This window comes from Canis lupus, chromosome 13 (assembly GCF_003254725.2).
Source record: "Canis lupus dingo isolate Sandy chromosome 13, ASM325472v2, whole genome shotgun sequence".
Taxonomy (NCBI): Eukaryota; Metazoa; Chordata; class Mammalia; order Carnivora; family Canidae; genus Canis; species Canis lupus.
Genome location: NC_064255.1, coordinates 32,330,417 through 32,402,505, shown reverse-complemented (window position 1 = coordinate 32,402,505; position 72,089 = coordinate 32,330,417). Strand labels below are relative to the sequence as shown.

The 72,089-nt window shown below is 39.4% G+C and overlaps 2 long non-coding RNA genes across 8 annotated transcripts; one reads left to right on the top strand and one right to left on the bottom strand.

Annotated features, from left to right (window-relative positions):
- Positions 1 to 34,832: 34,832 nt before the first annotated feature.
- LOC112662406 (uncharacterized) lies at positions 34,833 to 43,897 on the bottom strand. The gene is made up of 3 exons (XR_003138495.3): positions 43,633 to 43,897; positions 38,949 to 39,139; positions 34,833 to 35,710 (listed from the first exon to the last, which is right to left on the bottom strand). It is a non-coding gene; the product is annotated as an uncharacterized LOC112662406 (long non-coding RNA).
- Positions 37,394 to 62,644, top strand: LOC112662407 (uncharacterized). Of its 7 annotated transcripts, XR_004814592.2 has the most exons (7): positions 37,394 to 37,553; positions 51,405 to 51,650; positions 53,135 to 53,275; positions 54,567 to 54,769; positions 56,127 to 56,290; positions 61,701 to 61,866; positions 62,307 to 62,644. It is a non-coding gene; the product is annotated as an uncharacterized LOC112662407 (long non-coding RNA). The 7 variants fall into 7 exon arrangements; XR_003138498.3 differs by lacking the exon at positions 56,127 to 56,290 and having other exon boundaries at positions 61,704 to 61,866; XR_007401602.1 differs by lacking the exon at positions 56,127 to 56,290 and having other exon boundaries at positions 61,701 to 61,851.
- Positions 62,645 to 72,089: the final 9,445 nt, after the last annotated feature.

Genomic DNA, 72,089 nt, shown 5'->3' with positions numbered 1-72,089 from the left:
CCCGCTCTGGAAGTCTGCATGGGGGTCTTGGGCATGTACTCCTCTATGTGACAACAATGCTTTGATTTCCATCTTGCTACTATTTCTTGCATGCATGACTCCTTCCGGAACCCTGAAAGAAGGCAGGTCATCAGTAAAGTGTTGCCACACAGTGTTCTAGAATACAATATACCAAACTCAATGGAATAAAACAAAAATGATTTATTGTTGATGATGTATTTGCTAGTCTGGCATTAGATTCAGGCCAGATCTACTCCACATTCCTGCTCTCCTCCTCCTAGCAGCTGCCCTGGCATGTGTTCTCATGATGATGGTAGAAATGCAAAAGAGGTAAGCAGAGGGATGCCTGGGTAGCTCAGCAGTTGAGTGTGTGACTTCGGCTCAGGGTATGAGTCCTGCATTGAGTCCTGCATTGGGCTCCCTGCAAGGAGTCTGCTTCTCCCTCTGTCTGTGTCTCTCTGCCTCTTTTACTCTGTGTCTCTCATGAATGAATGAATAAATCTTAAAAAAAAAAAAGAGAGAGAGAAAGAGAGAGAGAGAGAGAGAGAGAGGTAAGCAGAGACACTAGATGCTTCTTCAGGCTTAGTCTTGGAACTTTTGATCAAAATCCCCTGCAATCTCAGCATCAGTGAGGTGGCTTCTAATCAGAAGAATTTCAAAGTCAAACTGCATAAAGCCAGGATACTGGAGATGTGTGAAGCACTGGAAATAGTAAGAATCTACCAGAGATGGGTCTCAGGTATTACGAGTTGCCAAGGGTTGTACCACTTAATCATCCCTGAAACTTATCCCTTTCCTAAGACTACACACTATATAAATTTTAGTGCTGTCATTCTTGACTTGATAGAAAAGTGCATGGATTAATAAACTATAGTAATACCTTGATTATCTTTTAATTAGAAATTCATTAAGGGCAGAAACTGGGCCTTACTCATGATTGTAGCCTTAGTGTTTGACATATATATTTGTTGGGAAAATGAATTAAAAACCAATTTACTAAAGTGTTCCAATCCTTTCCTAAGCAGCTTTCCTTTTAAGGTCACTAATGAGCAAAATTATTGTATAAAATTGAACAGTATAATTTTTTCCAGCTGATACAGGTGCTAATTGATAATAAAATAGAGAAAAGCCTCCAATGAACTTGACTGGTATAAGAAGGGACCTACATAATATATTAGCTGGATAATCACAAGCATCAGAAGTAGATTGTACAATGTTAAATGAAAACTTTATAAAGGAAAATTAAACCTCTTTTGATTTGTTGGCAAGGGACTTAGAAACTATTAAAGGGAAATTAACACCATCAAAAATCCAAGTTTCTACAGCACCCATAGTGCATTGACTTTTCTTTTACTGATCACTGTTTAAACTTCCATGGAAGATGGGAGATGGAGATCTTTTCTTAAGAAACGCAATGTGTTGGGCCAGTAGGCTATGCCCATGAGAACCAAGTAGAAAGAGGATGGGCTGTCATGTCATTGAGAACAGCCATGGTGAGCAATGTCCTTAAGAGCACAGAGGAGGGAGCAGGACCTCACCTAGATTTCATCAACTGTAGTGAGACTATGGAGAAGGATATAACAGTAAATATGTGTCTGGGCAGGGAGACAAAGTAAAAATGTACTATATGAAAATTCAAGTTCACCTTGTTGAAAATAGAGCCTCAGAGTTCTCGACATAAAGCTTACTTCCCTTCCCATGGTCTTTAACTCATGGTGGGATACCAGATGTAGAAGTACTCTGTCCTCCAAATGGAAATCTGGGAATTCTACTTGGCATTTCCTCTCCTCTACACCTCAGGACCAAAAAGTCCCATGACCTTTTAAAAAATTCCATCTACTAAATATTTTTACATATACTCTCTTTGCTTGACGTTTAGCAGTTGCACCTGGGGGTTTGAGCTGGTGGCTGTGCCTGCATGTGAGAATCAGAAATGTCTATGGAGGAAGGGAAGCAGGAGGGAAGCTATGGGAATTAGGGGTCTCCTGGGTGACCAGAAAGGATGACAAAATAGTATATCATGAGGGGTGGCAATGTTCCACTAAAGCAAAGGTAGAGTTTTTATGTTTTATGGCCATTTGGTCTTACCATTTATATTTGCATTTTTAGTTCCATCCAGAAGTGGTTCAGATCCCTGTGCTGGGTCATAGAATAAGGAGGGTGCAGGACTGCTGAGTGTGCCTGTCAGGTTGTTCATGTGGGCAGTTACCATCCAGGAAGGTGGGGTGTGTGTTTGTGTGTTAAGATTGCCTCGCTGTTCCACTCAGCTCACTTGAACGTTTTCCTGACTCTAGGCTCCTTACTTTCCTTTTCTGAGAGCATTTGCTTTAGAAGACTTTCAGTTGTAAATATGTTCCTGATCCTTGAGATGCAAGTCTTTTCTCTGCCTCCTACCTGTTTTACTACACTGAACAAAGTCTTTCTAAGAGCCCAGGAGCCACCTCTTTGAAATGCAATCATTGAAGGAGGTAAGAGATGCTCTCTCAGTTTTCTGTGGGACGAAAAAAGCCTAACTTTGATGGGCACCAATTAGCAAACACTGATGGCTTGATCACATAGACCAACCTCTCCTGACATCTTCTACTACCTTCCCACCAGCTCCCACCAGTACTTAAGACCCACCGCCTTTGGTTTCAGTGAGGTTGTGTTCAATCTCCCTGCCACTCTAATAGTCTTGAATAAAGTGCCCTTTGTTTAATTTGTCTGGTGCCATTTTTCTTTGACACAGAATAATACTGTTGGAGAGAAAATTTGTTCTTGGATAATCCCCTGAGCAGAAGTTGCGCCTGGCACAAAAAGCAATGGATTGACTCTGGAGTGAAGGAAAGAGAGTAAACTCAAGGATGACACAAATGCTCTTTTAGTCACTGTCTTGGAGGACAAGTAGACAGTCATCTGAGAAAAGAGGGAAATGTGCAAGAGGGGCACTAAGGCTGATACTCAAGAGGGCCTATCACATGGCAGCTGAGGAGCTGCTTTTATAAACAAGGTGCATGTGCCGCATTGCTGCAGTAGAGATTGGTCTTGGCCATGGAGAAAATGCACCAAATGAAGTTGACACTCCAACAAATGTAGATTATGCAGGGTGAGTGCTCCGCCTGACTGAGGCTCATTATCTCTCAGCAAACTCTGCTCCTCCCCTGGGTTCCCAGTCAGCGGAGGGCATCAATACCTATGCTGCTTCCCAGGTAGAACCCTTAGACATCCTCAGCTGTTTCTCTTTCTCTTATCTTCCATCAAAGGCTTCCTGTCATTCCCCAGTACAGCTTCTGTGGGAGGCCAAGACTAGGGAATCAAACTCCTTCTCAGATTATTCTTCTCAAGCGAAGAGACAAATGGATCAAAAGGAAACTTCAAGTTCATAATTTCAGCAGGTTTCAATTCACTTACATGTTAAGGGCTCTCTTCTTGTCCAAAACAAACTTAGAGCCAGAGGTTGTGTCCCCTCACTTCCTTCTAGCATCTTTTCTGTCTCTGCAAATGGGGAAGGAATTTGACCTTTTTCAACTTGCCCCTTTTGGAACAGTAGACGGTTGTGTCTGGGCTCTGGGTACAGTAATTTGTGTACATCACATAATTTATTCTTCCAGATAGCCTGGGGAGAAAAATCTTCTCATTATATGAAAGGATGAAATTCAGACTCTGAAGTTGAGCAACTCATTAGGGATCACAGAGATCATGAGAAGTTGAGTTGGGATTGAAAACCAGGCATTCCAGATTACAAAGCCAGCACATTCACCAAGACCCTGTGCTGCAGGACTTTTTCTGGGGTAATTGCTTCTTAATATATGCAGCTTTTTCCTGGACCTCCTCTTCCTGCCTCCCCAGGATATTTGAGTTCATGAGGATGCTGCACCTTTAGCTTCAGGTGACTTGTTACGCATTTGAGTGCCATACATTTGTCAGCAATTCAAGTTAACTTGCTCTTTCTAGTAAAATCATTTCTAGCAAAATTCTTTCCCCTCAAAAAAATTCAATAAAAACTGAAAGGCAGAGAAGCAAGATTAGAAAGGTTGAAAAAGGAAACTAGATAACCAAAGAAGAACAGTCCCCAAAAGCCTGTATTTCTCTCTCATCAGAGATTTTGTGAAAGGGCCAGATTGGCAGGAATGAAAAGGAAAATCCTTTTTTATTAAGCTCACCTGTATAGTATTATCTCTTCAGAGGTGTTTATGAAAACATTCACACACAGTAAAACTTGCCTTTTATAGAATTTTTATTTTTATTGAATAAGCCCATCTTTATTGAATTTCTTCAACTCTCCATCAAATTTTAAAATCCCTGCCTATTACTCTATCTCTACATAAATCATACCTCATGTCCATCATACTACAACATAGATGCAACTCCTTCCAGCTCCTGGGGATTTGATACAGAGCTGCGTATCATGCTGGGGGAGCATCTATATCCTTGGCCTCCAAATCAACACGCAACAGGGATGCGTGGCAATTGCCTCACTTCATTTCCTGAGGTGGGGGGAGAGCTTGTAGAATGAACTAGAATGCAGGGAAAGAAATAAAAGTCCAATTTTTTAGACAGCCATGATCCATCCTAAACTTAAACACCATCCCCGTTCTGCTGTGTCTAAGTTCAGAACCAGCCCTGGGCTTCTGTGTCGATGATCAGTCCATATCCCACAGGGATTGGAACCAGCTAATGCAAGACAAACACGTAGGGTGGCACAGAGTCAAATGTGACTGAGATATGGCACTTCACTGGGTCCAGGATCTGAGAGTTGAGGACAGCCCTGGCTTTTACTAACAAGGACTAAATCAGATTTTGTTTGGAAGGGCTCTGATGGTAGACAAATGAACTGCTAGTTTTCGAAATGTTATAAACGTAAAAAATTGCTAAAGTATTTCTCTCCCAGACTTAACCATCCTCTGATGTCTCTTAACTCATCCATTCCTTCATCATTCATTGATTCAGTAAACCAATCTATCAGTCACTTGGTTGACAAAAATACAGGTAAACATCACTGATATGCCAATGGAGTATAGATGTGGGATGTAATGGTGGACAAGAGACTCGGTTCTTACTCCAGTACTTATAGTCTAGTGAAGAACACATTTAGGACACAAATATGACATAAAGTCAGGAAGTCCAGCATGTGTATGATGTACAGAAAGTCATAGGTAGGACAAATACAAAACAAACAAACAAACAAACAACTTTCAAAGCTTTTAAGTTCAAAAACCTAATGATGCATTTCTCTTCTCTGGATATACAAGTTCTACATGGGTGAGATCACAAATGGCACAAGGATTTGTTAGTTTTTGGTGCAGGGGTATGTCAGTGTCTAAATAGTGCACTGGCACAACACATTGATACCACGTGTTGAGCCACCAGAGAGAAGAGCTGGCCATATGGGTAGAGATGGATAAATCATTAAAATCAAGAACCTGTATCCTCTATTACATAAAAACTCTCTGAAGATTGTTGTCCATCCTTTTCTAAATATTCCAATCTATTGTCATCATGTCCAGGGAAGCAGGAACATATTTGTCTGTAGTGAACCCCTTTAAGACAATAGCCCCTTGCCTGGGTGGCTCAGTTGGTGAAGCATCTGCGTTCAGTTTAGGTCATGATCCCAGGGTTCTGGGATCTATTCCCATATCGAGCTCCCTGCTCAGTGGGAGTCTGCAACTTCCTCTCCTTCTGCTCCTCTCCCCTGCTCATGTTCTCTCTATCTCTCTCTCTCAAATAAATAAATAAAATCTTTTTTTTTAAAGACAATATCTGCTCATACTCCATGACCCCTTTGATCTCCAGAAGCTCATGTCCATAGGAATGAGGCTTTCCTTTGGTTGCCATAACCCTACTTCTGCTTTCTTCTGATTTCCCCACCACTGCAGTTTTTCCTGCCTGGGCTGACTCTTCTGGAACTCTGGAATTGACAAAGAGCTCTTTTTTCTATTCTTTCCTCCTCCTCCATTGCCCTCGATGGTGGTTTTTCATGCTGCTTTCCTTCTTTCTACTCACCAGGGAATCCTTTTTCAGAAAGCTAAGGTTGCAAAGGATTCCAAAGCAAAAGAGCACTCTGTGTCTCATAGCCACAAGGATGGCAGGATGGCTACGGATGGAAGTCCATAGCTATCCTGCCATCCTTGTGGGGAAATGATTTAGTGGCAGATTCTCACAGGAGATAAAAAGATCAGCCACTAAAGCACCTCAGAGATGGATTCACTCGGAAAGTTGGTTTCTGAGCTTAGAAAACAAATTTTAGAGGCATATTCTTTGCCAGGTGGGACCAGGATTTGTTCAGGTGAACAAGACATTGAGTGTGGAGGCCAAGAGCAACTTGGTTAATACAAAGGTATTTTCTGTCTTGAGATATGAACCACTCTTAAAGACTCCCAAAGAACTTGATAGAATATCCTCTCAAAATCATTATGACTTGATAGTTACCAAGGAAGGTAAAGGGTAACACCATTTATTGAGTACTACTCTTCTCTAGGAAATACCACATCTGATATTTCATGCGATACACACAACATCCTTTCACACTGAAATTATTACCCACATTTTATAAACAGACTTGACCTGAACTTGGAGGGCCAAAGGAGTTAAGCCATTTACCAAAGTGGCCAAGTGAAAAAAACTGGAATTTGAATTTAAACTGGTGTTTTACCTCAAAGCCTGTGCTGTTTATTTGCTACATGACCCCTGCCTGTCTTTCCCTAACAGCTCGTATGTTCAAGGTAGTTTAGATAGAACATCCCATTTACTTTTTCATTTTAATTCCACTCTCAAAATAAAAATACGCTGGAAATATAGTAAGTCCCCATTTTATAGGTAGAGGAAGTAAATTTCAGAGGGGTTAACAAATGTGTCCAGGTCAGAGCACTATCAGATGGAAGAACTAAGATTTGAATCCATCTCAGAGTTTTAGGCAAGAATAACTGAGGTTGTACATGGAAACATATTTTGTTAGCTACCTACGTAGTAGGAACTCATGTAATTGGCCACTCTTATTGTTGTAGGTGTGTCCACTTAAGCTATGTTAGATTCACCTAGTCTTCCAAAATGACCTCTGTATTCATCCTGCTTGGTTATTTCCTTCTCTTTTTCTCTATGCCCAACTTCAAGGCACCTGCAACTGTAAGAACTTTGATTTATTAAATGTACTAGGGACATCTCCAAGTGCAGTCTGGTACAATGAATAATGAGAAGGATGTGGGCTTCAGGGTGAAATGTATCTGACTGAGCATCCTGACACCATTCACCAGCTGTCTCGTCTTTGGAAAGGCCTTGGACTTCTCTGGGTCACAGCAAATGTAAAATGGGAAATCATACCTATCTCACAACATTGTGTGAGCTTTAAATACCAAAGTACCCTACCTAAAATTTGATATTGAATGGGCAGTTAATGTATGTTACTCTGCTTTCAGCCTCATTCTTACATGGATAGCATGAGCACATTCTAGTAGCAGTGCAGCAGTCATTGGAGCCATTGGCGATCTAGACCCATTACTGTCACTTCTCCTTCTGAGCACATGGTATAGCATTACTCCTTCCTGTTTCTGGAAGTTGCCCTTGGCCATCTGACTGATGTGGCCTATCAATTTTAAAAGGAAGGTTTATACCCCATTTGCCACATCTCCTTCCCTCTGTAGTGGTGTCTCTGACAGTGGAACTTGAATAACCGCAGTGGGCAGGAATCCTCCATGAGCCGGGTTGATGTGAAATAGGAGCAAGAACAAGGCTATTGTTTGATTAAAGCCACTGAGATTGTATTTAACCATGGCATAACTTAAATATCCTGACCAATACAGGTAAAGTCTACCTTGACCTTTCCTTCTATTTTATTTCTCCCCAAAAAGACTGGTTTTAACTATTCTTTTCTGTTTTCTGAGAGGCCCAGAGGAGCTTGGAAGCAATCTGATCATGTAACTGAATGATTTATCACTCCCGTTTGGCCCTAGCAAGGATTTGCCCTGTACCATTCATCTCTCAAGATATAATTGGACTTAAAATTAAAACTGCATTACCTTCCAATTCATTGAAAGGAAACTGGTGGCTTTGACTTAAACAGCAGTTTCAAGCAAGGTATCTATTAGGGGACTGTGAAAAATTGTTCTAAGCCTGTTATCCTGGGAGCCAGCATGGGATAAGAATTGTTTTCTAAATGGTACCCAATTGAGCCTGAGGTCCTAAGGACATACCTCAGGATGGGAGGTAGCAGAGGTTGAGCTCTGTGGCCTTCCTCACTTTAGCCCAAGCTGCTCCTTAAGAATTCATTGTGTTCCTGTGTTTCATCACAAGGTTTTGTTTGTAAAAAAACTTCCATTGCTAATGTGAGTCCCCTTTCAAAAGGCGTGGAAAAGGGATTGTGTTCCAAGAATGTGGGAGCAAACCAAAGCCAGAGAAGGCTTCAGAGGACCCCTGACAAATAAGTGTGGTGGCAGGTCAGGCTCCCTCCCGGTCTCTGTTCCAAGTTGGTCTTGGTCCATATCAGAGTCTAGAGATGAGGTTAAACAGACTCCACTGTGAGTAGAACCACCATCAGCTGTTTCAGTGGCTGGAAGCCAAAATGTAGACATCTTGCTACTCAAAGTGTGAGAAGTAGATGCACCTTTGGAGTTATCTGGAAGGCAATTGCTGACATGGAGTTCAGAGTGTGAAAGATTGACACCTATGAGAGGAGAAGTCAGTGAATAGAAAGAAGGTGGGGAGCCTCCAGAGGGAAATGTCCATGGGCCATGTCTCTGTTAACCCAGTGTGACTCCAGGGCAGAGACTACCTGTAGAGGAGTCTCATTGTGGGTAGAAGTGCCCGACCCTTGGGCCAACACCATGTTTGGTCATTGGCAGGAGGAGGATGCTCTATGAAGACCGTCACTTCAGTTTGACAGTCAGCATGAACCCTAAAGAGCTAACATGAAGCTGCCAATTCACTGCATACTTTACAGCTGGACAGTGAGTTCTTTCTTGCAGGAGAATCTGTGTAACACACCTCAGATCTGCCACAGGGGCCCAGCAGCCTCTGCGTCACCTGGGAGCTCGATGGAAATGCTGTATGTTGAGCCCCAGTGGAGACTCCCTGCAGCAGGAGGATCTGCAGTTTACCGAGATATCCAGGGTGGCTTGTTTACTACCCCAGGGTGTGTGAGAAACACAGAATTTGATTCAAGGAACCAAAGGAAGGAGATTAAGTCCTGTGGCTGGTCAGAGAACCAGAGTTCCTAGAAGTCACGCCGGACTGAGACCTAATTAAAGATTGCTTACAAATTTTAGACTGCGTGAGAAGCAGTTGCAGAGCTTGCTGGAAGTGTCAGCTCTAGACGTCAATCCCTCACCTACTGAGTCAGCACACTGGGAGTGGACCCAGAGCTCTGCATTTCAGCTGCATCCAGGTGATCCTGAAGTCATTAATCCACTATCCATCCCTCGACAAGTGACCTTACGACTGGAATTCGGCACCCAGCCTTGGTGCACACAGACAGCTGTGGGACTTTCAACAAACAAATTAATGTGATTTGTGTGTGTGTGTGCACTTTGGTACTTTCCAGAATAAAAATAGTCCCAAATGGTTGCAGTGAGGATGAAATGATACCAATCTCATTTTTTTTTTTTTTACATTTTCTCCCATTAAAGAATAAAACAAAGTTCTGAAAATAAAGTTGAGTTTGCTTTTCAGACAGGGAGAAAGGGTCATTTAAGAAATTAGTTTTATCAAGTCTTTGGAGTTGAAAGTAGAAAACCAAGTATATATGCAAAGAGAGAGTGAATTCTGTATGGGGAAGGATGCCAAGAATGGAGTTCTGACAGTGTAGGCGTGGAGGATTGTCAGAGATGGAGCCAGGACTGGCCATTGTTTTAAGTCACAAGGAGGCATGCTCCACAGGGCGTCCGAGGAGAACTGCGAGGCTCAGAGTTTTGTGGGGACACGTTTAGATGCACATAGTCTTGCTTTCTTTCTTCCGTTGGTCTTTACACAGACCCTTGTGAGCACTTACCCCATGTAGCCCTGTCTGAAGTACCAGCAGTGCTGGAGGAACAGCTGAGGCCCTGCTCTCAGGAGCCTTGCCCACCGCATGAGAAGTGATGGATAGAAGTTAGTGTGGACTGTTCTAGGCAAGTGAAAACAGGTCACTTAAGGCATTACAAGCAGAGGGAAAGCGAACACAGTCCAAGCCAGACTCTTCTCCCTGAAAGATGGCTCAGACCATTTTAGCTAAGTGAGCACAGGCGAGTGACTTGACTTCTGTGTCAAAGCACCCTCACCTGCAAAATGGAAATAATAGCAAGCCTATCTCATAGGTCTTTTGTGACTGTTAAAGGAGCAAATCTCGATAAATCGCTCAGAATAGTACCTGGCATATGGTAAGCACTCGATAAATAGTTGTTATGCTAACAACCGTCCATTCATTCAGTGGAATATAATTCATCCACTCCAGACTCCACTTCAGGAAGATTACAGGTTAAGTGAATACGTAGACGTAATACCAAATGAAGCATAGGACAAGTCTGGATACAAAATTGCAAATATTAAGTGTTCAGAAAGTGTTAACTATTATTACTACTTAAATCAGACTTGGGGAAGTTGTTTCTGGCAGGTACATAATAGGAACTCCTTAAATGCCAATTTCTCTTCCTTGGTTCTCAGCATTAATTTTCCTGGCTATCTATACCTTTGCATTTAACACATCAGCAACATCAGATGACTTTTTTTTTCCCAGCGTGTACCCTCTGCTGCTGCTTCCTCTCATGCCTTTGCTCAGGCATCGCCTGTCTCCTCACTGCTTCTCATGCTCCTTTGTCTGGAAGCTCACCCCCTCCTGCCTGTGAAGACTGTCTGAGAGTATCCTTCAGCAAACCTTTATATAGCCCTCCTTGGAGGCCCAATCACATGTGGAAACTTTCTCTTCTGTGACACTCATCACACAGTATTGTCATGGATTCCCTTCAAGAGAATCCGCGTCCACCTAGAGACTGTAATCATTCCGAGAGCAGAAAAATAATTTTGCTACTTTCCTTGCTCCAGGGACTGATGCCGGATGGGCATACAGTAGCTTCTGATCTGGAAATGTTAAACAGGTGCATGAATCTTACTTCTGAGCAGCCTGACCTCTCACTCCTACAAACTCACTCTTTTCATCTTTCTTCCGGAGCTAATTTTTCACCCTAGATTGCTGTCCTCTTTCCATCTTCCCTTTTCATTCTGAAACCCAACCGTTCCTTAGAAATTCAGTCCACAGTGTCTCTCCATATAAAGAGAGGCCCGGGAGCCAAGCAGATAGTAATTAAAATCTGGCATGGCCTGTTCTCGCCACGTTGACTTAGACAAAGATTCTCCACCTTTTCTCTTTATAGTTTTCCTAAATGGGGAAAAAATAAGAACTGAAAGAAAGTAAAGGGAAGAAAAAAAGAAAAGATATACCTATATCATGTAAGGAATAAAAATATTTAAAAGTGTAAAAGTACCAAGAGTACAATGGTCAGCCCAGAGTGGGTGTTTAAGCAACAATTGGAATCCATCTCTAAAATGATTAATCTACTGCAAATTCCCATAGCAATTGCACAGCACTATTCTTCCCTCTAATCTCCATGTGCACATTTCTCTGCATAGCTCACAATTATCTCAAATTTAACATGTCCAAAACTACACTCATCATCATTATTCCAAACCAGCTTCCCCCAACTAGCTAATGCTGTAATCATTCTCCCGGCTGCTCAGACTTGACAACCCAGATTTGTTCACACCCTTCCTCTCTGTTGACCAAAGTCCTTAGTTGCAGATAACAGCGATAGAGCAGGGTAGGGGAAGTCTGTGGGAATGGTCCTCTCCAGGGAGGTAGAGTATCTTTTTTTTTTTTTTTTTTGAGGTAGAGTATCTTTATCACTGAGATCATTTAAAATTTCTTGCACATGGTAATAATAAGAGACCAACTGATTTTTTGTTAATTTTATTATTGATTTAAAATACTCTGCAAAGCATGTACCCTCCAGTTGCCTAAACCTGGGGCAGACTGCTCCCACATCTTCATGCCTGAAAGGTATGCTTCTGTTAAGGGATATTTGATGGATCACAGAATATTCCTGATGATCACAAGGATATATTGAACTTGAGCTTCTGAGAGCAATACCTACCCTAATGTGGTCTGTAAACACACTATTGCTGCCAAAACCTAGTATGAAGTCCTCTGCTATAGCAAGAAAGCAAGAGATGCCACCTGCCACCTCTAACCCCAGAGACCCTCTGGGTTGTATCAGATATGCTACTATGTCGGAGGAATTCATGCCCAACGCCCAGCCCATGTCCTCCTGGAGCCCATGCCCAATCCAAAGCCTCCTGGAGAAGATGCAACTAGGACAACTTAAGTCTCATGCCTGCACCCAAGTAGCTCATGAAGCTGAGGAATATGATACACACATACACACACACACACACACACACACACGCAAAAGCAGTTCCCACTTTGCACAAGTTAAGTGAAATTCGTGCATATGTCAGAACCATGTCCTCACACTGCACAGTTCCCTGATCACCACAAGGAGATTCGTAAATGGAGGACATGGCTCTGAAATGTATGAGTTTCCATTAACACACCCTCCTTGCAAAAGTGAGGACTGTCTGTGTGTATAGAGACACTGGGAGTATCGGATTCGCAAAGCTGGCCATGGAAACGTGAAAGGAGATTCGTAGACTTAAACATTTATAAATGGTGGATTCCAAGCAAATCCTCCCAACCATCTTCCTCCAGTTATTTCCGTCAGAATCCTGCCTCCAACACATTCCTTGCTTTCTGTTCTCCCCCCAGTGCCACAGGTCAGGCCCAGGTCTCGCTGACCTGCAGCAACTTGGTGCCTTGTCTTCCTGCCTCTGGTATCTGCCTTCCTGCATTCAGAGTAAATTTCCTGCCACATGATTGTGATTATGTTGCACTCTGCATTATCTGGGTAGCTGTTGGTGATGAGTGGTATTGGTTTAAGTAGGTACACGTGGTCCAAAATAGGAGGGGTATTTATTGTAAGGATTACTATCACTAAACAAAAAGAGTTGCTGAATAATTAAACATCAAAGATGGAAAATAGTCTGGTTTAAGGATCTCAAGGTCTTAGAAAAGGGTGCTGAATTGCCTTCAAGTCTACACATCTCAATGGATTGGACCTAGTGCTTTCTCCATCCATCCTCCTGTCTGCCCTGCTAAGAAAGACTGGCTTCCTCCCCAAGTCAAGTGTGCCTGACCCCCAGCAGCACCTGAAATATAGCTCTAGGAGCAGAGAGAAGAGGCCTTTTATCTCATTTCCTTAATTATAATTATAAACATCCCAGGAAATAATCATATCAACCTCATATAGCACTATTTAAATGCTTGTCACTGTTCTGAGATTTTTTACCTTAAGTTTTTAATTTTTACTTTTTTGTTTACTCATGTAATGCATACTACAATCTTCAAAGACAGATAATATTATCCTCATTTTAATGACGTGGATACAGAGATATAAAGAGGTTGCACAACTTGCCCAAATTTCTAACACTTGGACTCTTGTATTCCTGACCACCATGGCACATGTTCCTAACCACCTCACCACACTATTTCACAAGGGCATTAATGGGACAGATTTAGGTCACATGTGGTCCTACCTCCTAAACCAGTGGTGAGAGATATTAAGATGTGGAGTACATGTGGGACAAGAAAGAAGAAAAATTTCCTTAAGGAAGGAGGAGTTATCCCTGAGAAAAGAGAAAGTTCCTGGGCCGAAAATCAGAAAGTATCTATTATAAGTTTCATATATTTAGTGCATCCTCTGATGCCTGAAACCATCTCTTCACTTCATTCCTCCCACTGCTCCCTCCAGAACCCTCTGTCATGGCCTCCTTGCCAGCCAAGCCACTGGTCCTGGCCATTCATAAGGTTCTCCTTCCAGAATGCCATCCTCCCATTTTTCTATACATGAGATCCCTCTCCTCTTCTTTAGTAACCACAATTAAATGGCCTTTCACCATAAGGTTTCTTGTGGCTTCCTGGGTATACCAAGCAAGGTTGGTACCATGGCCTTCTTGCGCCTTCTACCTACACCAAAGCATTGCAATTGCCTGATTCTTCCATTGGACTATGTGCCCCCACTCATAATGATTCATCTCTGCACTTCCACTGTGCAACCACAACACAGAGTTGAATAAAGGAATGAAAAGAAGAAGCAAATTGAATAGAAGCTACTCAGTCAAGTCCCTTTTAATCATTGATGTATTCTTGATCTCAGGGTTGCTGAAAATATAGTCATGAATATACTACATTCCATACCGCTGTGTTGACTTTATCTAAATTAGATAGTTTTATTGAATCTTCTATATAACCAGCAATTTATAAATGGAAAAAATGAAGCCCATAGAAACTAAGAAAGTTGTCCAAGGATGCATGACCTATATAGAACTAAATCCAGATTTAGTCTCCTGAAATATGATTTTTTCCCACAATATTGCAATGTACATGAGAAGAGCCATAAGGCTTCTCTAAAGAAAATTGAAATATAAGGACCAAAAATCAATCACTAGCACTTTGAGCATATCCAGCAGTGATATAATATGACTACCTGTTTAGCAAGTAATTGTATTGATTAACCGATTGATAATCAAGAAACCGCACAGCAAACCCATTAACTGGGAGATGAAAGCACAAAGGAGGGCCTGGTGTTTCCAGAAATGTTGCTATTGATTAGGTTATTGTCAGCCTGGACTTAGAAATGTATGAACCGTATGTGTGAATGGAGTCACCATGTTCCAAATGATAATGCTATCAGGCCATTCAAACCCTGGGGCGCGATCTTGACATTGCTAAGCCTCAGCTGCAGTGTCGTTCTGTCTCTAAAAAAATCACTTGACTCCCAGGGTCCATTCTTCTTCTTGTTTTCACTTATTTGGGAGTTCTGTATCCTTGTAGTTTCAAATGGTCTCTAATCTTGTTTTCTGGTTTCTTTCATCATACGTCTTCAGTAGAGGAATGCATCCTGCAAGGATTGGCCGCTAATGAACGTGCTGCTGTGAACAATACAAAGTCCAGGATGGGCACTGTTTTACATAGTTTTTGTTTATTTATTGCTAAGATACTGCAAACACTTGCTGTGCTCTAAGGACTGGGAGCAGGTGTAAAAATAAGAAACCCTACTTCTAAAATTGCTGTGATAGAAAATTTTCTAAGTTTAACAGGCATGAAAGCATAACTAGTAAAATTCAGAGGGAGGGGAAATGCTCCATGAATTAACTGAAGCAAAGAACATCTGGTTGCAATAGCTTCCACCCTTTAATAGAAAATCTCACCAAGCCTTGATCAGCGAGACTTAAGATGCACACTAAGAGAGAGCACTCCATGCTCAGAGGTGAGGTATAAAGGCAAGCCACATCTACGCAGCTCCACTCAGACAATGCTGGGAGACTTAGGTGCGAGGTCATCTAATGGATTTGGCACAAGGGCAACCCTGACAAATGTGTGTTCTGACAGTATGCAGAGAGCACTTCAGAGTCGTGGGACTGGAAGATGGAGATCCGTGAGATGTGGTATTGGCCGGTGTTAGCTGAAAACAACAAACTCTGGCCCATGTAAGCAGGAAAGGTATGCATTGGAGGAAACTAAAGTATCCCACACATTTCTGAAAGGTTCAGAGACTTAGGCTTGAACAAAGTCTCCCTTCTGTGTCCCAACTCTCATCTTGATTTACCTGCAACTGTCCCAGTTGCAAAGATGAGAGTCAAGAGCTCTGGGAACTGATTCAGTGTGTCCCAGATTTAGGAGTCTCTCATGGTTTGTGTCACTCTCTGATTTTTCCTACTCAATTCCACTCCTTTCCCTCATAATTCCTTTCACTATTTCTTATATCCCAGGAGGAGGGGATTTGATGGGATGAGCACTGGGTATTACAATATACGTTGGCAAATTGAATTTACATAAACCTAAATAAATAAAAAACTTTTTTTTTTTTTTTTTAAAGAGCTCTGGGAACTCTGCCAAATCCAGGTGAAGCCAGAGGATATGGTCTATGGTCACAGAAGAACTGTGCCTACAAAGACACCACTGCTTAGGTCAGTGAAAACAAAAATTACAGTTCTCAGCTCTAATGCTGAGTGTAAGCTGTATTACTAGAACCACAGTGAAGCATCCTAGGAAACAGATGAGGCCATGGCCACTATTGTCCATCACTGGAATTAGGGTGACAGAGTCCCTGTTTCCTCGTCTTCTTAGCTCCCAATCAACTGGGCACAACTTATTATATATCCTGAGATCCTTATTATAGATTGGTAAGGGAAGATGTGAAAGAGTGTCCTGGATCTTTCAGTTTAAGAGTAAGAGAATTCTCTGAACACAAAGGGAGGATCAAATGTAGTGTTTCCCCAAGATGACAACTCAAATCCAGGGGCTCCGGAAGTGGCTCAGAGAGAGATGGTGAAAAGCTGAACAGTGGCTCAGAGAGAATATAAATTGTTTGAGAAATGTTTAGAAAGAAATTTGTAAGGTCAGTGGGATACACAGAGCCAAGGACAAAGAACCAATTGTCACCTGAAGATTTCTTGATTTGGTAACTGGTTGGATTTGTTGCAACCTACTAGAATACTTGAGGAGAAACAGCGTACATACAGAGAAAGGCAATGAGGTTAGTTCCCATTGAGTTTGAGGTGTCTTTGGGACATTCAAATGGAAAGGTCCATTTGGCTGAAACAGAAGTGCCACATTATCCTTTATTCATAGGTGGGGAAACTGTACTTGAGGACAAAGTGTAATGAAGTCATGGTAATAAAGGTAGAAACAGTATCTGAACTTAAATCTGATTCTATGTCCTTGCTTTTTCCAGTACTTCATACTGCTAGCATATTTTTAAAGTTTATTTTTCATCTGTGGGTCACCCTGGTGGCACAGTTGGTAAAGTGTCTGACTCTTGCAAGTCAGACAAAACTCTGGGTTTTGGCCCAGAGTCATAATCTCAGGGTGATGAGATTGAGCCCCACATCTGTGTAGAGTCTGCTTTAGATTCTCACTCTTCCTCTTCCTTTGTCTCTCCCCTGCTTGCAAACACTCTCTCTCTCTCCCAAATGAATAAATAAATATTTTTTAAAAAAGATATTTTCATCTGTGTTTTGTGTCATAAATGTGTCTGAAATCTGAAAGATTTCATAAAAGAAGATAAATATTTAATAATTGTCTTGGAAGTGACAGCACTGTATGGTAACCACCTAGAATAAATTCAAAGTGAAATTTATTTGTATTTTCCAGATGATAAAAATGAGGCTCTGAGAGATTAATTTGCTTAACATTATTGAGTTGGTAAGTGGAATTAGATGAGCTTTTCTTATTCTTTTTTGAAGTGTTAAGTGCTTGTGGCTTATGGGGGTAGTTCTCAGAGTGTGGACCCGGGACCAGCATCATTATCATCAACTAAGGACTTGTTAGAAATTCAAATTCTCGGGCCCCGCCCATATCCCACTAAGTCAGAAACCCCTGGGTTGAGGCCCCCAGATCTCTGTGTTAACCATCCTCCAGGCGATTCCAATACATGCTCAAGTTTGAGAACCACTGGCTTATTGTATCTTCCCAGATATGAGAAAGACAAATTAAAAAATGTGCTTCTTCCACTTTGGGATGAAATAAATAATTTAAATGAGATAGCATTTATAAAGTCCCTGGCAGAGTGCTAAGTATATATTAGATTCTCAGTGACTCTAATTGAAATATGATGAACCTAATAATTCAAATTGCAAACCAAACTCCACCAAAGACATTTTAATATACTAAAACTAAAAAAAGCTTTACTTTACATTTATAATGAATTTATGTATTTTGATTCTCAAAATCATTTGTTTTCTTAATGCAATTTTTTCATGGCTTCAATTAATTTAGAAACATTTCGTCCCCAAACCTATTTGATTTTAGGTTTTCTTATCAATTTTGCATATAGCAACAGTTAGAAAATTAAAATCTGGACATCTGAAGTGGATTCTGAAGTGTCTAGATTGATGTTTTTCTGTCCTAGTTAACATTCTGTCCCCAATACACACTCATTTCTCTTTATACTGGAAGTCTAGCTCTTGGAGCAAATTTCTGGTCGCTGAAGAGAATTAAGAGGCTTAAGAGTCACTGTTTCTGGCAATCCAGAGGAGCTTCATGAATTGAAGTGAAGGAAGCACCAGATAGTATCTTGGATCCCCTCCAAATTTAAGATTCCAATTTTCAGTAAAGCATGCAATACGATGGGAGGGGCCTCCCTCAGAGTCACACATCCCACGCTCGGAGCACTCCAAGGACTGCCACCTTCTATATGAGAAGCCAAGGGGTGATGACTTGGTCTCTCCATTTCTTAGCCTTCCTTTATGGAGCTAAGTACTTAGGCACTAGATGGTAAAATTTCCTCCCAGCACTGGCATAATTATAAAAAAGAAAAATTTTCCAAATAATAAAGAAATATTACTTAAGGAAAGGGAGAGAATTCAATCACTAGTATGTTGCGCTTTTCAGAAGAGTATAAATTGTTTCCCTGGAGATGCAGATGTTATTCATTATGCTGTAGATACATTCAGAAATGTAGTTTACCCTGATTTAGCTTTATGCTTAATTGTTTTGAAGACTAATGCAATGCAGTCAGCCCTGCATGCTGCTTTGTTGTTATATTTAAAAGCGAATGCTCCACTGATTTGCCTTGTGAAGTTTCTCTACAGGAAGAGCTTCTAGGTTTGTAGCCACAAGACTCCGAAATGAAGGTATCACCACACTAGGAGATCTAATTATAAGAGCTACACTTTTTTTTTTTTTTGCACATACCCTTGGGCCAGCCAAGTGCTAAAACTCAGAACGATAACTCATTGTTTCTAACCTGCAGGTAAACTATAGAGAATCTAACACCCCATCCTATAAATGAAGACACTATCTCAAGACAGAAACATGATTGCTGAGTGTGCCATGGGAAGTAAAAGGTAGAGTTCAGATCCAAAATTATTTCTGCTTGACTCTTTCCCCAAAACAAACATACAAATAGACCTAACTGCACATGTACTATCTGCTCTATATCAAGTCTTTTATATTTATTGACTTCATTAGCTGGAACATCCCTCAGTAGGTCTTATTATCAGCCCTGTGCTACCAAATAGCAAATAATTTGTCCAAGGCCACAGGAGGAGATATGAGGGAGATGTGACTCTAAACCTAAGTGTTGGAGTTCTGACCCATGCTCCCAATACAGCGTTGATCAAATACAGAAAGTAAAGAAAGTTCACTGCTAAAAATCCAACAAAAAGCAAGCATGGGTACCTAGCTAAGAACAGATAAAATGGTTTCATAATTCCTTCTCATAAATCATGACATTTTGCAATGTTAAGTAATAATAAAGCGTGGGAAAATATCTCATTATATCATGACAAAAATTTTTCAAAAACACTCTAGATCATCTGCTTGCCTTCTAGTGAGTATTAGGCATTCTCTGTCCCTTGGGACACTGTTTTGGATAGTACATGCATTTGAAGAGAGATGTCCTGACTCAGTGTTACTGCTTTTCTTCTGATAACAACTGTTGAGGAGAAACACAGAACAACTGTTTCAAGTTGTTTTGAACAATGATGTTGAAATATCCATAAGAGAAACCAGAAAAGACTGACATTTTTATTGGAATAAATAAACTTTATAAAAGTTGGATTTGCATTTTTGGATGTTATAAAAATAGATCTTTCGAGGTTATTGTTCAGACTACTGAGATAATCTAGTTTTGAGCCTAAAAACTTTGGGACCAGTTCCTTCTTCACTTAGCAGATGAGAAAAATGACCAGATTGGAATGTTCCAGGGTCACAAAACTAGTTAGGCTGAGAAAAGAATGCATATCTCTTGGACATGAGTTACTTGCTCTATTAGACTTAATCATACCAGAAGTCAGATTATTATACTGCTATGTGATATAAAAAAACTAGGTTCAAATTCCAGCTTCACTTATGTACTAGCTGAGCATTTTGCATAAGATATTTCACTTCTATTAAACTAAACATTAGTTTGTTTTATCTTGAAGATGAACGAATAATACAGACCTCATAAACTTTTTGTGAGGATTAAATAGATCATGTGTTAGTATTTCTAGCATAATGAAAGAGCTCCAAAACCTTAAATTCCCTTTTCTCCCTCCCACTTTGTCTCTCTCTAAATCATGAATAGTTGCAAAGGCTTAGTGCATTGCACAAATAGCACTCTGAGTCAATGAAGGGCTTCTTGGGCATAGACATGCAGCATACCTGTTGTTTTTAAATAGGGATGTCTCCTTGTATTTCGCAAACTTGTAGTAAACCTCTCCTGACAGATAAACTCTCCTGGCAATGTATTTATTTCAGGGAAGTTAGTCCCTGGTCTGCACAGTTGAATTGCAAAAGTAGCTCAGAACCATTTGATATGCTAAGCACAGATGACAAGTGCTGGCAAGGTTAAGAAAATGATTTGAAAAAATTTAGGTAATCTCTATTGAAAATGAGAAAACCTTAGGGTTCTCTCTCCACAAAAGGATTATAGTTATAAAATCCATGAGTAAAAAGCTCAGCAGAAAAGAAGCAAGACAGTAGTGAATTAGAAAAGACCATGAGCTCTGGTGCCATAGGACTAGAATTTGAGTCCCAGATGTATCATGTGTACACCTGGTGGACCTACATGTGAGTATATCAGTTAGCAATTGCTGCGTAACAAATCACCTCAGAATTTAGTGGCTTAAAATACTGCCCATTTTAAAATTATTATTTCTCAGGAACCTATGGGTTAACATTACAGTTCTACAGATCTAAGTTGAGTTTGGTAGAGGTCACTCACCCATCTTTGGTCAGCCATAGGTCAACTAAGCAGATCTTCTAATCTTGGTTTGGCTTTCTCAAATGTATGGGGTCTCAACAGGGATAACTGGGCTGCCTCAGATTTGTTCCAAATGTCTCATGTCTCCTGAAAGCTAATGTGTGCATGTTCTTACAGAGAAGGTAGAGGAACAGAGAGAAAAGAAGTCTATAAGGTCTGCTTAGGCCTAGAGCTGAGAGACAATGACATTCCACATTCAAGTAAGTCAGCATGAATAAGACCCAGACATATGTATTTTATTGGTATTTTTTTCTCTTCTAGCTAACCATAATACACAGGTAGGTTTGAAGACAATGTCCTCACAGTATGAATCATGTATTGATCACAATACTTTTTGTTAAAATGTTATAAGTTGACCATACAGAAAGTGTGAAAAACAAAGCAAAATAAAACACACCAAAATCTGTCCTTATTAGCTCTCAAAACTGACAATATCAGGGACAAATGTAACTTCTGTCATGTTGGTTCCAAAACATATAGTCTGTCTCTCTCTCTCCAACTATTTTCTCAGCTTCACACAGTGCAAGCCATGCTGTGAATGTAGGTTCTTTCTCTCTGGGAGGAAACTGGCCACCAGCAGTTTCTATAGTCCTTGGAATTTTATTAACTGAGAGAGGGAGAGAGAGAGACACACACACACACAGAGACAGAGAGAGAAAGATAAAACAGAGAGAGGACATCTCTTTTCATAACTCAGACAAATCCTATTATGAGTTCCATTGGTACAACTTGGATCGCATGTCTACCCAAGAGCTTGGATGAGCACATTCAACACATGTGGATGGAGAATGGAGGAGGTGTGAATTCCCAAAAGGAAATCAGAGTGCTATAACCAAAAGAAGAGGAAACAGAGACTGGATAGGCAAAAAAGAACAGATGTCTGTAACAAATGATGTATTCTACAGCTGCATTTCTGCAACATGTTATTATATCCCTTTTCATGCTGTTGTAATCATGTGTTTTATTCTGACTTATACACTGTTCTATTATCTTCTCGAGTACAGGGAAAATGAATTATATCTTGTCATTTTCAGTGTCCCTAGCACTGCATGTGACACTTAAGTAGATCTTTGTTATAACTATTTTTTGAAAAGATTTTGTTAGGAGTTTCAATCTCTGGTTTCTTCTTAGGCTGCTCAATTCAAAAGGTACCTATGTACAGTTCCTCTTTTTCTTGAATTCTGTTAACTTTGGATGCAACCCCCTATTTCTATTGTTCTGTAGAACTAAAAAGTTGGGTGAAATGGAAGGTCTCTTTTGCCCTGACAAGAATCATGCCAAATAGCCTGATCTTTGGGCTTATGCTACTAAATCCACATCCCAATCTTAAACACACTGACTCAGAATTATACCTTCTTGAGGGGGCAGCAGATTATAGAAGACAAAATACTTATAGCAGGGAGCAATCTTTCCTATGCATCCCACTTCTAACTGTGTATACTTCGGTCCACTATCTAAATTTTGGGTGATCTTCCAAACAGGGGTTAGGATCACTAGGCCAGGAGTAAAACTACATAACTGATATCATAGCACTATCCACAGTGGAATGAAGAAAGCAGGACTAACAAGACAGATAGCAGATTAGATATTATAAGAGCGTAGACCACTGGGGGAACATAATATTATTTTACTTTTTCCTGAAAGCTTCAGATACACTGACTTTGTGTGGCATAACTTGTGCCTCTCATCCAAATCGGAATATATCTTCTTGTCCTCTCTTGTCCAAGGTCCCCTTCGGACTCTTGTTCAGTCTCCATCACCACCATGGTGACCAACCGTGCAAGGACTCCACTCAATCATCATGAGGCTGCAAACTATGGGTGGATTTATCTGAGCTGATCGAGGTCACTGCTCTGCCTCCAAAGACAACCACTGGGATTCTAATTCTTCCCATCACTACTAACCCTGACTAATGAAGCTCACCCAAAGGCTCCTGCAGGGCATAAGGGATACCTCAGAGAGCAGTATTTTGAAAATTGAGAATGTTTACCAATGGAAAATAGTAGACAGAAGGAGATTCATAGATAAATTCTGCATGGCCACCTCTTCCTGTATCTGTCAGGATCTCCCCAGGAGACTACAACCTTACTGTAATTTTAACAAAAAAAAAAAAAAGACCATAAAGACTTCTCTCTTTTTTTCTTTTTTTCCCCCAACTATAAATATTTCTTAATTAGATTAAAGGTAGTTGTATTTCCTTGGGCTACCAAAACAAAATACTATACATTGAATGACTTAAGCAACAGAAATTTATTTTTTCACAGTTCTGAAGGTCAGATGTCCTATGATCAGGGTTCTGGCTGATTTGGATTTCAGTGAAATCTCTTTTCCTGGCTTCACAGACAGCCTCCTTTTCCCCCGTGTCCTCTCCTGTGTAGGGAGGCATACTCTCCCATGTCTCTTCTTCTAAAACAACAATCCAGTCTAATCAGGGACCCATCCTTATAACCTCATTTAACCTCCATTTCTTCCTACCCCAAATGACTGCCACACCTCAGGTTAGGGCTTCAGCATATGAATTTTGGCAGGACAACTTCATAACAGTAGCTACCTACTAAAAAGGGTAAAAGAGAATTCTAAGGTATAAAAAATTAGTAACTACAGAGAGTAACCACTACCCCCTAGGGTTGAGGGGGAAGTAGAGAAGAAAGAAGTCTAGAAGCTCAGAGAATAAGGGCAGGCAAAGCTGATAGGCAGCCCCACGGCAAGAGGGCATGGCCAGCACAGGAACATACTGCCCAGGGCTCAAGTATCAAGAAGCTGGATATTGGCCACTGGAGGGCCCCATCTACTGATCCTTAAGAGTAGCCCACCACTGTGGTGAAGGCTGTCATGTCCTTGCTCACAGATGCCCTTGCTGCTGCAGAGCCATTGGCGGACCCTACTATGGAGACACATGGTCTCGACAGTCATCATGTGCATTGCTGGTTATGTCATTTACTGCTCCTAATTACAGTACCATTAAATAATCTGGTACTAAATAATAACATGAAATTTAACCTGCAATATCTCTGTATAAAATTGTAAGGGGAAGGAGAGAAAAAGGTAGTTGATATATAGACACAAATATACACACAAAACAAGCAAGGAAAAATAGATAAATTACCTGTAGTTGTTTCCACTGTTGCCTGTGAATAGTGGATAACTATAACTTCTTTCTTTCCAGGACCCATTCCATATTTCCACTTAGCCAGCAACTCACTGATCAAAGTCCTTTACTGCAAGCATGCCCCAAAACTTGATTTCTGAGGGGGTCTGTTTATTTTATAGTCTCACCTTATTTTGATCACTCCAGTTCTTCATTAACCTCTACTATTGGTGATGGAATATTGATCACCCAAGAATGTCCCTTGGGTTCCATATATAGCTCTCGTCCTCTCTCTTGTAATACATAGCTACCCCATTTCTTGTTGAAAATTCAGATCAATCACTCCAATTATTATAATAACACCTTCCTCCTCTTTTTGTCCACTTGGTTCATGGCACAAAGATCCCCAAATGGCCAGAGGTCAGTTTCAACCTTCCATTCATTGGAATCATTGTTGTGTCTTCCAATGGAAGTATATCCCCTTTGTGAGCTGATGCCTTTGAGCCATCAGGCTTAAAAGTTGCCAGGATGGGAATTAAAAAATTCTGTGACTGTGGTATTATATATAATAATGAGAGGAGTGAGAGGAGCCCCTCCCAATATGCTTCTTTTTCAGTCCCACCTATTTTAGCTATAAGAAGAAAGCACCATAAAGTACTGATTGAATTTTTGTAAAGCACATCCTCTACCTTGTAATATAGAACTCAACCCTTTAAAAATACTATCTCCAAGCTGACACTATAACCGAGTGTAAGCCAGTCTATCTTCTCACAGACTGAAGAAACATCACTTAAACAAGAATAAGTCATGGTTCAGAGCTGATTAATCAAATCTAATTAGGTGGCTCACTAATTGATCCCAGAAGCTACCGCCATTTGACCTCTGGTAAAAGGGCTCAATACATTCCAACTCCTCTGGAGACAAATGAATAGAAACTCCCATTGGTCTAAACCACATAATTCAATTAATCCACTTAGTGAATTCAAGGGTTAGTCAAATCATTTAAGTGTATTTTGGTTTTCAGGAAGAAATTGAACTGGAATTTATCTTTTCCTTGTCTTTCAATAAATACTGTCTAGATAGCAAAATCTTACATGCCAACTTCAAGAAATGATGCAGTAAGGTTGGTCACTATCTGCTTTAGAATATATTCCTTATTTGGTTTTTCTTCTTACCCTTTTCCCTCACACCCTCCTTCCCTTCCTTCCTTTTTCTTTAATTATTAAAATTGAGCCAAACCATATTTTTTGTTAACACGACATATCTAGATTAACCCATCAAGGTAAGTAGGAATTGGAATCTATAATTATCTAACTTTATAAAATAAAAAGTTATATGACAAATTGGCATAATATATAACAGACACTGGATTAGTACACTTAACATATAAAAATCACCTTGCCAATAAATGAGTAATCATAAACATATAGTAGCAATATAAGTAAAAGGCATGAATACTCCACTCAAGAAATAATACAGGGACATGGCCAATGAAAATATGGAAAATCCATTCTTTTAAATACTCATCAGAGAAATACAAATTAAAGCATCAGTAAGACCACTGATGCCAAAAGGATAACTCACTTTCATCTGTTGATATATTAACAAATTATCACTTATAAGGTTGCCAATATTATACACCGATTCTGATGTCCCACATAAATTATGTGTGTGCATATAAAGATATTTAATTTTTGGCCATTATGAAGTACAAACAAGTAGGTTACAACTGACACTACAGAATACAATAAAGTTCTTTGAATTAAACCAAAAATCTATATACATATAGGCTGAAAAGACTGCAAAAAGCTAATAATGTTTCTTTTTGAATGATAGGGTTGTGGGTAACTTTTTATTTATTCTACTTATTCATCTCAATTAGTTACAATATTTTAAATTAGTATAACTTTTGAGCTAAGAAAAGTCATCCTTTTTATTAGAGGATTTAAAGAAAAAAAATGTCAGTAGGAACCCTGACAAACGCCTCTGGAATTCCACGCACCCATCTCTCATCGGAGTGGTTCACCTGCTGTCTCTCACTATTTTCTTCCTTGACTCTCCAGTCTCCTCTCGGCTCCACTCGGCTCTCTTTGATGCTCTCCACAGGTGCTTCTGTACTTTCAAAAGTGCAGTTTCAATACAACAACCATCTCATGACAAATACTGACTCTTCCTGCTCTCCTTTTGTCCTCGACTGTGATCCAGTAAGATCGACTTGGTCCCCCCACCAATCAGTGGAGCATGAAGCTAAATAACCAGAAGAGAGTAAAACTGAACACCAAGGAGAAAAAAAGATATATATTCAATTCACTCTTCTGACTCTACGGAGAGATATTGTGCTCTGGTTCTGAGAGCAGTATTTGCATTAACAAGTAAATGTTACCTGCTTAAGTTTGGATTCAATATAAATATTTTCCTCCATAAATCAGTTTCATTAAATGGGAAAAAACTGCCTCAAGATATTCAGATGCAATACTACTAGAATATAAATACAGTAAGTGTCTACTGGGCATTTAGGTTTGTAGTCGTCTATTTATTCCTTACAACCATCTAGTAGGTTAGACGCTGTCTGCATGTGCAAGCCCAGACTGGCACTCAAAGTTGTGAAGGCATTCATTTAGGATCACTAGGTGGAATAATCAGGATTTTATGGGGTCCTGCTTTAGTTGGTTAAGTTTCTGCCTTTGGCTCAGGTCATGATCTTGAGGTCCTGGGATCGAGCCCCGTGTCCGGCTCTCTGCTCAACAGAGAGCCTGCTTCTCCCTCTCCGTCTGCCCCTCACCCTCTGCTTGCGCTCTCTCTTTCTCTCTCAAATAAAGAATAAAATATTTTAAAAAGAATTTTATGGGGTCCTGAGACGCAGATTCCTTTTCCTACTCCAAAATAATGTTACAACACAGTTAAATACCAACATAGTAAATGTGAAGCTTATAAGGCAGAAAACAACAGTGTAACCCCACATGGGATAAAAATAAGAAAAAAAAATAAAAGAAGTCCAGGACTTTTATAGCAAAAGCAATGAAGGTGGGAGTGACAGGGGAATGCTTCACTGAAGAGAAGCTGAATCCCTAAGTCCCTCCCAGTATCAGTCTGCTTGGGCGGCCATAACAAAGTACTACCCACTGGGTGGCTTGAGCAACAGAAATGTATTTTCTCACCCTTCTGGAGGCTGGAAGTCAGAGATCAAGGTGTCAGTGGCATTGGTTCCTTCTGAGGCCTCTCTCCTTGGCTTATAAAAGTCCATTTTTTTTTCACTGTGTCTTCCCATGGTCTTCGCTTTCAATGTGTCTGTGTTCAAATGTTCTCTTCTTATAAGGCATCAGTCACATTTAATTAGGGTCTGCCCTAATGTCTGCATTTTTACTTAATCAACACTTCAAAACCCCCTGTCTCCAAAACAGTCACATTCTGAGGTCCTGGGGGTTAGGACTTCAACATGTGAATTTGGGGAAACACAACTCAGCTAATAAAACTCTCTATGTTAAGTGTGTACTACTTCTAATATTTCTCTTTTCTAAAGACATTTTCAGAGACTTCATTCACAGTACCTGATAGTCAATGAGTCAATCTCTCCTCTGAATAAACATTTAATTATGTGCTGCCTTTTGTATAGATCATTTCACTGTGTATCAGTATTGTTTGTTTTTGGTCTTTCCCATCAGAATTTCAATTCCTTGAGGATATATTCAGTGGGTTATCTTTATTACCTCGAAGAGTGCAAGTGCACACAGGAGTATGTAATGAATAGCTGTGGACTAAAGCAGTAAATAATAAATGAATTCATAGAGAAACAAATAAGAGTATGTTGAAAGAGTCCCAAGGAGACCATGAACCCCTCTCCGAGTGCACATCTTCCCACGTGGAGACAAGCCTTGGAAAGCTGAGTGGGCATCAAAATAAAGGATTAGCATTAGTAGAGATTGAAAAATTGAAGAGATAGGCCCTATGTGCTATGCATAACTCAAGGACGATGATCTTGTTTGTTTTATTTAAAAATAAATACTCAGAGCCTAGTATTGGAAAATGACACAGAAAACTTTTTTTCTTTTATCAATAGGTGGATGAAACAATGGAATATTTAGCAAACGAAGCAAAAGGAGAAACAGAGAAGGAGAAAAGGAACCATCAGAGAAGTAGGCACGTTTTCAGGAGGGTAGCAACCAAATTGCATCTGCCTCCAATGATCTGCATAAGACATCTTAATTGTTACCAACTTCTCTCAATAATTCTGATATAAACCAAAGTCTGGGAGGCCTTGGCTAACCTACATCGCCTTTGCAAATGTTTACAAGGTGGGTTGCTTAATTATCTGAAAGCCTGCCTTTCTCGTCCACTTCATTTTCTCCATAGAGACCTGCTGTGGCCTCCAGATTTCTGCAATGAGCACCTCAGAGGAGTCCCATGGCAACCTCCCTGGAGACAGGCATGAGGATTATTAATATACTTTTGGAAATAACAGCTCTCAGACACTGTAACTCACATTAATGTGCAATATCCCTACTGCTCACTCTGCTGATGGGAATGCAATGTACTCACTCTGGTTTATTATAAAAGCATTAAAATGTGCTCTGTTGGTTAATCATGATGACACTTTCATCTGTTTGGGGGGTTCTGAGTTGTTTTTTGTGGAATTTAATCATACTTTTTGAACTTTACCTTCTAGAAATGAATCTGAGACATTTGGGGCTGGATCCAAGCAACACATCTCTTTAGCCTATTTTTTTTTTTTTTGACAAATTAGAACCTCAGTCAAAACTCCTTTCAGAATCAAGAAACCATATTTCAGCAGGGTGCACCTACTATGTGCTAGATCATGGGGCAATGTGTGGACCATGATGGTATAGTCCCTCACCTAAACAACACTGCGAAGGAAAGGAAAATTTAGACAGGTGAGAAAACAGAACCTCAGAAAGGTTTATCAATCAGCTCAAATATATTAAACAAGCTTCTATTCTCTTTCTACTTCATGGTCTTGCTTGAAGATAGCCCACTAGGTGACTAGGGCTGGTTTTTCCATGAATACTTAGGCTTTTTCCTCTGTTTTAATTTATTAATGATTATATAGTCATTTTTGAAATTAATAATAATTGTGAAGTCAGAGACCATAGAGAAATTTAGTCATGGGACTTAATTCCTTGGCCATTTTCATTGAACTATAAAGATATTTGGAACCCTGTAACATCTTACATATTCTTTACTATCTTACCTTATTTCCTCTCTTCTCCCTCCCGATCACCATGTAGATTTAGAAGTTAGTCAGATTTTGAAGCACTTTTACATTTCATTTGACCCTCAGGGCTTCTTGAGATTGACAATGTGGTTTAAACTTTACTCATACAATGTAGTTGAAGCTGTTGAGACTCATTGGTTATTAAGTGATTATTTATGAACATAGGGAGACAGATTCAATTTAGTCGTGATAGCTCCTTTTTAGATTTAATATTCAGAAAATACTCTTTGAATGCCTTTGAATCATCTAACAGGTGATGCCCCGATCCAGGGGTTGGCAAATGTTTTCTATAAAGGAATAGATAGTAAATACACCGTCTGTGTCACAAGGTCACCACCACTGTGGCATAGAAGCAGCCATACATGATCTGTGAAAGAATGAGCGTGGCTTTGCAAATAACAAACAAAAATGAAAGCTTTATTTGTGGACATTGAAATTTTAAATAACTCTCATGTGCCCTTAAGTATTGTTCTTTTGAATTAGTATCTCAGCCACTTAAAATATAAAAATAACTTTCAGTTCACAGGTCATCCAAAAATATGTGGTGGGCCAGATTTGGCTCAGAAGCTACACTTTGTAGATCCCTGCTCTAAACCCTAGAGATTTAACACAAAACAGATCAGAACAAAAACTCCTTGCCCTTTCGGAGATTACACTCTATTGGAAGTAAGGCAACTAGGGAAGAAGTAGGTCAAACAGAGAATGCTCAGCAAAATAGAAAGAGGCTAGAACCCAAGCAGAGAATGATGCACAGGCAGGTTCATTTCTGAATGTATTTGCACATGCCCCTGAGGTGGTGCTCACTTCAGGTGGGGGTTGTGTGGGGTTAGTAAGTTGGTAGGGGGGTGAGGTTACTGAAGGATTTAAGAATGAGGCCAGCTAACATGCAATCATGAGTTTTCTCCATTCTCATGCGTTGTTGTGCTTTGCAGTAATTTAATAACCTTCTGTTACTATGAATTTCTAGAAAGTCTATTCGACACAATGGGCTGTTATGAGTAGTGTTTTGTGGAATTGAAAGCAAAGGGACTGTGTTCCACATTTAGGTCAAAACACAGCAGCCTAAAAATGGGAGGAGCCACCTGAAGCTGGCTTCATGGGAAAATTCAGTGGAAGCTGAAAATTAGGGCCAGATGAGTGTAGGAATAGTTTCCTCCAAACTCCCACCAAAGAAAGAATCCCTGTAGATATTGGGTGGGTAAAGGAGAGTCCCATGAAATGTGAAAAGAAGTGCATTTCCTATAAATCTTTTTTTTTTCCTATAAATCTTAAATGATAGAATGTAAAGCTGCTAATAGCTAGTTTGCTTCTCTTGTTTTTTTTTTTTTTTTTTTCAAAATCCAGTGAGGTGTCTGGGATAGATGCCTCCTTTGTACATTATAGATAATTCTTTCACTGTTAGCCTGATACACAAATATGATAATGATGATGACTATCTTATATAGTATACATTATATATAATAATATATTATAAATGTTATTATATTCCATTGGAATATAAGCTCCATGAAACAGTATTTTTGTTTTGTTTGCTGTATATTTGTTCATTACTGGATCTCTAGTGAAAGAATGCCCAACACATAGAAAACATCCGATAGGTATTAATGAATAAGCAAATGAATAAATGAACCAAAGAAACATTAATAGAACCAGTGGGGCCCAGATAAAAAAATTCCTTTGACTATTGATTTTTGAGTTGAAATGAGGGAAACATTCAGACTTGGGAAGGGTTTAATAAACTGGAAGGCTTCTACTGTGCCCAAAAAGGAGATCAGCTTTGGCTTTTAAAGAGGTGATGCTCTCTAAAGAAGCTCTGTCTCTTCCTGTGCAGAGATGCCGCCACAGTGCATACCACCATTGAGTTACAGCCTTGGTGTTTGCAGCTATTGACTTTCTAAGAAGTCCCTAGTGAGAGTACATGTATCTCACAAAATTATTGGAAATCTCAGGACTTGGTTATTATTTCTGCATCCTCTTCTTAGCAAACTAATTGAATTCTCTGTTCTGCATCATAGTGATCCTTTAGGTTGTGCGAAGTATAAGAAAAAATAAGGCACTGTTCTATTTCACTCCTTTGTTCACCTAAATAAAGACAAGGAATAACTTGAGTCCTTCCTCAAAATTTGTATTTTTCCCTTATCTCACTATAGAGTCATTGATGGCAGGAACCACATTACTTCTTGTGTATCTCAGGATTTCATGCAAAACCTGTCATGTTTGCCATCAACAAACAAGTATTGATTAGAATTTAACTAGTATTTTTCTCTTATATGTTAAAACTATACCACTGACTTGATCATGAAATTCTAAATGCTATATGCCTACCATGAAGAACCTTCTAATTTCAAACTCTGAATTGACACACCATCAATAATATCTGGTATTAACAATAAGTCTTCAAAATTTTAAAAAATATATTTTATTTATTTATTGGAGAGAGAGAAGGAGTGAGAGAGAGGGAGATAGAGAAAGAGAGAGAGAAAGAGAGAGCATGGACAGGGACAGAAGGAAAGGGAGAAGTTCAGCAGGAGCTCTGTCCCAGGACCCTGAGATCATGACCTGAGCCAAAGGCAGATGCTTAAGCAGTTGAGGTACCCAGTGTCTCATGTCTTCAAATTTTTATAGAACAGATAATTTAAAACACTGCCAATTTTTTTCTAATAGAGATGAAATACATGTATGGATATAATTACTTTTTTGTATTCAATAGATATTCAATAATAGCATCTATGTGACAGATACTGAGCTAGAGCCTGGGTCTAGTGGTGAACATCTGGTCTCTGTTCTTGAAGACTTTCTAGTCCAGTGATGCAGACAGAAAGTAGAAAACAAATTATGAAAATAAGTATCTTAATAGAGATTTTGATAAGAGAAGAAAAAACAGGTGTTTATGTAATATGCAGAGTATAATATGTAGCAGTGGATAATGGCTAGGAAAGACTCTCTCTCAGGAAGTCTCATTTAAGCTAAGACTGGAGACATCAATAAGAATTGCCAAAGTGACTTACTTTGCTGTTTTGTGGGGTCAAGTCAGAGAAAGCACCTATGCTGGAAACTGAAATTTGTGAGTTCAGTTCTGCCTTTGTTGACTTCAATGCATCCATAGGTGTGTTGAACTTCAATTGCTTGATTGCTAAAATAAAGCTCACACTGACTCTCTCTGTGCCTTGATTCCCTCATCCTGTGAAATGGCAGTAATTATAGTAACTATTTTTTTTTAATTTTTAACGAAGATTAGAAGAGTTAACACATGCTGAGCACTTAGAACTCTATCAAGATTATTTTAAGTGTCCAATAAATGTTAGACATTGTTGCTCTTATTATTTTTATTAGTGAATATAAATCTTATGTCATAATTCTTTTATTCATTAATTAAATTTGCACTGAAAATAGGACATAATATCTTTTTCAGATGGCTGGGGGAAAAATCAATGAATTAACTTAGACTTATTTTTTTTTAATTTTTTTTTTTTATGATAGTCACAGAGAGAGAGGGGCAGAGACATAGGCAGAGGGAGAAGCAGGCTCCACGCACCGAGAGCCCGATGTGGGATTCGATCCCGGGTCTCCCGGATCACTCCCTGGGCCAAAGGCAGGCGCCAAACCGCTGCGCCACCCAGGGATCCCAACTTAGACTTATAGTGCTCAGTTCTCTTCTCCTTAGAAGGGCTGTAAATACTCTATTTTTTTTCTTTAAAGTTGTTATTTAAATTATAGTTATTTAACACAGAGTGTAATATTAGTTTTAGGTGTACAACATAGTGATTTAACACATCCATACAATACCCAGTGTTCATCACAAGTACCCTCCTTAATCCCCATAACTTATTTTCCCCATCCCATACTCACCTCCCCTCTGGTGACCACAAGTTTGTTCTCTACAGTTAATAGTCTGTGTCTTAGTTTGCCTTGCTCATTTGGTTTGTTTCTTAAATTCCACATATGAGTGGAATCATGTGGTATTGACTATTTCGCTTGGCTTTATAGGGTCTAGCTGCATCCAAGTCATTACAGATGGACCATTTGTCTCCTGATGGTGCTGTCTGATTTCTCTATCCCATGCTAAGAGTCAAAGCAAGGCTAGGGAGGTGGTGAACAGAGGTGCTTGCTCAGTCATTTCCATAGAATCAAAGTGCTTCAAGGTGAATAACAACAGAACTGTGCCCAGGGAATTATGGGCAGAACATCGAGCAGAACAATCTGTCCTCGGTTGCAATGTTGCACACACATTGGGAGAGGATCTCCAGTCAAGATACAGAACCACATGGAGAGGTGTTAATAGAACAAAAATTACAAATGAAAATAGCTCAAAAGTGATCCTCAGGATGAGTCACCTACAGGCATTTGCTGCATGCCAACTGACATGTAAAAAGCTTCAGATGAAGTTGGGTGATGATCCTGGGGAATAAATAGAAATTAGGTAGACAAAGTAGAAAGAAAGATTGGAGAAAGCATCTCAGAGGTATGCTACAGCACAAAGTAAAACCCTGAAGAGGAACAAAACGTGGCAACTTCAGGAAACCAAAGATGTCTGGAGCACACGGTGTAAAGAAAAGGATGAGGGTAGAGAGGCAGCCTGAGGTTAGATAATGAGGGTCCTTGTATGTTGTGTAAGGATCCTATTAGGTCAAACACTATGAAAACACTCTGTTGAGAATTCTATTGTCAGTTTGCTCTCAAAGTGACTAGCAGCTCCTCATTCGAATGGACAGGAAGTGTTAAAGACAGTGGAATTGTATTTTGTGCCCGTCTCCTAGGAGATAGCTATGGGGCAGCTAACAGAAATAGTGACACCGCTGAAACATCACAATGTGAACACACACACACACACACACGCTCACGCGCATGGTCACAACAGGCTGATTATCCATAAAATGATATCTCTAACAATGGCCATGAAACACTGGGAATTAGTTAATTAGAACACATTTCCCTGGATGTTCAGGGTTTCAGCTTTCACATTTGCATCTTTCGAAGGTGTAATTATGCCAGATAATACACCCTGTGCTGGAGTTTTTACATAAACACTGTGGTCTGGTTCAGAGTTATCTCTACTGCATGGAACAGCTGTTGGGAGAAAAATATACGCTATTAAAAGCAGTTTGAATTAGATGTGGTCTACTTGCTTAAAATATACAATGCCTAGTCACTTACCAAGCAGAGGAGTGAGTTACTATTTATTTATTTATTATGCAAAATGTGTGCCTGGATAAGGTATACAAATTAAGTGGCCTGGAGAGGAGCGTGTTACCAATTCTACAAGAAGCCTAATAGCAACTCCCTTTAAATATACATTGCAATTTCAGATCAAGTCTTTATTCATTGGCGCACAGACGAGAAACACATATCCAAGGCCTGGACCAGGAAATGAAGCAATAGGACTCTCTTCCCTGTTTCCACAATGCTCTTTTAATTTCACTGTGTGATCATAGACATGATTACCCTGATTTCGCTGAGGGGTCTTGAGAATAGGAAATAGAGGATATTTTTAAACCCATTCATTAAGGTTCAACCAGGGAAACAGAAGCAGGATATATATCATGGAATAAGGACTTTATAGAGGGAATTAGATCTCACACAATTACAGAAGTTGGGGAAGTAACATCCTGAAAAGGGTCAGAGAAGAGTCACAGGCAGTCCTGTGAGGGTGCATGGACCACACCTCCCAGGAAGCTGGGCCCCCACAGCCAGTGGTGTGTAGTCCTGAAGGGCAGGGAAAAGACAATAGCTGGTGGTTAGTCTTCCTAGCACCTACCTCCGTGAACTTCAGCTAGGCATCTGATGATAGTGGGACTGGCGTCGCTGTTGACCAGTGTGGGGGAAGAGAGGAAGGACTGCTGGATGTGAGGTGGGGAGAAGCAAGGATATTTGTCACTTGCTTTTTCACAACCATAAGCTTCAGATATTTTGTTTATTAATATTTATTTTTTAGAGCAGTTTTAGGTTTACAGAAAAATAGAGCTGAAAGTACAGAGATTTTCCACACACACTCTTTCCCCACAGTTCCCTCTAGCATTGATACTTTGCTTAGTGGGGCACATTTGCTATGGTTGATTGGTGAACCAGTATTGAGAATTATTGACTAATGTCCATGTTTACATCAGGGCTCAGACCTTCTGATATATTGTTCTATGGATTTTGACAGATGCATAATCCTATCACAGGACCGTGCAGAGTAGCTTCATCACTCTGAAATCCCCCGTACTCCATCTATTTATCTCTCCTTCCCCCTTTTTCCCCCATCCCCTGTTCCCTTGCAAACACTGATCTTTTTACTGTTTCTATAGTTGTGCTTTTTCCAGAATCATACAGTTTTTTCAAACCAGATTATTCCACTTAGCCATATGCATGAAAGTTTCCTCCATGCTTTTCCCTGGCTTAATAGCTCATTTTTTTTATTGCTGGATAATATTCTGCTGTATGGATGTTGCACAGTTTGTCCATTTCCTTAATTAAGGAAAGGCATCTTGGTTGCTTCCAAGTTTTGTCAATCATGAATACAGCCTCCCAGGTTTAAAGGTTGGTGCTTTCTTCTGCCACCTAGATATCACACATTTTTTCTCGTGGCCAATACTGAAGCTGATCAATCTGATAAAGAGAATTCTGGGAAAGTTAGTTATAGCTTAGCCAATTTAACACAGCACAAAGTACAAAATCACCACAAATCACTTTGGATAGCTTTATATATATAAATATATTATATGTGTATTTATATATATTTAAAATATATTATATAATATGTATATATTTATATTTATATATAAAATAAATTTCCCCAATTTCTGTAATTGTGTGAGATCTTTATATATATAATCTGTTAATCTAGTTTAGTTCTCAGGTTAAGTTACTAGTAAAAAGATGTAACTATCCCACCCATAAATAAAAACATGCTAATCTCCCCTCTAAAAAAAGAATACCATGTCTGATATGCTACTTTATTCATCTCTGGATAATATTCTTCCCTTTTTGAACTGTGCCACATTACCCATTAAATGTCCTTGACTATAAATACTGAGATACAGTGTTAACCACTATTAACCTATCACAATTAGCAGGTAGAAAAGGGGAAATTTGTTTATATATCACAAATGTAGCCTATGCTATAATTAAGAATAAATACACAAAACTATTATAGTGTTTATTTATGTAACTGGTCACATGTCTGTGGCTGGTAGCTATAATGTCCTTCCATGTCTCTTATTCCATATTTCCTTTGCCCCCGGCAAACACCTTAACTGCTCATCATTCCTTAAGGAGTTCAAAATCTTGGTTCATGAAGAGTTTTGGTTATTAGCAGTCCTATGTGTATTGGACTCTTTAAAGTTCTATTAATTTTTATTCATAAAGCAAAAGAATATTAAGAGGCATCTAGGGAAATTTCCTACATTCCAGGCATAATCTTTCCTTATCCTAATTGTGTCTAGCAACCCAACTCCTCCTTGATCATCAAGATCAATCACCCCTGCCAGGATAGTAATTCTACTTCTTGCCTGTTTGGCTCACTGACCTGAAGAGCACACGGTGATCAAATGACCCTATGCCTTTCCAGTTTAATAGATGACTGCTGTGCTTGCTGATGAGGACCTTCCTTAACCAGATATTGAGGCAATGATTGAAATACGTGGGCTAAGCATTTTCCTATCTCAAGTTCTTTGGCATGCCAAGAAGCAAAACATAACTTCACATTAGTACTTATTCTGTTCTTAGCCTTCAAAGGTAGAACCCATTGATCAACCAAAAGCTTGCCTTCTATTAGTGCCTACAATTTCAGAGGGGATGATTTTTATAACAGTGTCATCACAGTATGCTGTGGACCGTCAATGTCCCTTTTATAACTGATAAAATGAACATCGGAGGCTTTAAATATAATAGTATCGGAGAATCAATTTCAGATTCTCATCTTTAAATTTATGTTTCCCTGGAAACACTTTGAGGACTAATAATTGAATCAATAGAGTTCACTCAGAGAAGTGAAGTGCTGGATATTATATTACAAGTAATTTTACATGAAAATTAAACATTACGCAATTGTGAGAGAAGCTGAAGAAATACAAGTCAGGAAAGAATAAGAAAAATATTGCTCAAGAGCCAGGCATGGGTGAACGAACTGAAGATTAAAAGAAGCTAGAAGTGTTCGCTTTTTGAAGCTGAACTGCAGGTGGCTTTAAGGTAGAGACCCATGCCACTACCTCTCCTCTGAGTTTAGGAGGACATAGTTGGCTGCTCCCTCTCAGGGGGCATTATGGCATCACACATCTCGGAGCCCCACAGCCTTAATGCTGCCTGTCTCTTGAGAACAGACTCTCTCAAGAGATTCTGAACACTTCCTTGAATAGCTCCGGACCCAAAATACTTCTTTAACAGTTGGCTCTTCTGAAACAAGTCCCAGTGGGAAAGGAAAGGCCGGAAGCAAAGTGTCCGTGAGAATACCGTGAGCCTTAAAATATGTCTGTTTGGAAATAACTTTTCCTAATGTGTGTGGCAACATGGGCACTTCTCAGGCCATGTAGGATGGTCCATGTAGGATGGCTTATTAAAGCTTGAACCAGCACTGATGGTCACCTCATTTTCTGGTTGGCAGAAATGATCCCTTAAAATAGTCTAACATTGACAATAATCTTTTTTATATTCAGGGTTGGTTGTTCCAATCAAGATCCAAATAATGTTTGTACACTTGTTAGATCTCATAGGTATATTTGTAGATTACTCATTTCTCTCATTTTAATTTTTGCAATTTATTTGTTGAAGAAATTGATTATTTTTCTGATGGACTTTCTAATGTGTGGGTCTTATTGATCGCATTCTTGTTGTGTAGTTTATCATTTTTCAGGGGTTGTTTTTTTTCTTCACATTAATAGCTGGATGTAGAAACTTGGTCAGCTTTGATCTTTGTGGCAAGACTTCACTCAGCAGGAGGCACACCATGTCTGTCTGATTATCTCATTTATGGTGATGTTCATAGTCACAGATGATTATTGGTTAGATCCATTCATACATTAGAGCTTGCAAAATAGTTATATCCTAATTCTATCATTCCTTCTTCATTTTGAGGGCACTCACTATTGGTCAATGAGACATAGGGACGTCTTCTGGTGGACAGAAGTAGGTGGACTTCTAGGCAAGCTATCACTTCTTGATTAAAAGAGAGAGGTGCTGAGGTTGTGTGAAGACCTAATCCCTGGCGTTGCGAAGACCTAATCCTTGGCATTGTCACAGCCCCCTTACAATCATGTCTTACAATCTGTTGAGATATTGCCAACAGATTAAGGAAGTAGCTTTTTAAAAAATCAGAAAGGACAGAATTTTATGACATGCTTGAGCTGTGAACCAAGTCTCTGGATTTATTGTCATCTCATAAAATGAAATAATCTATGATATTTTAAGACACATTTATTCAGTTATTATCTTACTTGTAGCCAGAAGCATGCTAAATAATACAGTCCCAGTTGTAGACTGGCTATATTCTTGTGGTGTCCTGGTGCCCTGATACATCCTTCATCTACTACATGGTGATACACTATGCTGTATTACAAATTACATTAAATAGAGCCATTAATCTTAACTGACCCCATCTAAATCAGATCCAACTATCCCTGTAAATGCCTTTGACACTTTGATCTCTGCAATTGTAAGTACAGCACCTTATGGAAACCTTTATTTAGAGCTGAAAAGTATCAAAGAATGTGATCCTCTCATTATATAGGGGAGGATTAAGGGAATGAAATGATTGCATGCTCAAGTATGGAATCAATAAGATGACAATATGTTCATCCAATGCTCCACATGGTGATAAGAAATATCATAACATGGTATTATTGATACTCACTTTGTACTTCCTTTTGGATTGATTCTTTGCCAGGATGCCTGTCTGTATTGAATCTGATCCCATTTATTCCTGTGTACTGTCTTGTGACGTTCCCGTTCATTTATCTATGGCCCAAATAGTAACCATCCTCTCTCCCAGTCCCTGAGAAGGACTTCTCAGGATCCTTTCTGTGTCTGAGATCTCAGAGTTATCTAGGAAAGGAACACAGATTTATTTTAACTAAAAATAAAGAAATCTCAACTCAGGGGAATTTGAAAACTCTTTGGGTGCACAGACTGTTTTCTCCCAAGTTATGTTAAGAAAAGAGGAATTTCTAGCCTCTTTCCTGCCTAGGCCTGTCTCTGCGCCATTCCTGGTGGGTTACCTTCAGGGGAGAAGGCATTTCTAATTGGGTCAAAATGTGAAACAGTCATTGGGTTGCATTTAGTAACAGGCAGGGCTAAGACTCGGTCTTAAAGAGCAAGACCAGAAACTCTGCCCCTGCCTCTGTCTCTGCCATCCTGCTGGGCCTGCCTCACTCAGAGCAGCCACATAGCTAGCTGGCCTCCCGAAAGTACAGCCATTTCACACTCATTCCCTTTTTTGCTTCCTTCCTTCATCTGATAGTCAACAGGATGGCACAATCCACAAGTCTTAGATTAACAGGGGAAATAGGAGAAAAAGACCTACTATATTGTCAAAATACTGTATTGTCAATATATCAGTCAAACCAGACTTTAGGAGAACTCTGCATCTTGATGTGAGCATTGTGCATTGCTCAGTAAGATGCAGTGGTTCCTCCTCTCTAGGTTTTGCATGTTTAACTTCTACCAGAACACCATGGAGAGGAGGCTCATATTTCAACATTCCTTGTTCTCTGGATATAATTATATCATGATTTCAGTAAAACTTACCCATGATTCATACTGTATTTGTTCCAAACAGGGAGGCAGAGGCAGAGCCTGTGACAGCACTAAGAGTTGGTTTTCCCATTTATCAGGTCAGAGCAGTGGTATCAGCAGATGCACAGCAGAGATTTCTTTCTTCCCTTACTATCAACAGAGTCCCATGCAAAGCTCCCTCCAGAACACGTAGCATGTCATTAGGGGGGCTTTTAGCTAACCTAAAAAACCCTTTTAGGGATAGAAGATTTTCCATAATTAGGTCTTCCTTGACTGCCTATACTGGTTTAATTTCTCAAATAAAATTCATTTTTTAGGGCAGTTTACAGAAAATTATAAAGATGATACAGAGACTCCTCATTTACATCATACCCAGCTGTCCCAGATTTATAGCACATTTAGTACAATTACTGATATCGTCACGTTTACCAATATTGATACATTATTATTATGTAATGTGTATATTTTATTCAGATTTCCTCAGTTTCTATCTAATGTTCTTTATCTGTTTCAGGATCTTATCTAAGATGCCACATCACATTTAGCCGTCATATCTCCTTAAGGTCCTCTGAACTATGACCACTTCTCGGGTTTTCCTTGCTTTAGATAACCTTGGCAGTTTTAAGGAATACTGATGGCATTTTGTAGAATACTCTTCTACTGGACATGTCTGATGCTTTCCTCATGATTAAACTGGAGTTGAGAGTTTGGGGAAGGAAGAGTACAGAGGCAAAGTGCCATTCCCATTGAATCATGTCAAGAGCGGATACTACCTGTGGGGCTTATCACTGCTGATGTGAGCTTGAGCCCCAGCTGATGGGTATTTTATAGGCTTCTCTGCTTCAAAGTTGCTCTTCATGTGCAGCACACACGTAGGGCAAGGACGGTGGGAGGTGGTTATGCTCCACTTCCTTGAGAGGGTAGTGTCTACATAAATTATTTGGAATTTTGCATGTAAAGTTTAGATTGATTGATTGATTTAGTCATATGTTTATACCCATGTGGCCTCATGGATATTTACTTTATTCTTTGGTTTATAATATGAAGCCACTTCATTTATTTTGCTCCCCTATTTCCAGATTTGACCATTGGAAGCTCTTTTTCAGTTCCCAATGGCCCCTTGACAAACGACCTTATTGAGGTTTTCTTTCTTTTTTTAAAATATTTTATTTATTTATTTGACAAAGAGAGAGAGAAAGAGAGCATGAGTAAGGGGAGCAGCAGAGGGAGAGGGAGAAGCAGGCTTCTTGCTGGGCAGGGAGCCCGATGAGGAGCTCGATCCCAGGACCCCGGGATCATGACCTGAGCCAAAGGCAGACGTTACTACTACTACTGAGCTACTCAGGCGACTTGTTGAGATTTTTGAGTTTGTTTTTGTTTTGTGCATTTTGTTTTAGCATTTCTTACTCTCTGGTCCTAGGAGATGCTTCAGATTCATCTTGTGTGCTTATTGTCACAGTCCTAGAATTGGACATTTCTCTAAGGAACCCTTGTTCCTTTTCTGAGAGAATAGTTTTAGAAGCCAAGCTCTGGGAGCCTGATATGCTTCCTAGTTCAATTTTATTTTGTTTTCATCTTTTTTTTCTCTTTGTTTTTGTATCTTGCCCTTAATTTTAATTTTTAGAAATTAAATTAGTATTTTAAATTTAAATTACTTTGCTATTTTTCTCCTCTATACTCTTTCTCATTTACAGTTTGAGTTGTGAAGATTTAGCAAACAAAAACAGTCTGCCCAGCTAAATTTTAATCTCAACTAGGCAAGTTTTAGAATAAGTATGTCCCTTTTAATTTTTGGATCATACTTATACTAAATTAATTGTTTATCTAAAATTCGAATTTGGATGTGTTTCTTATATTTTATTTGGCAACACTGCAGATTCTCCTATAAAAGGGGGAAAAAGTGGTAGGTTTTATTTAGTACTGTAACCAAAACAGTGAAGTTTACCAAGTCCCAAAGACTTAAGTTTTGAGTCAGAGGGAGAAGCCTGTGATGTGAATCCTTTTGCCAATAGGCAGTGCAGGTCAGTGGTTAGGGTTGCAAGCTCTGCATCTAGACCCCACATCATTTTAATTGGACTCTGATTTCACAAACTTAGGAGGCTCAACAGCAATAGTTAAAGTCTAAGAATGCCTTCTTTCCCTGCAAACATTCAGGGTAGTACCATGACACTCCCAATGGGAAGACCCTGCACCCCATTAAATCCAGAGACGTGGGTTGGGGGCCAATTAGGATCTAGAAAAAGCTGAATGCAAGGAAAGTTTCCCTTTTTACTTCTTCTCTTTATTGTATCATCCCTTGCTGAGATAACATTGCTGTCTTCCCTTTGGCCTTTGTCTGATAAGGGTAATTTTTTTCAGATCGTGTTTTTTTCTTTGAAAATGCTTTTGCCCCAGGTCACATTTGGTTGAAAACAATGAGTGATGGTGGTGGCATTGGTGGTTTGATGGATTTATGGATGTGCGCATGTGTCAGTGTTTATTTGAGGGTTCTGGGCCCAGCTGCGACAAGGGGAGTTCCCCCGTGGAGGCCGAGAAAATTAAGGCCATTCCACCTTAAGCTCAGCGTTAGCACAAGTACAGCCATCCCAGGCCCCTGTGAATAAGAGCTGAACTTTATTTGGGGACCCTACTCTTCCGCCATCATGCACTGCTGGGGATTTACCCCAAAGATACAGATGCAATGAAACGCCAGGACACCTGCACCCCGATGTTTCTAGCAGCGATGTCCACAATAGCCAAACTGTGGAAGGAGCCTCGGTGTCCATCGAAAGATGAATGGATAGAGAAGATGTGGTCTATGTATACAACGGAATATTCCTCAGCCATTAGAAACGACAAATACCCACCATTTGCTTCAATGTGGATGGAACTGGAGGGTATTATGCTGAGTGAAATGAGTCAATCGGAGAAGGACAAACATTCCCCTCATTCATTAGGGGAATATAAATAATAGTGAAAGGGAATAGAAGGGAAGGGAGAAGAAATGGGTAGGAAATATCAGAAAGGGAGACAGAACATGAAGACTCCTAACTCTGGGAAACGAACTAGGGGTGGTGGAAGGGGAGGAGGGCGGGGGTGGGGTGAATGGGTGACGGGCACTGAGGGGGACACTTGATGGGATGAGCACTGGGTGTTATTCTGTATCTTGGCAAATTGAACACCAATAAAAAATAACTTTATTATTAAAAAAAAAAAAAGAACTGAACTTTATCTTGCTTCAGTTACAGGAAAAAACAGCTTACAGCTTAATGCCCTAGAAAGTCCCATATCAGAATGAGAACAGAGCTTAATGCCCTTGAAAGCCCCATATCAGAATGTATACAGAACTTGAGAAACTCCCCCCCCCTCCCTTCTGGAGGTCCCCTAGACCAGCCCATAAAACTAAGCTGGAACCCACTTCGGGGTCCAAGTCCCTGCTCCGCTGTGTCGGGTATACTTGGACCCAAGCTCGAGCTTGTAAATAAACCCTCGTGTTTGCATCCTTGGTTGTTTCTCGGATACGTAAACTTGGGCACAACACCCCCACCAACAAAGAATAACTCTCTGCTACATGAGCTGGGTGTCCTACAATTCAACTCCATTCCAACACTGTCTGCCTGGCCAGCATCAGACCCCACCAGTTAAGGGCTCTGTCCTACAAGACTTCACATGCCAGTTGCAAGTCCAGGTTGTCATCTATACTTCTGACTGGTTGGCTAGGTTCTCATGACCTCTAAAACCTCCACTCTCCCTGCCCCCATCCCACTTAGGTTCATTTAATTTGCTAGAGTGGTCAATGAATTCAAGAGAAATATTTTACTTACTAGATTATAAAAGGATAGTTATAACTTGTGAACAGCCAGAGAGAAGAGGTGCATAGGACCAGGCATGAGGCAAAAGCACAGACTCCAGACACGCCAATCTCTCCACATCTCCATGGGTTCAGCAACCTGGAAGCTTTCCAGACTTTATCCTTTTGGGTTTCTATAGAGGCTTCATTACACAGGCATGATGGAAGCAATCATTGACCTTAGACACCTGGTTCAACCTCCAGCTCCTCTCTTGTTCCCAGAAGTCAGGGGGTGGGCCTGAAAGTTCCAACACTTTAACCACAAGATTGGTTGCCTTGACAACCAGCTCCCACTCAAGGGGGTGGTCCAAATATCACCTTATTAACATAATAAAAGACACCTTTTTGCCCTTATCATTTAAAAATTCCCAAGAATTTTAGGAGCTATGTGCCAGAAATGGGGCTAAAGAGCAAATATATATATTTCTATTATAAATCACAATATCACGGTGATGGATAAGGGAGGATGTGTGTCTGTGGGTAGGAGAATTTGTGGCATTTAAACGTGTGTGTGTCAATGGGGGCTGGTGTCTGTGTATGGGTGTGTGACTATATAATGCTGAGTGGTGACGTAAGGGTATGTTTGAAGGTGCAGATGGCTGTGTAGCAAGCAAGGTGGTAATATTATATATTTGATCTTTTGAAATTATTAAAAAGTTGGCTAATAAGTCACAAATGATTTTCTTTGGATTCTGACTAGCTAGAATTTTGTTGCAAAAATATTATGCATGTACCCTCTCTCCTGCCAGAGAGGGACTTCAGTCCCTTTCTTCTTTTGTCACCCTGTCCTATAAGCCAAACATTAAATGTATACAACCAAGCAAAACGAGGCACTATTGACAGATTGCATACTTGATCTGCGAGAAAAGAAGTGGTTCAACCAAAATCCTCATCTAGAAAATATTGTTCATTCTTTCTAAAGTTCTGTGACCGAAGCAAGAGGATCCAGAAAGAAAACTTGATATTAAGCTGTGGAACGATTCAGACAAGGCTCACAATGTGCTGAGAAGTTGCAAGCCACCCGTAGCAGCCAGCTCCTCACACACCGGAACCGAGAGCTGATCCTCTTGTAAACACGCCCCTTTACCATGCTTTCTCTCCTGCTTTCCTCTCCATTGAAACCTTCCCAAATTCAAGGAGGAGAAAAGACATGGCTTGATCTGAAGATCAGCCATAAACTGAAGTTTTATATCACTTAGAGCGCATGAGACAACAACATCAATTATTTACAGTAGAAACTATAAAGCATTAATATTTTATTTCATGTCAAGAACCACATGCTATGTAAAAAGCAGGTGTCACAATGAGTTTCAGAGGAATTTAAAGACAATAAGTGAGATACTCAACATAAATATGCATTTCCTATTTCCCTTTAAGCATAAAATGTACATAACCCACAAAAGTTGGCATCAAATTTACAAGGTAAGTATAAAAGGCAATATAAAGCTTTCTTAATAGCTGCTTAATTCATGAGTCTTCTTAGCTCTGGATGGGACAGTGCAGTGTGCAAAGCAAAACCCTGGTGGGGTAGAGGTACCATGGGCAGGATATTGGTGAGGAGGAGAGATGGGCCCCTGTCTCTCCATTCCAGACAGAAATACCAAGTGAGAGGCAATTTGTCTGCACCCTGCCTAGTGGAGGCTAGAGAGAGCATAAGTGAAGAATTCAGCTGGATTAAAATATAAGTCACTGAAGGAGTCTGGGTGGCCCAGTTGGTTAAGTGTCTGCTTTTTGCTCAGGTCATTATCCCAGTGTCCTGGGATCCGGTCCCGGGGCAGGTTCCTTGCTCTGCCAAGAGTCTGCTTCTCCTTCTCCTTCTGCCCTTCCCCCCTGCCCCCACTCGTGCTCTCTTTTGCATGCTCTCTGTCTCAAATAAATAAATAAAATCTTAAATACATATATATTATATCATATATATATACATATGTATATCACTAAAGAAAGAAAAATATCAGACTTGGAAGTTAGAAAGTAAATTAAAAGGTATTTCACACAGTAATCACATAATTTAATCTGTATCATTTTAGAATTTTATGTATTTTAAATTGAGGTGGTTTTTTAGGAAATAATTTAGATATAATGACTGTTCCTCTGCTCTTGTATGTTTTCACCTACTAAAGGAAGGGTGGAGATTATATGTCTGTGTGTCTGTGTATGTGATATTGGATATCATACATATAGGAGTGTGTAAAATATATACATGTTTCATGAATTTATGTTTCATTTTAATTGTATAATATAATGTGACTTTCTGAATTTTGCTTTCAAGTACATTAAGATTTGAAATCCTTTGTGGTTAATGCACAGAATTATAATTCACTTTCTACAATTTTTTTGTGACATGGGTTGATAGTTAATTTGAACCTTCTACTTTTAATGGAAATATAAAATTAAACTTTATTAAATTACAATTTCAGTAGCATTTTATGAGAGTATACCAATTCCATCAATTTGCTTACTGATATGATTCAATATTTTAAAAACTGCCATTCCATTTTGGAAGAAAAGTACTGCAGAGTTTTAATTTTCTGTGTATGTAATTACGTTACCTTTTTAAATTTTATTTATGACTTATATTTACTCTTCTCTGGAAGAACGTTTAAGTTGTGGAATTTTTAAAAGTTATATGGCTTTCAAATTTATTTGGAGATGTCCTATACATATTCTGGACATCACAATATATCCCAACATATGTTTTTCCTCAGTATTTTGTCTTTTAATATGTGTTTACAAGGTCATTCATCTTATGAGTTAAGGTTGATTCAGTTGACTTTTTCGATCTTTTCCTGCATTGATTTTATTTTTTGTGTCTTTTTAAAGAGAGCTCCTTATAATCATGTTCTCATGTAATTTCTTACAATATTTTTTGAATTTCTTTTTAAAGATGGTATCCTTTCATCGTGTATTTATTAGTATAAATGTATGAAGTTTTGATCAACTTCATTTGTTCTCCAAGTCCATGACTAAGTGATCCCAAAGAACACATTAATTTACTCCTTTCTTAAGAATCTGAACCACAAAACGTGCTTGTATGACCTGCATGTAATGCACGGTCCACCTCGCTAGGGGGCACCATCCACAAGACATCAACAGAGACCACCCCCCAACCCCCACCCCCAACCCCCACCCCCACCCCCTGCCAGGATTGTAGAACAGTTGTTTCCCTCTTAAATGCCAGCTCTTAACTGAATTTCCAAATGCATAAGTATTTATTTATGGACTCCCTTTTCTGTTCTAATGTCCAGTCTGTATGCATTTTGCATTAATAGCTTTTTCCTTTGGTTACTTAAACTTTAAAATATTTTGTTTTAAATTTCTGATCAAACTAATCTCATTTTTTAAATGAAATATTAGCTAACCTCTTGGATTCTTATACATTTTTCTCTTCCGTATCAATCTTAGAAACACTTTGTCAAAGTCCATGAAAAATCCTATTGGGATTTGATTAGGATTGCTTTAGATGTATAGATCAATTTGGGGAGGAAGATGGTCTTTACAATATTGATTCTTGTCATCCTTGGGCTAAGTAGATTTCTTCATTTACTCAGGTATTTATTTTTTAACTATCTATATAGGTAAACCTACTTTGTTTTTCTCCCATAATGTTTTAAGGAGATGAAACACATCCATGTATTTTTCTATTATTGGAGCTTCCTTGCATTTTTAGAATTAAAATCTTTAAGTTTGATCTTGTTTGATCTTCTTTTTTTTGACATATTGCTGAATTGTATTATCAAAGCAAGGATGCTCATTATCTAAATATTCCTAAGGTGAGTCAGCATTTGAGACTGCCTCTAAAGAAGCAAAAGGAAAAGAAAATATTTTAGTGATCTGATGAATTATATTAATTCCCTCTCAAACATTTCTGTCTGCTTAGCATGGACTGTTAGTCATCGCCCATGTAGTTAACCTTGGTCTATCTGTAGCTGATTGTCAGAGGTTCTAGTCATATGATAAATACAATATAAACAGATTGCAAAATAAAATGACAGCTGTTGCATAAGATGTAGAAATTTAGGAGTTAATAAAGCATTAGCAAAAAACCTTCAAATCATTAATCTGTTCAATAAATACTAATAAATCAACTAGTAAATCAACTATTACATGTCAGAAATTATTTTGTCTGTTGGGATATAATAGTGAAGCCATATGAGAAAATCCTGGCACCACATACAGATTATATTGTATTGAGAGACAAAATAATGACCAAATAATAGAATTAAAATAGAAAAAAGTGCCAGTTAGTGATGAATGTTATAAAGATCTGAAAGAGCAAATAAGAAGCAGAGAGAAGGCGCCGAGTTTGAAAGTGGAAGAGTGATTATTTTAGGAACACTAGTCAGGGGTATCACACAAAAACAGCCAAAAGAAATGTCATCATTTTATTAAGATAAAAAAAAAAAAAATTAGGGACTCCCGGTGCCTCAGTGGTTGAGTGTCTGCCTTTGGGTCAGGGCATGATCCTGGGGTCCTGGAATCAAATCCTGCATCAGGCTCCCTGCTCAGAGGGGAGTCTATTTCTCCCTCTCCCTGTCCTACTCCTGCTGCTTGTGCTCTCTCTCAAATAAATAAATAAATAAATAAATAAATAAATAAATAAATTTTTAAAAAGATGTGGTTGGAGAAAATGTCGAAGCTCTCAAAAGTATTTTTGCAAAAATATCCTTCCTTCAGTGATAATATGCAGTAAGCAAATACAGAGTGAATGGAAAACAGGGATTTCAGGCATGTCATGACTTTAGGAAAATGACAATAAAAGAGCAATAACTAATACATTTGACTTCTAATATTTAATATTTCTAACAAGTGCATCACAACAGTAACACAAATTTTATTAAATGTGATAACTTTACACCGCACTGTATTTTTAAATTTAATTGCACTTTGTCAAAGTATAACTTCAGTAATCTAAACCTTTCTTTATGCTTTTCTTTGAAATGCTGATCCTTGTTTTAAGTTTTTGCAGCTTAGTAGCATTTCTGAATTCCCATAGACTCAGATCATAAAGGAGTCTTTTTTTTTTTTTTTTTTGGCACAAACAAGCTGTTGGGAGGGGCAGAGGGAGATGGAGAGAGAGAAGATTAAGCAGGCTGCATCCCCAGTTTGGAGCCCATTGCAGGGCTCAATCCCACAACCCCAAGATCATGACCTGTGCTGAAGGCAGATGTTTAACCAACTGAGCCACCCAGGCACCCCAAGGCCTCTGATTTTTAATTGGAATTTATGAGTTTGAATTTGTAAATTACTTTGGCTTATATTTCTCTCTCCTTCTTTCATTTTGTTCCAGTGTGGGCACTGAAATTTTCCTGGCCTTGAAAAACATGTACTAGAACTTTTCATCTATTTCTCTGTGCTGGAAAAATTCATGTAACAAATTTACATGAGAAACAAGTGTTTTTGACACTTGATCCTGTAAACCTTCTTGGCCTGTGCACTTTTAGGGATTAAGAATTAACTCACATTTTCAAAGTCTTCTTTTTTTCTCTTATATTCAAGTGTTCTAATTCAAACGGTAATTTTGATAATATTTTCTTAGCATGGTATTGAAATATAGTTACTATATTACCGTTCATGTTATTATCCTATGCAATTTTTGAAATAAACTTTTGTACAATGAAAAGCACAGATTTGGGACGCCTGGGTAGGTCAGTGGTTGAGGCTCTGCCTTCAGCTCAGGGCGTGATCCTGGGATCCGGGATCGAGTCCCGAGTCCCGCGTCAGGCTCCCTGCATGTCTGCCTATGTCTCTGCCTCTCTCTGTGTCTCTCATGAGTAAATAAATAAAATCTTTAAAAAAGCACAGATTTTAGGCATATAATCTTAACAAGTGCATACAGTTATATAACCTATCTCTGTCTCAAGATATAAACCATTTCCATGATGTGTCTTCCCAGACAATTTCTACTCCTGCAGACAGCCAACCATCTTTCCCATGTTTGTTCACCATAAATTAGTTTTGCCTGTTCTGGAATGTCCTGTTAATGGAACCATGAAGAATGTGCTCATTTGTGCATTTTGTTTTAGGCTTCTTTCTGTGAAATTCCTGTAAATTTCACCTGCTCTGTTGTCAGCTCACTACTGTTTGTCTCTGAACTGAAAGCTTTTCCGAGTTCTTACAGATTCCAGCTTTTGCTTCTTCACTCAGTCTCTTGATGTCTCTCCAAGTCTCTGATGCATAGTTTGAAGCCAGAGTTTTTGTTAGGGTTTCTCATGTTCATTCCCTTCCTATAGCTCTTTTCCCTTACCTCCTCTCATCTATCCTTCCTGCTTCTAACTCTTTATTTTGAGATGGCAAAGATTGTGACTTTCTACCACTCAAACAGTCTGGGGAGATTGAAGAATAACCTCAAAAAGAAAGAAAAGAAAAAAGAAAGAAGAAAAGAAAAGAAAAGAAAAGAAAAGAAAAGAAAAGAAAAGAAAGAAGAAAAGAAAAGAAAAGAAAAGAAAAGAAAAGAAAAGAAAAGAAAAGAAAGAAAGAACCCACACTAATTTCAAATCTCTCTCAAAAAAAAATTCAAATCTCTCAAGGGACAGTTGATATTAACATTTCATTTCCCCCCTTGGGAGACTTTCAAAAAAAAGTTTGCTATTAGGGCACCTGGGTGGCTCAGTCGGTTAAGTAGCTGCAGAAGGCTCAGGTCATGATCCCAGGTCCTGGGATGGAGCCCCACATCTGGCTCCCTGCTCAGTGGGGAGCCTGCTTCTCCCTCTCCCTTTGCCCCTCCCCCCCCAACTTGTGCTCTCTCTCTCTCTCTCTCTCTCAAATAAACAAGTGATTAATCTTATTTGTTTTGATTTTTAATTTATCTATTCATGAGAGACACACAGAAGAGAGAGAGAGACAGAGGGAGAAGCAGGCTCCCTGCAGGGATCCCGATGTGGAACTTGATACCAGGACCCTGGGATCATGACCTGAGCCAAAGGCAGACACTTAACCAATTGAGCCACCCAGGTGCCCCAGTTTTAATCTTTTGTGCAGCTTTTATAAATATTTGTGAACAAGGTAGTTCTATCAAACCACTTCCTCATTAATAGAACTGTACATATATTACATGATTTTAAAAAATCCTTCCAGATAATCTGTAAATGTTTCCTCTCCAAATATCCATCTCTTTTGACTGTTTTATTTCCTGGGGGCTTTCTTTGAATTTGTCTCTAAACTGATGAATCAAGTTGATATTTATTTTTATTTCAATGCTATTGTTCTCATTTTATAGAGGCATTGTGTGCTCAAATCTTTCTGAGGACATCAATTATTTTTTAGTAGTTTTATTCCACATTATACATAAATATTTCACATGAGAGGTAACATAGAATGCGAGGCTTGGGAATTCAATCTGGGCCTATATTTTATCTTTATCTCTAAAAATCTATGGAAATTTGAGAAAGCTGCTGTATGAATCAGAGTCCAACCAAAGAAAATAAAATATTAGCCATAAATAATGTAGATGGGTTTCGTACGGGGAATTGGACTCACAGGTGATGAAAGAGTCAGAGAGGCCATGCAGTAGAGAGGAAGGCAACTGAGATATTAACAGGGAGGGGGCTTCTATTATCTCTTGGTGGCACAGAGGAAGGAGGTATTGTTAGCAGATTCTCCACAATAAAAAAGCAAGGTGGACCAGTCTGCTGAGAGATGATGCTTCACATCAGACACAGAGGCTGTGAGACACACAGCCTGAAGCAGAAAGAGAAAGAGAGAAATGACCTTGCTTTTCTTTTCTCTTGCCTTTTGTTATATTTCTAGTGCTTTTGCTCGCCAAACCTGGAAGATGGCTGGCACAGATGCTCAGGACATGTAACCTAAACCGGGGGATCAGAACCAGGAAATTCCAGGAGCAAGCAGTGCTAGCAACAGCACATCCATTGAAACCTTGACTTATTAGGCTTTGAAGCAACAATCGTAATGCCCAACACTAGGTGTTTGAGGGAAGATTATGTAAAATAATATGTGCCACTTCCCAGCTCATACCTAAGAAATAATAAATGTCGGGTAAATTTTCTGTATATAAACTGCATATAGATGTTTTACTATAAGAAGAGATACACAACTGTTGAAAACATGTATCCTACATGAGGCTACAGATCCCTCCCATTTCTTTATGTTAAGATGCAGTTTCTATCCAGCTTGATCTATACACTGATACTGGTCTAATAGACATATGAAAAGATGCTGATCATCCTATGCTATTAGGGAATTACAAGTTAAAATAATAGTGAAATACCACTACACACTCAGAAAAGTGGCTGAAATCTAAAATGCAGACAACACCAAAGGCTGATGAAAATTTGGAGCAACAGGAACTCCCACTGGTTAGTTAGCTGGAGGGCAAATGACACTCTGGAAGACAGTTTGCAATTTCTAACAAAGGAAACATATTGTTACTATACAATCCAGCAGTCATGCTCCCAGGTATTTACCCAAATGAGCTGGAAAGATATGTCCACATAAAAATCTGTACATGAATGTTTTCAGCAGCATTATTCATAATTGTCATAAGCTGGATACAATCAAGATGTACTTCAGTCAGTGAATGGGTAAATAAGTGGCACTAAAATGGACTATTATTCAGCAATAAAAAGAAATGAACTATTCACTCATGGAAAGTCAGGAAGGAACCTTAAAACCTTTTTGTTAAATGAAGGAAGCTAGTCTGAAAATATTATACATGGTGAAACTCTCCAACTATGGGACTCGTGGGAAAAGGCAAATTAATCAGAAGGTCCGTGGTTGCTGGGGCTGGGAGGGAGGGTCTGAGGAGGGAGAAACAGGTGCACATGGGATTTGGAGGGCAGTGACACTATTAGGTATGATAGTTCAGTGGTAGGTACATAACATCCCACAGTTAGCAGAACCTAAAACTGCAACACAAAGAGTGAGCCCTGATGGAAACTATGGACTTTATTAATAACAATGTATCAATATTGGTACATTAATTTTTTTAAAATATACTATTTATTTATTCACAAGAGAAACAGAGAGAGAGGCAGAGATACAGGCAGAGGAAGAAATAGGCTCCATGCAGGGAGCCTGTTGTGGGACTTGATCCCGGGACTCCAGGATCACGCCCTGGGCCAAAGGCAAGCGCTAAACCACTGAGTCACCCAGATGTCCCCAATTTTGGTACATTAACTGTAATGAATCCACCACACATAAACACAATAATAGGAGAAACTGTGGGCAGAGGGTGAGGACAGTGAGTCTGTGAGAAATTTCTATACTTTCTGTTTAATTTTTCTATAAACCTAAAATCTTTCAATAATAAGATCAATTAATTAAAACAATAAAGATGCATTGTGAAAAAAAAAAACAATTGGCATTTTACGGTTTCTCTCATCACCAAAGTCCATCCCTCCATCCATTAAATCTGTCCTTGACCATGTGATGTGATTTGGCCAATAGTACACCTAACAAATGTGAAGCAGCAGAGGTTTGAAGCGTGCTTGCAGACCAGAGATTATCTTCTCTACCGCCAGAATCTCTTTTGCCACCAAGAGAAGCCCAGACGAGGCTAACAAAGGACCAGACCACAAAGAACAGAGGGCAGCCATCCAGCTTACTACCACTGGACCAACCCACTGAGATCACAAAAGTACTTCAAGTGAGTCCCATCCAAGGTGAGAAACCCCATGCTGAGCCTAGCCTACACTGAAAATTTATAGAATTACGAGTAAATAAGATCAGTGTTTAAACGATGAGTAAATAAATAAGGTTCAAAGTCACTGGAGTTTGGAGTGGATTGTCACAGAGCATTCGATAACTGAACTCTACCCATCCTGAGTTCTGGTCGCCGCTCTTCCATCAGGATATTGGAACCTTGAGGAAGTCACTTTGCAATACAATTCCCACCTTTCTTGACAATAAGGTAAAGTAGCAGAGCAGAGATTTGGAAGAGCCTACACACATTTCCAGTTTTCTTCCAACTCTGAAATTATATGATTATGCAAAATAAAGTTGGACTTTCTTCTCATTTTTTCCCCTGTAAAGTTATTCAAAGATCTTTTTTTTTCTCCTTATCCAAAGAATCTAGCTTGGAGGACTGTTTATAAATATCTCATTATGAGAGCACAGACCTGCTGTCCGTGAAATGAGCAAGAAGTTCAAAGAACTCTCAGAGCTGATGGCCACATCAATACTACAGGGCTCTGCTTCGGTGCTGCCATGATTGCGGCACGCTGCAAGGAAGGGCTAGGTTTTAAAACCTGGAGGATTGTGCCCTGAGTACTAGCCCTGTGGCTCTGTGATTCTGAGAAACTTACTCAATGTATGGTTATTGGCCAGAAGATACACATAAACCTAAGAGGATATCTTCCTCTGAACTGACATTCAGGGGAAGAAGAACAAAGCCCACAAGACATCATTCCTTGGTCATTCAAATAGTAAAAGTTGAGAAGTTAAAAATCCACTGGTTAGGAGGTTGTGTGTCCATAGAATGTCTAAAAAATATAAAAAGCCTAGAAATACCTCAAATTTTCATTGATGCCAGAATAGATATATGATTTGATGCATATTCAATATTGTGTTAAAACTTGAAACAGATTGCAGCTCCATCAATAATGTGAACAAAACCTAGATGCATAGTTTTCAATAAAAAGGTAGGTCCCAAATGTACTGCTTAAGATCTTTTCAAAATAATGTCAGAAAAACAACCAAATACCAAAATGTACTTTTTTTGGAATACACATGGATGGGGAAAAAAAGAAATTTAAAATGGGAATACATACAGATGCAAAAAAATATATATTTAAAATGCAAAGCAAGGGTATGAACAAGTAATTTAGAATAGTGGTTACACTGGATGGGGGGCAGGGGGTATAGAGGACAGAGGAAGGATCACAGAGGGATCAACATTTTTATGTTGGTATTAATTTGGGTATAAAACTTTTAATAGCAGTTTATCATTCACAGAGAATGAAGAAAAGAAGTCTTGAACAGACCAATAAGGAGACTCTCATGTATCAAGGATTATAACTAATTCATTTGTGTGCAGTTGACCTTGAGCCCACGAGGAAAAAAAGAAGTGAATGACATGATATATGTAGTCTCCTAATGTCAAGTGGAAAAAAATGCATCAAACTGTATATTTAGCAGGACTCCAAAGCCCTATAATGGTAAACAATGGTGGGACACGGGGAGGAAATGTGAGGCTCTGGATCATTTCTCCATTTGCCTCCAGACACTATCTGCAATCTTGTGATATATGGAATGGCTTTTGGATGAATGAGGACGTTGCCTTCTGCTGTCTTGCATTTTACCTCTAATCTTTATATACCTAATTCTTTTTTTTTTCCCTCCACCCCTCAGTGACTGGCTCCATGGTTAGTAAATGGTAACAGCTAACCTTTATGGAAGTCTTATAAGCGCTTACTATACATTAATGCATTGCATTACAATATTCTCACACATACTCTTTTTTAAAAAAAATCTTTACAGAGGAAGAAAATAAGGCTCAGTGAGGCTAAGGAAATTGCCCAAGTATTTATTGCTAAGCAGTGACAGAGAAGGGATGTTAGTCCAGGCAGCATGCTCCAGAGACTACATTTTTCTACTGGGACCATAGGTGCTTAATCAATATTGAAAGGATGGATAAAGGGATTCGGAGTTCATCATGCTCTGATAAACGTGGAGGATTGCACCTGCAGAAAAGTTGTATTAGCAGTCCTCTAAATTCTCCAAATAAAATCCATCTCCTCTCCTTGGTCTTCATTACTGAGGTCCCAACATGCTTTCTGCCCGTGGTTACGTGCCGTATTATTCTTGACACACACAAAATGTAATAATGCCTCTGGACACTTTTCGAGTGAGTGAATAGCTCTATGAATATCTGTTCCCTGGGGCCAGTATCTGGGGTTGCTGTGGTCTTAGCAAGAAGGAGACATTCACCAGATGTGTTGTGTAAATGAGCTATTCCCTCAAGGATGTCAATAGACACTGCCCTTGGGGCTCAGATGACCTGAAGCCATTAGCACTCAATATTTATGCCAGAATCTTTCCATCAATAGAAACATCTCCAACAATCCATGTTCTCACCTGAAAGAAATACATCCAAGAGGAAATGACCCATAGTATCTAGCAGTAGATAGAATTTAAGCACATATGGTACCATTACAGACCCCAGGAAAGGCACTTCTCTCTCCTCAACTTCACCTGCTCAAGTAGTGGGTATTAGGGTGCTGGTGCTCTTCTTAGGGGCAGCAACAAGAAGGTGTAGTGGTTGAGCTCTGAGTGGCAAAAAGCCAGGGCCCATTAGGGGAGGCAGAAGGGCTGAAAGCAGCACCTCTACGCACAGACAGCGTAGACTCAGACAAGTTACTGAGCCTCTTGCAGCCTCCACTGCCTTATTTTTAAAATGAGAATCTACCAAATCCAAGGTTTTGTGAAAAACACATAAGTAAAATAGATGGTTAATTCCTACCCTTTTCCAAGTAGTTCCGATGCAGTGATCAGTTTATTTATTCCTATGCCTAGCAAATGTGTGCGGCGGTGATGGGGCGGGGGGGACCCGCTTCCCGATGCCAGGGATGCAGCAGAGAGGAAAAGGACATCTCTGTGGAACTCACATCCTAGATGGGAGACTGGGAACCAGAGAACTGGGTGCTTAAAAGAACAGAAAATGTAAAGGCCAGCATGATGTACGTAGTACTTTCTAGAGTATAGTACCTATATTTCTATACCTATATATCTATATTTTTGCTAGATGCACAAAGATGACTGGATCTTTAAATATTATCTGAATTTACTGCTTCTGATGCTTGATTCTGCTCAAAGCACCTCAGACAAGAAGACATTCTCTGTCTGCTCAAAATCTCCCGTAATGTGGTCATTTCCTTAGATGACGTTTAACGTTTTTTTTGAAATGTGTTCTACAAGAAAGTTCTTCCTATGTCAGCATGGATTTAGGTCGCCCAGAACCTCTTGCCTTGACCCCACCTCTACTTCTATGTAGGAGATCTAACTAATCTGGCACATGACTGCCCTCAGGCCTTTGGAGGGAGTCTTCACAATTAAATTGAGGCAAATCACCAACCACTCTGGATTAGGAATGTTCTTTTTCCACGTGTTTTTTTTTTTTTTAAGATTTTATTTATTTATTCATGAAAGACACAGAGGCAGAAACACAGGCAAAGGGAGAAGCGGGCTCTCCACGGGGACCCCGATACAAGACTCGATCCCAGAACCCCAGGATCATGACCTGAGGACCTGAGCCAACGGCAGATGCTCAACCACTGAAGCCACCCAGATGCCCTATTTTTCCACAGGTTTTAAGTGTGACTGAAGTGCCAGACACTATAATGTGGAATAGGAACATGGGTGACAATTGAAAAATATCACACTTGGGAGAGGTTCACACTGGATGAGAAGCGAGACACAAACAGGTGAATTATATAATACTACAGTTTGTGCTACTGAAGAGGTAAATGTGATGTCCCATCAGTAAGAATAGAAGTGAATATCTCATTCCCAGGCTTAGGATTCTTTTTTTTTTTTTTAAGATTTTATTTATTTATTCATGAGAGACACAGAGAGAGGCAGAGACACAGGCAGAGGGAGAAACAGGCTCCATGCAGGAAGCCTGATGTGGGACTCGATCCCTGAATTTGGATCATACCCTGAGCCGAAGGCAGACGCTCAACTGCTGAGCCACCCAGGGGTCCTGGCATTTGAATCTTTATGAAAAGTCCACATGGAAATGCACCAGAGGGAGGCCTACCTTGAAGACTGAACCTTTAGATTCAGGTTCAGTGGAAAAGAATAGAAACAAGAACCAAGTGAGAGTCACATTAGCTGCAGAAAGTGCACTTGTGCCTGAACTATAGAAATGCTGCCCTATGTATCCTTCTTTTGTGGACAAACCAACTTACCCATGGGGTGTGTATGTGTGTGTGTGTGTGTGTGTGTGTGTGTGTGTGTATGACATAGATTAAGAGGAAGGGACAGAGTGTGTTTTAGGGCACAGAGGTTGTAAAAGGGAAAATGGGAAAGATATATAAGCTGTACTTTTCAACACTTGAGTTTTCTCCACAATTGGTCAAAGAGCTATATTTGTGAGTGACAAAGGTGCCCACTCCCATCTGTTAGCTCAAATATGTATTCACCAATACACATTCTTGTGGCTGGTTTAAAATAAGCTCAGGCTGCAAAGACATATTGTGCATAAGAAATATGTTAGTTGCTTATATAACATCTCTTTCCAAAAGTGCCCCCATGCATTGCCAGTTCAGAGGCAAGCACACAGGAAGCAGGTCCCGCCCCTCACAGTGCAGTAGAAAGGGGCAGCAGTGTGGGTCAGCCCTCTACATTCAGGCAGATCTGGGTTCAAACACTCTCTCTGCCATTTATTAGCCCTCTGACCTCGGTCAAATCACTTTGCTTCTCTGAGCTCTACACTTACAAAAAGCCTTGGATGTGCCGTGAAACTCTCTGGGAGTTGTTTTCACAAACAATATTGAGATGATACGTATGGAAATGCAGTACGATGGAGGATGTGTTTTAGAAAGGTCATTCTGGCAGTAGTCTGTCTTGGGGCTGGGGCAGACGCTGGTGATTGAGAGAGATTACAGGCAAGTTTAAAAGTCTGTTCTAGTTTCCTAGCTGAGAACCTGAACAGAAAGTTTGGGTTTTCGGAAACTACTATGCCAGGCTACATGGCTTGTAGCAGGAACACAGAAACAACTGGAACCAGCTTTGCCTGGAAAAGGCATGGATGGCTTCACAGTAGCGGTTGCATTTAGACAACACTTAGATCATAAATAGGAGTTTTACAAGCAATAAAGAGAAGATGAAGTATCTCGTGAAGAAGGGAGAGAGACTACAAAGGAGCAAAGGCCCAGGAGCGCATATGCCTTACAAGGTGCAATGATCTGTGAGGTGGGGTTGCAGTGCGTGGGGGTTGAGCAGGATGATGCACACAGTGATAAGAGCTAGAGATGAGTAAGATTAGGGACAGATGATAAAGGTTCTGGCTTGGCTTCCATATTTATCTATCTTTTTTTTTTTTAAAGTAGGCCGATTCACTCGTGGATACCTATGCTGCTGACTTATAAAAACAATTCCAACTTGCATACTCAACACTTGGTCACCACACCACCCTCACCACCCACCACCAGGATTACATTGTGCTTCTCTTTTTATATCTTTCTCAGCTTGCAAACACTGTGCCTCTTGCCTGTCAGAACCTCTTCTCTCCATGTCTCCTACATTTTGATTTCTGACCTCTAAGGCTGCCTTCCTGGCCTCTTTCTGCTCAGGATGTTTCAATGCTGTAAGATTCTGCAATTCTACGTGTCTCAGATAAGTGTGCACCACGACAGGCACCAGGGCTATGGAATCCAACCTCTTAGTTCCACCAAAGAAGAGTCCTATCCTACCTCAGGCACCCCACTGGGTAAGGAGCTGCAGTATCGAACCTTCCCTGTCCTTCTGCTCTGACCATCAGTCGAGAGGGGAGGTGGCATGCTAGTAGAGCTCAGGAGGAGGGGTGAATGAGGAGGAATGACACTGGCCCCATCCTACCCACAATCATCACTCTTGAGTTTCAGTTTCAAAAATTCTATTCATTTTTTATTTTTTATTTTTATTTATTTATTTTAAATATTTTATTTATTCATTCATGAGAGACAGAGAGACAGAGAGAGAGAGGCAGAGACGCAGGCAGAGGGAGAAGCAGGCTTCATGCAGGGAGCCTGACGTGGGACTCGATCCCGGGTCTCCAGGATCATGCCCTGGGCCTAAGGCTGCGCTAAACCACTGAGCTACCAGGGCTGCCCTCTATTCATTTTTTAGATGGAGCTAGAGAGTATTTTTTAAAGTTTTTATTTAAATTAAAGTTAGTTAACATACGGTGCAATATTAGTGTCAGGTACACAATCCAGTGATTCAACACCTCCATACAACACCCGGTGCTCATCAGATCTGTTCATTTTTAATGTTGAGCACTGTTCTCAACACCTCAGATGGCATATGCATGACTGACTAGAAGAGTCTCATTAGGTGATCAGTTGACTCACATTTCTTTCACACTGCTAGATGATGAGAAGACAAATGTGATCTGATTCCTCATTCCCTTCAGGTGTCTTAAGCTTTTCTTGGATCAAGTCGGCCTTTATCTATAATTGTCTGAGTGAGGCCAATATTAGTAAAAATGATGGTTCATAGTATTAAATCCAGCACCAACTCACTTCTTTTGGAGATGACTAAGGACCAATTTATCCTGCTTTGGTGAAAATAATTAACCTTGATGGTTTTCATGCTGTGTGTGTATGTGAAGGGATGTACCTTTCAGAAACATTCTCTGCACATGCACTTACTTAGATGCTCACAACCTGTTCAGAGCAGTTTTCATTCTTCCAGTAAAGAAATAAGGTTAGGAAGTTTATGTTTTCTCAATGTTACTGCATTAATTAGTGCACAGAGTATATCTGGGGTGAAGGGAGTGTGGGTTCAATTTTTCCCAGAAGTTACTCAAGTGCTCGCTCCATCAGACCATACTCTTCCATCGTGTTTATGTCTCTTACACTCAACATAATTCATCATAGATCCCGGAACCCAGGATGTCATTAATTTCTGTACCCCTTATGTTAAAGATAAGGAATCAGCTCACTTTCTTAGAGCCTGGTGTTTTGCATTTCCCATGTGAGAGAGATGAATGAGATTATCATGCTCTAGACTTTCAGAATTAGGGGTGATGAGGTTTTTGTATTGAGTGAGGAGGTACTCATTTGAGACAGTAATTATTGGAGAAACATAACAATTGTACCAACCATTCTGGTTATGAAAGAAATAGGGGTTGAAGTCAGGGCATTGATCCAGGGAGATAATATCAAAAAAGGTGTTTTGACACAAGGCAAGACTATTTATAGTACACCCTGGGAGCGCAGCAGAAGAACAGTAGGAATAGTGGGGCCAAGGGTGCAAGGGATTCTCGGAAGCACTAAATGTATATCATGGCACCATGTTAATTTGGTTTGTGGAGAACGAAGGTCCAATGTTTAAGGAAAATTAATTTCACATCGTTGACTGAGAAACTCAAGTTTTTCATTCATTTGGGAGAAAGAAAATATGAACTGTTTGGTAAGGGCCAATGAGGGTAGGTATGCGTTCACTGCTGGAGGAAATGTCGATTTATAGGCCACATTGGAAGTAATTTTGAAAATTATATTTACAATATGAAGTTCACAGTCTACATGACCTAAAATATTAATTTCTGCTGGCTACCCTAGGGAAAAACAAGGAGGCATGCACAACGGTGCCCATTAAAGCATGTTTACAGGTGCCTGGTTGGCTCAGTTGGTGAAGCATCTGCCTGCAGCTCGGATCATGATCTCAGGGGTCCTGGGATCGAGCCCCGTGTCTGGCTCCCTGCTCAGTAGGGGAATCGGCTTCTCCTTCTCCCTCTGCCTCTCTTCCCCACCCCTGGTAGTGTTCTCTTTCTCTATCTCTTTCTCATATAAATAAATAAAATATTTTTTAAAAATAAAGCATGTTTATAATACTGAGCATTACAAATTCATCTTAACGTCTAACAATAGGGGAATAGCTAAGTAAATATGTGTATTCATTTCTTATAATACCATGAAACAGTTAGAAGTAATGATTTATGAGTTTATGTGCTGATTGATATAGGAAGTCATCCAAGATACACTGTTGAGTGATGACTATAAGGCAAGTAATATATACAATGTGAAATACATACATACATACATATGTATACCTATACAATAAATACTGCATTTTTAAAAATAAAACATATATAATTACAGGTCTGTAAGGTTATGCACCAAATCCAGAATGCAAGGGAGTCTTCACAGGGGATTATTACCTGTGATAGATTGCACCATCAGCCCTAGTTCTTTTCTCTTCCCTGTACCCGTGCCCTGAGCATGAGATGTTTAAGTTGCTCTCATTAATGGACATAATAACTGTATCGGTGATTTCACTGTGGTTTTAGCTATGCTTGCTTTGCCTTATATGATAAAGTAGAGATAACAGCACTTGGTCTATTAAGAAATCTGACATATCTCTGCTTCTCTCTCTTTCCCTAAGAAGAGCATTCCTAGGATAGCCCACTATTCAGAGAAGAAGGATGAGAGTTATGTGGATCAGAGCTGCCCCAGGCAACCTCCAGACCTGCAGTGAGAAGCAGAGCTGCGTAGCTCGGAACAGGCCAGCTCTACCCACCAGTACACACATGCAGGTGAAAATAGAACAGGTGATTTAAGCCACCGAGCTTTGGGCTGGGTTTGTTATGCAGCATTATTGTGGTCATAGTTGACTAGTGCATTATCTTATTTCCATTATGTAATTTTTCTACATAAACAAGGAGAATGAAAAAATAAATAAAAAAAAACAAGGAGAATGAAATAAGGGACACAAATGCATTATTACAAAAATATCTAAAAGGAAGTTCAGCTAATGTTTGTCTATGTACTTTTTAGGAGATTTTTGTTTTATTGAGAATGGGATTGGAAGGTTGCGTTTTAAAAGCTGAGAGTGGAGAGGATACATTGTAGAATAAAATGTGTATGTACTGCCATTTGTATGTGTAGGTGTGCATGTCTGTATCTTTACCTATGACTAGAAGTGAACTGTTTGACCATGGACAAATCATTTTCCACTTCTGGAGCCTTTGTTTTAAAACATTTTTTGCAGGCAAAATGGAGGCCATGGATTAAGCCTACTGATCTAAAGTCTCTTAGATGGTGTACATTCTAAGATACTGCATCCTGCTCCCATGCTTCACTGTACCACATAAAATTGCTTCAATATCTGATGCTTGGCTGTTTGGCCTCTGTATTCTGCACTCAGGGAGAGTGATGGAGACAATTCATTCTGACATATTTTTCTCAGAATCTCATGATTTCCTACTTTTCACCCCTCAGAATGTCAATCTGTTATTAAATCAAAAAAACCTTGCAATATAATTTCCTTGTTGTTTTACCTTCCCGCAGAGACATTGTCATATCATTTTTTTTTCATGGGAAAGAATGAAAAACACACATTGGGTCTTCTTGACAGTATTAGAAAGAGATACTGAGACATTTATGTTTATTGAATTCAAGGTATTTACCAGAGTATGTACAGGAACATGTTCTTATTCTCTATACAAGAATATTGTACAGAGATTAGAAGCAGTGTGACATAGTTATAAAAAAAAACAACTTTGGGGGTCTAAAGGATCTCAGTTTGAAACTAAATGGTGCCTCTAACCAATTATGAAGCTTTGAAAAGGGATTCAACTTCTCTGAGGCCATGTGGCTAACTGGTAAAAAGAATCTAGTAGTAACATACACTTCCATGAATATGTAAGAGCATTAAAGGAAATAAATGCAAGTGAGGAATTTAGAAGAAGCCTAGAGTGTAATAGAGAATCAGTAGCTCTACTGTCCACACTCCTTATGACATGCCCAGGAGGTGAATGGTTTCAAAAACATTGTGTGGATAAAAATTCTAAAACTTAAAAAAATGCCAAATAAAGAACATGAAAATAAATGCAAATATGAAGATTAATGAATAGACAATAAAAAAAAAACAAACACCAATAAAAAATAAATCTATAAGAAAAAAAGAAAGAAAGAAAACCAAAATATGGCTCTTCCAAAAGATCAATCAATGGATCAAGAATCTGGTTAGACTTATAAAACAAAAATAGCGGTCAAACATTACCAACATCAGGAATTAAAGAGCATTTATATCTATAGCAGCATCTACAGAAAGAAAACAAGAAGGAAATTAATGAAATAGTACAACTTGTAATGAGAAAGATAGGAAGTCAAATTTTTTTCAAGAATATAGATATAGTAATGATGCCCCTTGTCATCAAAAAGAGTTGGTTTAGAGGAGGCAAAATGTTAGAACATATATGGAGATAACAAAAATCTATCCATCTTTACATTCAACTATCCACCCATCCAACCATCCAACCATCCATCCATCCATCCATCCATCCATCCATCCATCCACCCATCCAACCATTCATTCATTTTATTCAACTCTTAACATGTGAGACATTTGCTAGAAAGAGGGTAGAGACTTAATGACAAGAAAGGCTTCCTACCTTCTTCTTGAAGCTCCCATTATAGAAAGGAAGGTCAGGGTGTGAGCATATCACAGTGAAGTCACAATAAAGTAGTAACTGCAGTAAGGTCAGTGATAAAAATAGGTATCACGTGCCTACATAAAAACATGGACTACAAGAGCTCTACCCATGCTAGGAGAGGAGAGGGGGAGCTGAGGCAGGGACATTTTTCCACGAGTTTTGAATTCTTTACTTGGCTTATATGCAAAGATAGAGAAACCAAAATAATAATAATGCTGATAAAGAAAATGAAACTAAGTATTTGTGTCAGATTCCAGGTTGCTGTGCAATGTCTTCCCAGTCACCTCATTCTTTCATTGGTGTTATTTGCTGGGATGAGATTGGATATCTTCCAGCAGCAGTGAAATGGAACAGCATGAGATTCATATTTTGGAAGGAAAAGCTACTGCAGAGCCTACAGAGACAGGGGCCTTTCCACCTGAGCCATCTGGATGATAAAATTCCAGATAATGTGCTGTTACTTCATTTGAAGTTTCTTGTTATACATATACACACATATTTTGCTCAGGAGAATCTCATTAAAAGTGAACAAGTTCCAACAAGTCCTCAGTCTAATGGTTTGTAGTAACCCTAATCATCGCAGAGCACCATCACAAACATGCAAAAGGCACTGGAACAATCATGCTCATTTGAGCTGTGCTACGTAGTTCCTTTAAAATTGGTTGGTAAGAATGGTGAGAAAGAAGGTGGAGGGGGAAAGTGACAGTCATGTGTCAGAACACAGAGATATCAGTCAAGGGTCTCATAATACTCTCACGTCTGAGTCACAGAAATGCAGAATATAAAAAAAAAAAAAAAAAAAAAAAAAAAGAAATGCAGAATATTTAACTCTTGGCTAATTTAACCAAAGTGTTCAAATAAATCTAGTGCCATTTCATTTTTTCATTTTAAGATAAATATTGAAAACATGATTCATTAATCTGTCATTTCACTATTGCCACCTTTAATCATGGCACGGTAGATAGTTTCATTTCCTTTAGTCACAGAAATAAGAGAGAGAAAACCCATTTGTTACAATTCTTAGGTCCTCAGCTCTAGCAGAGTATGATTATTTATCGCTGACTTTATTTGTAATTGTCGTAAGTAACAACTCTATGCTTTTACTGTTGCCTGCCAGACGTTCAAGTGAGGTAGCACAACCTTGATGGATCTAGTTTGGAGATTCTTAGAGGAGTAAGTGGCTATCATAATGTATATATATATTTCTGGAAAAGATAATGGCCATCTTAGGCCTAGTTCTGAGATTCCTGTTTCATAAAGACTTAAGAAGATAAGAACTGCATGCTTCAGAGTATTTCACAATTTAATGCATGCTTTCCCCTCCTCTCCCACCTCTAAACACCACGAAAGTGATGTAAAGGTGGGGAAGGAAGACACATTTAAATAAATATAGCTCTCTAGATCTACCTTCATACCCAATTCCATCTTAGAAAACTACCTTCGCCTTCTTCTCTTTCTCCTTACTGCTTCCACCATAAGGTATATAGGACTCTTCAATGAACATGAATATGTTCCAGATAAATCTTATTTTTGCTTGATGTGTTTGACACTGAGAATATTTGGGTTTGTTCAGAATCCCAGATTTAATAGCTGAATAAAACATTTAATTTAGATGTATCCTACATTTAAGCAAAAGAAAGGTGAAGACAACATACAATTAAATAAAGATAACACTAATTATTATGTGGCCTTAATAAATACAAAAAGGGAATGAGCAAATTAAGAAATACCGATTTTTATCACAGTGCACAATAGGGGAAAGAAGAATGAATATTAGGTTTGGATCCCAAACGAAGCCCTCTTTATCAATCAAGCCTATTAAAAACTAACCCTTGATTTTATATTCATTTACTAATTAAAATGTGTTAATAAATGTGTTTAAATAAACTCTAATGTAGATGCATATGTATGTTTTTAACCAACCACAAAGGATGAAGCATACATACAATATAACATTTTACTCTTAAACTATTAAATATCTTCCCACCTTTTTTTCCCCATGACTTTGACGTGTGTGTGTGTGTGTGTGTTTCTTTGGACTTTGATATTTTTTAAGCACCCAAGGAGTTGCCCTGTGGACTGTCCTACCCTCCAGATTTATCAAATTGTTTGCCTATGACATCATTTAGGTAGCTAGTCTGTTCTCTACGTTTTCCAAAAGCTAGAGTTTAAGATTCACATCTGCTTAGATATAGAATAAAATTTTGGGAAGGAGGAGAAAACCCCTTCAGGTGATACTATCTATTTCATATCACATCTCCCCAGGGGGATCATAATATCAGGTGGTCCCAGGGACAGCAATGATGTTTGATGCCTTTGCTAAGTGATGATGACCAAGGAGATCCCTTATGAAGATACATTTTTCATTTTAGGACTAGTAAGTAATCCTCAGAGTGATCTCATGTTGAGTGAATATCCTTTTCCAAAACTGCCTTGTGCCTAATGGTTTTATGCATCTACAAATGATCCTTCCCTAAACTATTTCATTGGAGGCTGTACAAGTGTCATTTTGTAATCATGTCCTTCTCTCTGTAGTTATTGGTTGTCATTCTTCTGTGGAGAAGACCCTTCTTTCCCTCATGATCTGGATATTCCTTCTAAAAAAGGCAGAATATATGTCACTTCTTTAATTAATTTTTTTTCAGACTGAGGAAAGCTGGATTTGCCACCTTTGAGAGTAGCAATTGGTGTTTTTCTTTTTTATTGTAATCATGGATTATTTTCTTAAAAAATAATTTGGTATATCACCATCTGTTATGGATTAAAAGAGAACAGAGAGACATTAAAACCAAATGCAGTATGTGAATGGTGTGAGATTCTTGAGCTGAAAATAAAAAATGTTTTGGGAAAACTGGGATATTTTGAATATATTTTGACATTAAGTGATGGTATTTTAATCACATTAAGTGATTAAAAGAGAACAGAGAGACATTAAAACCAAATGCAGTATGTGAATGGTGTGAGATTCTTGAGCTGAAAATAAAAAATGTTTTGGGAAAACTGGGATATTTTGAATATATTTTGACATTAAGTGATGGTATTTGGAAGCACCTGGGTGGCTCAGTGGTTGAGCATCTGCCTTTGGCTCAGGTCATGATCCCGGGGTCCTGGGTTCGAGTTCCGCATCTGGTTCCCCTGCAGGGAGCCTGCTTCTCCCTCTGCCCGTGTCTCTCATGAATAAATAAATAAAAAATGTTAAAAAATAAGTGATGGTATTTGCTTACTTTTATTAGGAGTTACAAGAGCAATGGGGTTACTTAGAAAATTGCTCTTATTTTTTAAAAAATATTTTATTTATGTATTTGGGGAGAGAGAGAGAGAGAGAGATCACAGTGGGGGATAGGAAGAGGGAAAAGCAGATTCCCTACTGAGCAGGAAACTTGAAGAAGGGCTCGATCCCAGGACCCTGAGATCATGACCTGAGCCTGAGGCAAATGTTCAACTGACTGAGCCGACCAGGTACCCCAAAATAGCTCTTATTACTAAAAGAGGCATGATTAAATATGGAAGCCCAAAGCTTCATGATGCCTGAAACATTTTCAAATGCTCAACAAAATATGTGTGGTTTGAGTATTTCTATATAAATAATTCAATTCACAATTACCATGTATTTGTATCGTCCTTTCCATTTTTTTGTATGTTTGAAAATTTTTGCAATAGTTGGGAAAAAATCATGAAAATTGATTTTGCATAATCAAGCTAAATTGTCCTGGAACACCTAAACATATATATGCAAGTTACATAAAATAATTTTAGGATCCACAGTGCTGACCATCTCTATCCAAACCTGAGAAGCAAGAACTCATCTGAATCAGCACCTAATGCATCATAATGTGATGTTTACAGTGTGGCTGGCTTCTTGTCCCTCTGACTTTAATTCTCCCTATGGATTCAAGGCTCTGATTTAGGGCCATCCAGGACCAGCTACAAACTTTTCAGGGTCTAATGCAAAATGGAAATGCAGGGTCCTTTGTTAACAAATTATTCCTGATTTTAAGACAGCGCAATAGAGTATGAAACCAAAGGAAGGGCTCCTCCTATAAGCATGGAGTCCTGTGTGAAAAATAGGCATAAACCCATCACCCTAGCCTAGGGGCTACCTTCTCTCTTTATAAATATCCCCCATACTTGGGCTGTTAAGATCCAAGCTTACTCAAATGCTTAGTTAAAAATGCCACCAGAAGACAGCACAATCCTCCTTAAGGGCAGAAGTAATGAATTATTTTCTCTTTCTTCCACTATGCCATTACGCTTTGTACCTTGTAAGCCCTTAAAGTAAGGGAGATGGGATGGTTAGTGAATTTACAAGGGGCGGATTTGATCAAGGTCCACTACTTCATAGATTTGCTTCTTCCCAAATGTCTTAAACTTTTGTGTATCCATATTCTTGACTTAGGAAAATCTCTATCTCACAGAGATCTTACATGCGAAAATATTGTCTCCATTAGGTCTAAAACACAAGTATTAGTGAATGAACGAATGGTTTGAGTGACCCACATGTGGTTCACATCGATGCTGTACCAAGAGAGGAGGAAGGAAGGGGTCAGAAGCCCATCTTTCATGGGGCTGATGCAGGCAGCCAAATCCATAACACACATCCTCTGATTCCCTGTCATCAGGTCACCAGATAATCACAGGCAAATCCTACCTGAATTGTATTATCCAGGTGCAGACGGAGAAAGATAATATGATTCTTCTTGGTAATACATGACGAGGCAGCGTAACTCAGAAAAAATAATGCATTCTCTAGTTAGCTTGGATTACTTTCAGGAGCTATGAGATCCTAAGCATGTAAGTCAGCCTTCCTGAGCCTCTTCTTCCTCATCCATAAAGTGAGCACAACAATACAATGCACGGTGAAGGCTCGACTTTTCTGGGTGCCAGAGTAACAGCATTAGGGTGATCTCCCACACATGGTGGTTTATATAGCAGCCACAACAACATCACGTTTGTGACAAGGATGTTTTCCGTCGCAGTGAATTGCAAACAGTAGCCTATTAACCGCTAGATTCCCTGCTCATGATGACAACAGCCAAATTCTCTTCTTGCTTTTGCTTTGTCTTCATTCACTGAATTTATCTTAAAACAATTTGACTCCACAGAATTAAAAGATATTTCTGGCTTTCTCTTATCTTATTAGGACCTGTATTATCCTGTTGGGATTTTAGGAGCTGGAGTCCCTGGGTCTTATCCGTGATTTCAGGAGGTAATGCCTTGTTAGAATTCTTGTTAATGTCAGACTTAATCTAGCTCAATAGTCTCACGGTGCAGATGGTCATTACGGTGGCATTTTTTATGTTGCAAACCTAAAGTACATAATTTTGCACTTTTTAAAAGTATCATTTTAAAATTAGAGGTTGCTTTACCCATTAGAGTCTAACGTAGAAAGGATATACCAGGATAGTACATTGGCATATTTTTTTCTGTTTAATTAATCAGGGAAGAAGATCACATTTTTCAAATGCATGGGCTAATTTTTATGGAGAGTCACATTCAAAATCCAACACTGTATTTCATTCATTTATTCATTCGGTTTAGTCATTTACTTCTTCTTCATTCATTCAACAAAGACATATGGACTATGTAACTGGCACTGTTTCAGGTGCTATTCAGACAAACCAGATACAACTGTGTGGCTTTTCCTATAAACGATTTCACAGTCTCGCACGATGTAATCTGTGCTTTAATTAAGGCTTTCACAAGGGCACAGGGATCAGACAAGGAGGAATGCCTAAGTCTCTTTGAAGGCGTTGGGACCCAATACTTGAAGACAGAAGTCTGGAGAAGGCAGAGAAGCTAGGAAGATCATTCCAGGCAGGAGAAACATAAGAAAATATGTTTCTAACTTGTATCAAGTGTGTCTGCATAGTATGAAAAATCTCCTCTGTGTGGTAGGTAAACACAGGTAAAGCTCCCTGCATTTAGAGATGTTTGAACAAAGTCTGCCTGTCAATCTAACAAGTGTATTGAGGAGCATAGGGGGGTTGTGCTATAGGCCTCTGTAATCATTTTAAATCTTGAGATTTTACATACAGCTGGATCTGCATGCAATTTACTCCAAATAATGAATGGGAGCAAAACCAAAGAACGAAAAGAATCAAGGTTGAGCAGAAGTAACAGGCAACCTAAAGAAGTGTACTGAAGACTTCTTCTTTGCCAATTTGAATGCCTTTAATGTCTTTTTGTTGTCTGATTGCTGAGGCTAGGACTTCCAGTACTATGTTGAACAGCAGTGGTGAGAGTGGACATCCCTGTCTTGTTCCTGATCTTAGGGGAAAGGCTCCTAGTGCTTCCCCATTGAGAATGATATTTGCTGTGGGCTTTTCATAGATGGCTTTTAAGATGTCGAGGAATGTTCCCTCTATCCCTACACTCTGAAGAGTTTTGATCAGGAATGGATGCTGTATTTTGTCAAATGCTTTCTCTGCATCCAATGAGAGGATCATATGGTTCTTGGTTTTTCTCTTGCTGATATGATGAATCACATTGATTGTTTTACGGGTGTTGAACCAGCCTTGTGTCCCAGGGATAAATCCTACTTGGTCATGGTGAATAATTTTCTTAATGTACTGTTGGATCCTATTGGCCAGTATCTTGTTGAGAATTTTTGCATCCATGTTCATCAGAGATATTGGTCTGTAATTCTCCTTTTTGGCGGGGTCTTTGTCTGGCTTTGGAATTAAGGTGATGCTGGCTTCATAGAACGAATTTGGAAGTACTCCATCTCTTTCTATCTTTCCAAACAGCTTTAGGAGAATAGGTATGGTTTCTTCTTTAAACGTTTGATAAAATTCCCCTGGGAAGCCATCTGGCCCTGGACTCTTGTGTCTTGGGAGGTTTTTGATGACTGCTTCAATTTCCTCCCTGGTTATTGGTCTGTTCAGGTTTTCTATTTCTACAATGAGATACCACCTCACACCAGTGAGAATGGGGAAAATTAACAAGGCAGGAAACAACAAATGTTGGAGAGGATGCGGAGAAAAGGGAACCCTCTTACACTGTTGGTGGGACTGTGAACTGGTGCAGCCACTCTGGAAAACTGTGTGGAGGTTCCTCAAACAGTTAAAAATAGACCTGCCCTACGACCCAGCAATTGCACTGTTGGGGATTTACCCCAAAGATACAAATGCAATGAAACGCCGGGACACCTGCACCCCGATGTTTCTAGCAGCAATGGCCACGATAGCCAAACTGTGGAAGGAGCCTCGGTGTCCAACGAAAGATGAATGGATAAAGAAGATGTGGTTTATGTATACAATGGAATATTACTCAGCTATTAGAAATGACAAATACCCACCATTTGCTTCAACGTGGATGGAACTGGAGGGTATTATGCTGAGTGAAGTAAGTCAGTCGGAGAAGGACAAACATTATATGTTCTCATTCATTTGGGGAATATAAATAATAGTGAAAGGGAAGGGAGAAGAAATGTGTGGGAAATATCAGAAAGGGAGACAGAACGTAAAGACTGCTAACTCTGGGAAACGAACTAGGGGTGGTAGAAGGGGAGGAGGGCGGGGGGTGGGAGTGAATGGGTGACGGGCACTGGGTGTTATTCTGTATGTTAGTAAATTGAACACCAATAAAAAAAAATAAACATATATATATTTAACCCCCCAAAAAAAATAAAAATAAAAAAATAAATAAAAAAAAAAAAAAAAAAAAAGAAGTGTACTGAAGAGCTGAGAAGAGGGTCAGATGGCGATCGGAAAAATGAGCCCCCAAGCCAGAAACCAGCAAGTTCCAGGAAGTTCTTGCTGTCTGGGTGAGAAGTTCAGGATGGAGAGAATAGTGATGCAAAGACATTGAGAACCCCATTTCTATGTGGCACAACTGTGTTTCATTTGCTTGGCAATGGGCCAGACTGCTGAAAGGCATCCAGAAGAATCATACACCCCCAACTGGCTCTCCAGAGCTTGCAGAGGTGAGTGACATGGGGACATGGGACTGGGAACCGGATTTGGGTAAAACAAAGAAAATACCCGAGATGGATCATCACTTCATCATTGTAACACTTCACAGTACAACACTCGCGTCCAGGAGGTCCCGTTAGCAAGGAGTCATGGTAAGATTTGCACCGCTCTCTGCAGTTCTGTGCTCATCACACTTCATCTTCAAAGCAGTCCTGAAGAAAGGGAGCCTTGGCTCCTCTTGAGAAACGTGAGCAGAGTGACCCACAGCATGTTTGTCTCATCCAAAGTCATGCATAAAATTTGGCTTTGAATACCCAAAAGTAGGCTTTTTCCTGGCACTTTCTGTTACTGTCTTCTTGGAGTGGCAGTTAATTCATCTGTCAAATGGGGTAACAATTCTAAATCCAATTATCTCAAAGATCT